A 72089-nucleotide genomic window follows, 5' to 3' on the forward strand; every position below is an offset into this window, starting at 1 on the left:
ATTTTAGGCATCAATTATATACTTCACTAAGATCTTACTCTGAATATCAGTATAATTTATTTAGCATATTGTATTCATTTGTGAAACATCAACTTGGGAGCATTGTGATAAAGAATTTAGATATTTTCCAATATTTATCAAGTTAGTTCTAAATATCTTAAGTGATTACTTCTCCCCATTGTCCTTTGGATAATTTTCTCATAATATGTACAACTGTCAAATTCCTTTAAGTTCCACCTTAAAAATACTTTTGGTTTTAACTCAGGTTTTCTCTGAGATAAAATCCTGGCTTACCCCTTTTCATTTAGATTATGATTTTTATATCAGTCCACAAATATTTATTAAGTGTTTTCTATACTTCAGTATTTTAAACTAGTTTCTCCTTCTGCCTTTTAAAAGAAAATTGTGCAGTTTACTTTGTGCCATTTTCTAGCTTCATAACAAACATTTATATTACCTTTATACCTCCCAAATATCTAATAGGCTGGTCCACGAAATCAAAAATATTTCCATGAATTATAAGTTGTGTGTCTTATCAGTCTAAAGACTGAAAACACACAAATTTAAACAAAAGTACTTACATAGTAGTCATGGGAAAGCCATATTGATATATCTTTAAAGGAGCACCTTTTTATTTTTTTGCCACACATTTTAAATACAAGGTGTTATTTTTTTTAAATGTACACTTCATTTGAGAAGATGGTAAACTGTGACCCTTTATGAAATATGGAAGTCCAGTGTATCTCTGTAGTTTTCTTTTATGTACTTTCACATTCTTCAGTGTATCACATATTGAGTTGCAAAAATCTAATATTCCCCCACTAAAAACTCCCTAAGGGCAGGAACATGGTTGTCTTATTCATCTTTTTATCTCTTGGTGTATAAGTAGAATGTCTTGTGTTTATTAGGTAATCAATAAATATTTGTAAAATAAATGATTTATTTGTTTTAAAGTAAGACTGCCCTATCAGAAGGTAAACAGTTTAATAGATATTTGGAGTACAAAGGGTAATGCCTAAGGGGAAAAAATGAGGCGAGGAGCACAGTTAATGCACCTGAGAGCTGTTCTTTCAAATCTGATTACTTTCTATGGCTAGTTTGAATGCCCTATACTTTTATCAATTGTCTCTTTAAGATTTTTTTTTTCATTAGGAGCTTTAAATCTTCCTTTTCTTTTGAAACCTGGATAGAGTAAATCAGAGGATACCTTTAACTTAAACTACTTTTTTTGACCTCCTTTATTCCTTCACTAATAATATCGCTACAGCCAAAGTGCTAATTTGTTCTTTCTAATTTGCCACATTGTGTTGTATTTTACTAATATTCACTGCTGGAACAATTAAAACAACAAGAAATGTGAAACATTTTTATAGACTTGTTCACTGGAACAAGCATTTTCTTTTGTTTGTAATGAAGCGGTGATCTGTTAGAATGTTCTCAATAAAACATTACCACGAAGGGAAAGAAAAATTTTGTCCTTGACAAATTCTATGAGTCAATTACAATTTTTCAAAATTTTCTAACTTCCAAACTATATCTGATGTTGAATAGACTGTGGGAAATACTCAATTGTTTCCTGAAAGCATTTTCAAGTGCTTTGAAAATATTAGGGGGCATTTTCAAAAGTAGACTCTTTATCTTCACACTTAAGGGAGAAAAAAAAATCTTTCCTAATTCCTAGTCTTCATTGTGGCCTAAACCACTTTATGTTTTATAATACAAGAGGGAAAAAAGTACTAGATTTGGAATCAGAGAATCTGGTTGGTTCAAATTCAACCTCTCCTAATTCAACCTACAAAATCCTAGGCAAGTAATTTATCTTTAGTCCTCAATTTCCTGTAATTTGATAAGGTTGGGATGGATAAGCTCTAAAGTTCCTTTAGTTCTAAGTCTATGACTCTCTAATATTTTGCAAATTGTTTATCATAATGCTATTTACCTTTACAGAAAGTTGTCATTTTAGAAAGATAAAAATGTATAGCTCAAACCTCAAAACCAGGTATCAGTTAAAGTTCAGTCCCAGGGTAAATATGAGTTTAATTTTTGTCCTCAATAAATGTGAATGATTTATTTGCTCCTATTATCCTTCTGAAACACTGAATTATCAGGCAAATACACATTAATACATTGCATTCTACAAGTACATACTTAGGCCATATTAAAGGATACTAATAAACAGTCCTCCTACCCACCATGCACTCTAAACAATTTTCAGAATTGATTATCTTCATTATTTACAATTTTTAAAAGGCAGTCAAAAGAAAAAAAATAAATAGCAACAAAAAAAAGACCATATTGTGGTCTTGGCTCTTGTCCATACTAATTTTGAGACCAAAATTGTTCTTAGCTCTTATAACAAATACATACAAATGTGCCCATAATGCATAAATCTGCATGTACCATGGCTAGAGTTTGCAGTGGATACACTCAGTCATATAATTCTGACAAAACAACTACTCTACTCTTCTGCAAATTAAAAAAAGAAAGTCTGTTTATCCAGACCTTGTCAAAGTATAAAAAGTTAAGGAATAAATCTGTCTACTTAGGATAAATAAAGTGGAGAGATAAATAATAATCCTCTTACTGTTATCTGTAAACAGATAGGCATTCTGGAAAATTCTGACAATCAAAAGTCCCTTTTCTCAAATCAGGGCATTTTGTCTGAACTATCCAGAGGATGATCTCTCCTTCACTTTTCATCGTAGACACAGTTCATTTGGGTACTCTATGTGTAATAACCATTTTTCATTAGTGTACTGTAGCAGCATGCAAAAAAAACCTTGGAGGCCTAAAATATAAATTTTGCATCTTCCAAGGGGTCTCAAAACAAAAACAAAAACCAATGTATACATTAGGAGAATTTAGAATATTAAAACAGATGTTGTGCTATTGAAATGGTAGTATAGACACCACTTAAATTGTTGGGCTTTTCTTTTTTGTTTCTTGATTTTATTTCCCATATTATTTATATAGCAAACATAATATAAAGCAGACTTTTTCACTTAAATTTGATAGAGCACAAAATATGCAGACACCACTTTTAGGAGGAAACTTCGGGGTTAGATCTTAAACTCCTGAAAATGGAGTTTATTATGGAAATGTTCACACAGTTTTAAAAAAAATTTAATGTGTAAACTTAGTCCAGTTTCCTCCACAAGACAACTACCTAAACAATTTCCAAAAGGATGCACCTATTTCAAAATATATTCTTTATGAACTCTAATATTAGAGATCAATATTGTTTTTTTAAGGGCCCTTATGTTTAGATTTGGTAAAATGGTAAAAGTATTGTCAAACAGACAATTCATCTAATGGTCCAAAGTATCTTATAAAGATAGCTTCTGACTATCAGGTCACCATCAAATAGTAACATCAAGAATATAAAGTCTACATTTTAAAAGATTTATACATGCAATATTTGTAATAATTTTACATTTTTTTTTAGTTCTATGCACCAATGTTTTGTGCCTCCACATTATAACAAGTATGAAAATACACCACAGGTGTGTATGTATACACAGTAGTAGTATAACCAATGTAATTCTAATTCAGAAAAAAAGTTTAAATAATTTCAGGAATGATAGAACTTCACAGTAGAAGTGGTGATTCTTTCTAGTATTTTTTCATTCTTCAGGAAAAAATATGAATTATCTATTGTAAACATATTCATAGCTATGAGTTTATTAGTATAATACTAAAACTTTTATTCATATGGTAAATAGCTGACCAACATGAATAAAGTATGTCATAACACAGTAATGTTTTCAGACAAAACAGGCATTTATTAAAAGAAATGTTTGTTATAAATATTTTATGTCTTGCATTTTAACTACATTTTCATAAATAACAATGTATTTAAAAGTGCTGAATATGATAGGATAGTCAGCAACGCCAGTGTAAACAGAATATTTTGTTTTTTATTCTGGATTTTTTTTATCCCATTTTGTCAAACACTACAACAGTTAAAATATTTGCATAGGGAGTAGAGAATAGCCCTTTAAATAGCTCCTGAATTCTGTATTAATTACAAAATCAAATTCACTTAAAAACAGTTTTAAAATGTTTTAGATTCATGGACACAAATACTTATATCAGGCTTCAAGTAAAATAAGTTGTCAAATAAAACTCCAAAACTGCCCTTTTGAAATACACTTAATAAATTAAAAATAAAGGAGAGGTAGTAAAAGAAAATGAAAAAGAAAACCTTAAATTTTAATATCATCCCTAGTATAAGGCCAGTGTTCTCAAGTGGTTATAACTATTTTTCAACTTTTATTCCAAGTCACATAGTTATTTTCACCAAGTTTATGATTTAAAAAGAAATAGCCTCCACAGGGGATACTAACATTTATAATGTAACACTTTAATATAAATATGAAGCTGATGGTGTTTTGTACATTAGGGTATTGTTTTCTTGAATGCCAAAAGTGCATACCCATATCAGCCAAGATCTTTGTTTACTTTCTTTCCTTCTTTGTTTTTCTTTCCTTCTTTTCTCTTTCTTTCCTTCTTTCCTTCTTGCTTTTTTTCTTTCCTTTTTCTTTCTTTCTTTCTTTCTTTCTTTCTTTCTTTCTTTCTTTCTTTCTTTCTTTCTTTCTTTCTTTCTTTCTTTCTTTCTTTCTTTTTCTTCACACCCACAAAAGAATCTGAGCAGCCAAAAAAATCTTTGAGTGCTGCACTGTCTCTTGAATTTCCAATGGAGAATTTAATATTTGGTATTTAACACTACTTATTTTTGGAAACTTCTTGTTCTTGAGGAACTATTTCAAAATTCACTAAGGTCTGAAGCAATTAGTTGTTTTCTTCAAAACCTTTGGTTAAAAACAAAGCTTGTCATGGGATTTGTCTTCAAGAAAAATATGCCACAGGACAGATGCTATTCATCAAAATGTTTTAAAATGCTACATGTAGGCAACCCTTTATTAAATCTTTCATATTCCAAAACTAAAGTATCAACCTATTTTTTTTTTCCTTACTGAAGTACATAACATTACACAACAGTGTTAGAACTGGATAGCCAGTCTTTAATAAATCAAATACAGTATCTGACATCTGAAATGTACATAGGTTCTGTTTCCTTATAACAATTAAAAACAAAATCAGCGCATAGATTTTGTCTTTGAAACATGATCCCTTCAAATGGTTTGTGCTTTTTTTTTTTTTGACTTTGCAAACTCTTCTGTAACGAAAATGCCACAGTTTTGGCAGTGAACAACCAGAGGAAGTCCCCATGATGGTTTTTTTTTTTAAATAAACAGCGATAAATAGCTCTTTTTTTTTACAGAAATATTGGCTTCAAAATCAGTGTATTGAATGCAGAATAGCATATTGAATCTCATTGTTACACTTTAAAAATTGGCTTTTTCTGTAGTAATTTATACTAAAAAAATGCAAACCCCGCTGATTTGCCGCAATTCTATGTAAGACCATATTGCACAAAATGTCCTTAAATACAGAGATAAGTTATGTTATTGGATTAAATATCACAACAACTAAGTGGCAAATGAAGCAGCTTTACCTTGCACATGCAATGTGAGAATACACAAGGAGACTGTTCATAGGACTACAAATACATCTTGCTTGCAGTTAAAGTGAGTGGTGTGTAAAATACATATCATTTGGCAACTGCATTGTTGGTTCCCCCCCGAAAAAAAAAACAAACAACTTAACCATAAATGACCTTGGTAAAAATGGAGACAAAGACCAGAATATGCTGTATTTTTTCACAGTAGCCTGAGTAGTGCTAAACTGTAGTTCTCCAGGAACTCAGCTTCTGATGTTATGTAACTACTTGAATTTCCCACCCCAGCCCTCCAAAATGATTCCCTCCAACCCCTACCCCTCCAAAAAAAAAATGATAACTAAGATTCAGAAGTAGAGCCAGCAGTACTTTCAACAAGAGACTTATAAATCTGAGAGTTCAAAAACCTGGGAAAAGAGTCTCTGTGCATTAAAGTATATATCTGAAGTTGGGCGTCTTCATACATGTGAGGATTAGGGTCCAAAAGATTTCTATTGATCACCTCTCTCACTCGAGAATCAAGACTGACCTGTGAGAAATAGAAACTGACATGTCAAATGATGTTGGGAGGAAATGAAATAAAATTAGTACAGAAAAGCTATTTAGATAAAAATTCAAGATTAGATCAATGCCTTAATCCTTGATAATCATCTTTTAAAAGCAGTGCCTCAGCACCATCACTTATCTCTTATTAGTTCTCTATCTGTTGACATCCCTCCCCTTCAAATTCCAACTTAGACTGAACTTCATTCTTTATGAAGCCTCAGTCTACAACCCCTCTACCACTTTACCTGGCCCTCTTCTTTGCATGTATCTCACTATCCTCTGTACAAAAGTTCTTATATATACCTTGTCTATCCTTTTGAGAATGGAATAATGATAGCTAACATTTATATAATGCTCATTTGGGCCTCACAATAGCCCTATAAGATACGTAGACTGAGACTTGTGATTTGTCCAGGTTCACACAATCAGTCAAAGTCTAAGGCAAAATTCCTAACAAATCCAGAATCATAACAGCTGTCACGTATCTGCCTCTGTGTCATATCTTTGTATCCTGGATATCTATCACAAATTCCAACAAATACTATACATTTAGCAAATCTTTTTTGAATTAATACCATGAATGTTGAAATATTTACTCTTTTCCTTGAAAAACTGTGTTTAAGAAGTTAAATAAAAATTAGATATATTTCAATCAATGCACATTTATTTTATCTTTGGAGGAAATTAGGATTTAGTAGTTTGTCCAGGGTCACACAGCTAGTAAGTGTCTGAGGCTGCATTTGAACTCAGGTTCTCCTGACTCCAGGGCCAGTGCTTCAGGAGGTACTCAAAATAGAGGGCAATAGAAAGGTCTTCTGAAAGTGGTGACATTTAATTCAATCTAACTGATATCGATCTTTAGAACAACTGAAGATGGCCCTAGTTGCAGCGAGAGAGACCTTGACCTTTTTTTAGGGTTTTTTTAAAATTTTTGCAAGGCAAATGGGGTTAAATGGCTTGCCCAAGGCCACACAGCTAGGTAATTGTTAAGTGTCTGAGGTCAGATTTGAACTCAGGTACATACTCCTCACTCCAGGGCAAGTGCTCTATCCACTGTGCCACCCAGCTGCCCCTGACCTTGACCTTTTTTAAACTAAAGTCCTTAACAGCACTTGTTTGACTGAGGCAATGTCCAATTAGTGATTAAGGCTAGTAAGAGATGAAGCCAAGAATGGTCTCTTTTACCTACTCGAAAAAAAAATCAGTCTGGGAGGGGAAGATGCTCAGGGTAAAATGAATTGGAGAAGGAAATGGCAAACCATTCCAGTATCTGAATGAACACAACAGAACAACTTTAGACTTTCTACTGGAGGACTTTCTAAATGGTGAAATAGAGATCATGAAAAAGAAACATTTTCTTATATAAGATGCTTACATCTTTCCTCATACGTACTAGTCAAAAAATCAATTAATTAAACATTATTCAACAGCTACAATATGTCAAGTACTCTTCTAAGAATTGGGGTATACCCCCCAATAGAGGAGACAACAAGGAAACAACTATATACAAACAAGATATATATGTTTAGTAAGTAGGAAATAACAAAGGAAAGGCACTAGAATTAAGAGATTGAGAAAAAATGACATTTTTAGCTCTTTTCAGAAGCCAGGAAAAGTCAGAAGGAAGAGTTCAGTAGGGAGAACATTCCAGCTATGAGAGACAGTCATAGAAAATATCTGGAGGAGGCAGATGGAAGGAGGAATAACTAGGAGGCCAGTGATACGGGATCAAAGAGTAGTGCGTGATGGGGAGAAGAGTGTAAAAGTGGAAAGCAGGAGGGTGCTAGATTAGGAAGAGCCTTGAATGCCCAGCAGAATTTTTTATATTTGATCATGGAGGTAATAAGGAACCATTGGGGTTTATTGAACCACTGGAATTTATTGAATATGGAGGAGACCTAGTCAGATCTGCACTTCAGGAAAATAACTTTCATGGCTGAATGGAATATGAATTAGAGTTGGAAGAGACTTGAAGCAGTTAGACTAAGTATGATATGGGGGGTATATGTACCTTCAATCCTAGTTACTCAGTTCTAGATAGGGAATAAAGTAGAATACAAATTTATATTTACATAATTCCTAATAGGATAGCAGAATTTTTTTTTTAGTAGCAACAGAAATCTTAGAAATAAATATATGAGGGCCTAGCAGACTGGTTAGCATCCAAAAGTTTTCTTAGCCTAGTTCTACCTTAAGAAGAATATGAAATATTTTCATCCCATTATTTCTAATTGGAATCAACACCAAATAATAATAATTCAATCAATTAATTAATTAAACATTATGTACCAGGCACTGGGAGATACAAACAACAGGAAAGGACAGTCACTTTCCTCAAGAAACTCACAAAATAACTCAGATTTGTGTTAGTTCTTTTTATCTTTACAAGATACTTTGGTACAATATATGAGGTAAGTATGTAATGTAAGTGTTATGGCCTCCATTTTGCAGAGGAATACCCAAAGACTCACAGAGCATTTATCCAAGATCAAGAGACTAATAAGTATCATAGCAAGGAGGTGAATGATGGTCTTCCAGGTTTTGAAAGGCTTTAAAATTAAACAGAGTATTTTATATTCAATTTTGGAGGTAATAGGTAGCCACTAAATTTTGTTTGTTAAGGAGAATGGAATAATTCACACCTTTAAGAAGATCACTGTGGCAACTGAGTGAAGAATAGACTGGAATGAGGAGAAACTTGTGGCAAGGAAACCAGTGGTATATTTCAATAGTTTAGATATAAGGTGATGAGGACCTGCACCAGGGAGGTTGCAATGTCAGAGGAGGAAAGGAGTTGCATAAGACAGATATTGAAAAGGTAGAATTAATAGGGAATGGCAAGATTGGAAGGCAGATGAGGAGTAAGGAATTGAGGATGATACCTACTTTGTGAATTGGGTGACTGGAAGGATGGTTTTGAGCTCCCTTTCTGGGGATAAGGAAGTTCATAAGTCAAGAAGTTTTAAAGGAAAGATGAGTTCCATTATGTATTTGTTGAGTTTAAGAAGACTGTGAGACATCCATTTCATGATGTGTCCAATATGCAGTTGCAGATGTGGAACTGGAGGTCAGCACTGATGTTTTGGCTAGATAAGTAGATTTGAAAATGATCAGGATAGAGATAAGGAAATTCATTGAAACTGATGAGATCAGGTGAGAGAGAGCCCAAGTTGAGGGTATCTACCCTTCTCTTAAGAGAACCCATTTTCATTTGGACTATTTGTGCCTGATTTGTGATACAGTCCTTTCAAGCTCATATGAGTCTGATCAAACATGGTCAGATACACTGTGTACCTTGACTCCAACATAGTGATGTCATTTTGGTCCTCCTTAAGAATGAAGGACAAGGGGATGCAGTGGATAGAGCACTGGTCCTGGAGTCAGGAGTAGCTCAGTTCAAATCAGGCCTCAGACACTTAATAATTACCTAGCTGTATGGCCTTGGGTAAAGCCACTTAACCCTATTGCCTTGCAAAAAGAAACCCTAAAAAAAAAGAATGAAGGACAATGATCAAGCAACCAAGAGAGCCCAGGTTGCAGACATCAATAATTAGTGGACATGAAGTAGATTAACAAAGGAAATAGAGGAGTGGTCGTGCAGGTAGAAGGAAAATCAGAAGATAGCAATATCATGGAAACTTAGAGAGAAGAATGTATAAAGAAGACAGAAACAGATATTGTCAAAGGCCATAGAGAAGAAGGTTGAGGATAAAGAAAAAGAAATTTGATTTGATGATTAAGAAATCATTGTAAATTTTGTTGAAAATAGTTTCAGTTGAATAGGTTGGAAGTCGGATTTCAGAGTTTAGAAGCGAGTAATGGGGTGAGAAAGTGAGGGAATCAATTGTGGATGATATTTTTCAAGGGTTTAGCCACAAAGGGGAAGAGAGTTAGAAAAATATAGGATGGTAGCTGGAATGAACAGAGATAGGCCCATGTTTTTAGGCAGCAGAGTGAAAGATGAAAGATTAACTAGAAAGTGTAAGTGATAGAGCAAACTATTGGAGAAGATGGGATGAAAGAGAATAGTGTGCAAGGGACCTAAGACTAACCAATCAAGAGGTTAGCCTTGGCAAGAGAAGGGAGCTCTTCATAAGAAACACTAGTGAAGGAGGAGATAGTGGTAGAAAGCATTTGAGTGATATGATATGAGTAGGAAAGTGTTTTCAAAGGATATCTTCTTTTTTTTTAAGTGAAGTATAATTTTCATCTGAGAGGGTGAGGAGAGATGAAAAGCCTCTGTGGTAAGTGGAAAAATGATTAGCATAAAAGTATAAAAGAATTAGCTTGATGCAGTGAGGGTCGAATTAAAATTATGCAACATAAATTTGTAGTGGATTCAATCATATGGTTTTCTTTTTTTCTCCATTTTCATTCAGCAACATATGAAGAAGACTGAAGCTAACTGATAAAAGTAGAAGTAATCCAAGGTTGAAGTTTTGCTTGTTGTGATCAGCAATAGAATAAGGGGACAAAGGACTTGAAAGAAGATAGTGTACAGTTGAACAAAACTCACAAGCAACTGAGGAAAGGAAGCAGAGTAGAAACAGTCCAGGTATGGTGACCTGAGAAAGAACTAAAGGAAATGCAGGTGATGGTGAGGATGAAGAACAAGGTTAGGAGTCATAAGAGAGAGGAAAAGATATTGTGATCCTAGAAATGAATGGAAGAATTCATGAATTTGCAAGTAAAACACAGTGATGACGAGATTGAGTATGTTCTTTCTTCTTTGTAATTATTATGTGGGGTAAAAAAATTAAGTCACTGGAAAATGAATAAAATGAGGAACTGAAAAAGGTAGATTACTTGAAATGGTATAAATATGAACTTTGAAGTCCTTTAGTATAAGAACAGGTGTTGGGGAGAAAACACTATGAGCCAGGTGCTCAACTAATTTAGGAAGGAAGGAAGAATATTTTAGGGTTCACTAGCTAACAACTACCAAAAATGGTTTTATGAAGGAGAGGGTAGGGAGAGATCAGTTCCAGTGATGATAAATTAGTATTTGTATCAATTAGCCTGTGTGGTACTAGCCAGCCAAAAAATTCCTGTGGAGTAAGAAATTATTCAAAACTTTGATTGTTATTCCACTGGAAAACAAGGGCTAGTAATAGAAATTTGACAGGTTGTTTGATTTATTCATGTATTCAAGTCTTCTCTTATTTATTCACAAACCTATATGTGTGTTTAAATTTATACCATGACCAGAGAGTTTACTATTTTTGGTTAAGGTATCTTAATGAATTCATATTGGCTCTAACTTTCTTCCTTTTTCTTCACTTGCTCTAAAAGATTTAGAAAGTTTCTAGAGTAGGCCTCAGCTCTAGTTCATGTCACAATTATACAGTCCCAGGTCTTATCCCAGTATTAATTTATACAATCTGGATGAAATTTTCTAAGGCAAGAATTCTTAACCTGGGTTTTAGGAACTTGTTTTTAAAAAATACTTTGATAACTACATTTCAATGTAATTAGTCTTCTTTGAAATTTTATGTATTTTATTTTATTTTATTAAAAGTTTATTCTGAGAAAGCCCAGATTGTCACATGATGTCAATTTTTTTTAAAATTAAGAACCCTGGCTTCTTAATACCACAAGGTACTGATTACTCCAGTTGGTAGTGATATCCCCTAATCATTACTTTATATTTACTTTGTATATATTTTAAATGTAGTCATAGTGTATCTCCAAAGTTAAATAAAAGATCATTGGAAGGATCTCTTCCTTTCCTTTTTTATATATTTGTATTCCCAAGTCCTAGTAAAGTGTGACACAAAGTGGATGTTTAATAAATGCTAATCAATCTATTGCCTAATTTAAAATTAGGTCAGAATTTATTGCCCTCAGCAAAATGATACTTTTGTATTGGGCCATTTAGATAGCTTATAAATTCCCCAAATATAGAAAAAATCTGTAAATGAATCACTGAAAATATGCTTCAGTTTCAGTTACAAGGCGATAACTACCTAGTAAAAATCAATATCAATTTATTAACCCTTTTTCTTGCTTTCCTTTAAGATATCCTTTGGTTTCTGCTCAATGGACATTTAAATTTTTTATCTTAACCTGATTCAGTTTATTTTCAACTGCAGGGTAATGACAAAATGAAATATTTTCTAAATATGCTCCAATATTTAGGTGAACAAGGATACAGACTTACAGCTAAAGCTCAAAATAGCTATAGTTCTCAATTTCAAACCCGAGAAATCTTCATTATCACAGAAGTTGAAGTCTCACTAATTATGAAGAAAAATTCTCTTTTTTTAAAAATTTATTTAAGGTAATGAGATTAAGTGACTTTCCCAAAGCCACCCAGTTAGGCAACATTAAGTGTCTGGGGTCAGATTTAAACTCAGGTCCTCCTGACTCCAGGGCTGGTGCTCTAGCCACAAAAAAATTCTTAAGAATCAAAAAAAAGGTAGAAAAGCTTAAAATTTCTAACTTACAGAAATGAATAAAAGGATAAAATAAAAAGGGTAAATAAAAAAGTAGAATAAAAGGGTAACTAGATTCTAAGAAACCAAAGTAACATTTCTACATTGCTTTGTGCTCAAGGACTATAAGGAAACTGATGATTAGCAATATTTTGGCACAACAGTAAGTTGAAAAGAATTACAAATTTAATAACTAATGGCTAAAATATACTTTTGAAAATTACAGACATTTGATTTTTAAAATACCCATACCATAATATCTTACTGCTTGCCTGAGAAATATTCTGTATTGGTTAGGGGTATTTGGCAAAGGCAAGAAACAAATATAAACCCTGAGAGTACTACCATAGTAACAGGAGATTGATTCAGACTATGGCATCCTTGTCTTCAGCAGGAACTCTGTTATTAGATTGAGTCACAGGCTCATTGGAGAAAACTAGATTTTGAGTCAGAGGAACTGGAGGTCGAGTCTCCTAGCTCTGCCAATTACTAAAGCTCTGTAACTCTGAGTGTTCTTAATGTCTCTGAGCTTCAATTTAATTCTCTGAAAAAACTGGAAATATGATGTTTTGCCGAGTCCAGTTGTTCTGAAGCTTTTTATGCTGGGAAATTGATGACATAAATATTGAAAAAAGGGAAAACAACATTGAATTGATTGTATCTACCAATGATTTGCTACTCTATAAGCTATCCAAATGGCCCAATACAAAAGGGTCATTTTGCTGAGGGCAATAAATTCTGACCTAATTTTAAATTAGGCAATAGATTGATGAGCATTTATTAAACATCCATTTTGTGTCACACTGTACTAGGACTTGGAAATAAAAATATATAAAAAAGAAGAGATCCTTCCAATGCTCTTTTTATTTAACTTTGGAGATACACTATGACTACATTTAAAATATATACAAAGTAAATATAAAGTAATGATTAGGGGATATCACTACCAACTGGAGTAATCACTACCTTGAAGTGAGCTATGGATTCCAAGGGGCTGGAGGGGAAGTGTATTCAGGTGGAGGCAGAAGGCAACCTGAACACAGGTTGGGAGAGGGGAGATGGGATGTCATTTACAGTAAACAAGTGGAGTGTCTGAGATTAAGAAGTTATATAATAAACCTGAAAAGAAAGGCTGGAGTCAGATTGTGAGAGACTTAAATGGCCTATCAGTAATTTGTATTTTTTCTTAGAGACAACAGGGGGCCACTGAAACTTCTTGATGAAGAGAGCAATGTGATCAGACAAGTATAATTTGGCAGTCGTACAGAAGATGAATTTTAGAGGGGAAGGCTGGAGGCAAGGAAGCTAATAAATAATTCAATTTACTAATTAGTGGAGATGAAATCATATAATTTTTACATTTTGAAATTGTCTTGAATGAATTCTTAATTAATTCTTACATTTTTAGTATTTTTGTTTGTTTAATAGCATTTAGGTTAGACAGATTACAATCTGAGATAATCCTTGCCCTTTAGGGAAAAGAAATTAATAGAATCAGAGAATGTTACTACTGGAAGAGATTGTAGCGATCTAGTCTGTCTTATTTTAAAGATGAAAAAAATGAAGTCAGTAAAGCTGAAGTGATTTATCCAAAATCACAGATAGAAAACTGCTAAAAATTAGGTAAAGTTAACCACGGAGCAGACCAACTAGGTCCACTGAATTCTTTCCTGTCTAGGTAAGGCTTATGTTTAAAGAATCCTTTAAAAATTAGTTCTTTCAAAATCTTGGTTACTGTTTATAGCTATAATAGTTTGATCCTTCTTTCCTTCCTTTATCCATGTCTGCCTTCCTTCTTTCCTCCTTTTCTTTTTCCTTTTTTCATATTTTATAGGCCTCTTATTGCTATATTTCATTTTACTGGGTCTGAACTTCCAGTTCTTAATAGCCATAACTTGATCCCAGGATCTGTTCTGTTAATTTTCTATTTGTTGTAAATTCCTTTTTATTATTTTTAATCTGGTCTTTCCTTTAGGCAATTTTAGAAAGTGTTCATTTACTCTTGAAAGTAATTCTATTTAATTATTTAACTTGTTAGCAAATTTTTACTTAAAATTTTTTATCTTCTTTTCTTCTTAATCTATTTTATTATACAAGAAAAGACTATATAATATATCCAACTCAATTGATATTATAACAAAGATGAAAGGAAACCCTGAATCATATCAGCTTAAGTATTGTACCTATGAGAAGAAAGCCACATATATAATTAAAATTGTGCATATTTTCTATGTAATATTAAAAATGCAACACAAAAATTTAAACTGAAAGCTAAAGCTTCCTGATTGTCATCCTTCAATGGATTACTCAGCTGTTTTTTAAATTCTGTGTGCTTGAAGTCTTTAGTTATTGAAGCAGAGATGGATAAAATATTGAAGATTCTTCAGTCTAATACTCTCATTTTATAGATAAGGAATTTGAGGCCCTGAAAAGTTCAGCAATTTATCAATGGTCATGCAATTTGAAAGCCAAAACCAGAGCCCAATGTTCTGGATTCCTAGAAAGTGTTGTTTTTTTTTTTTAATATTACTAGCTCTAATTATACAATATTCCTTTTCAATAATGTCAGAAACCATAAATTTAAAACACAGAGTTATATCCTTAAATTAAAGTGCCATTCCACACTGTGTTTTGTAAATGACCTTGGATTTTCAAAGGCCAAAGCCTTTGAGCTTCCTGGCAAGCTTTACCAAGCAGGAGAGGCTTTGGACATTAGCCCAAGCAATTGACTCTTGTTGAGAAGACTAGCCTGCTATGTTTGGGGAGGCTCATCACTACAAGTCTAAATATTATATGATGCATTTTTTGGCCCCAGCCACTCATAAGCCTGCCTACCAAGGCATGGAAGCGTACTGAATTTCATCTTTGGAGAAGGGGACCAACACTACTATTGTGATCATAGGGTTTATTTTTTTGCCATATTAAAGTAATTCAACATCAACAAAAATGTTTTTTAAAAATATTTATGGATTATAGGTTAATGACTGACTACTTGCTAATTTAAAATTAGATCAAAATTTATTGCCCTCAGCAATACATGAGGCTCAGCATAAGGAACAAAGACTTTGTGCTAAACTAGGAGAGAGATCCGTTTTCTGAACAGAACTATCTGAAGCATAATTATAAAGTATTCTAAGCCTTTTTTTTTGTCTTTTCATTTTTTTCTGGATTCCTTTACTCCCTTTCAGATAATTTCCTACAATTCATCCTAGGTATATCCATTGAATTTGACCATCATGGGTTTAATCATCCCTTCTTCATTGAACCTTGCCTATCTCATATAAAGAGGAAAAGAGCCTTATTTATTTTTTTTCTCTCCTTCCTCCATTGCCTAGGGTAGAGTGATCTGCATGCAACTAATACTTAATAAAATGTCTATTTAATACAATGAAATGAATGGGTGATTTTTAAAGTCACAGTTACCTAACCCCAAGTGAAGCTCTCCAGCCTATCTGGGTTTGTATGTTCCTCACCCTCCACCTAATGAGAATCAGTCCCAGGTTAGATCTTGGTGACAAGAAGCTTTACTACACATTTTCTCAGATTTTTACCTCTTTGGGTGACAGTATAGAAATATAATCTTCATATATAAGCCTGGCTTTTTCTTCAACAACTTTCTTATTTTGTTCCTTTTTTAGGTCTTCACATGCAAGCCAGAAAAGTAGGTTCTCTTCACTATATTCTGTCCGCAGAAATTCTCTGAAGAGATTTCTTCCAGCTGGTGTCTTCATCATCTTATCAAAGTTTTGAGACCAGGACATAATTTCATCTGGGGTGGGGTTTTGGCTGTAGAAAAAGAAGAGGGCCATTACAATGGTGGGGGGGAAGAAAATGGATTTGTCAAATTAGGGCTCCCTGAGATTCCTGAAACAATTGCACAGGAGACCTAGCATGTACAGTCACTACAGGTTCTGAGTTGGCTTTGTGCCTTATTAGAATAGGCAGCCTAGGTAGTATGATTTAATACAACCATTAATTATTTGTTTTTTGCAAGGCAATGGGGTTAAGTGACTTGCCGAAAGTCACACAGCTAGGTAATTATTAACTGTCTGAGACGAGTTGAACTCATGTCCTCTTAACTCCAGGGCCAGTGCTCTATCCAGTGCACCACCTGGATGCCCCAACCATTAATTAGTAATAGTATTGTCATAGATATGTCTATATGTGCCCAGATACCTGGTAATTTTTTTTAAAGTTTTGCATTTTGGCTTTGCATTTTAATTTACTTATTGATAATGTTCTTTTAGTTTAGTTTTTTTTTTCAAGGCAAATGGGGTTAAGTGGCTTGCCCAAGGCCACACAGCTAGGTAATTATTAAGTGTCTGAGACCAGATTTGAACCCAGGTACTCCTGACTCCAGGGCTGGTGCTTTATCCACCACACCACCTAGCCGCCCCCTTTCAGTTTTAAAGTATGAATTGTTGTTTCATGTATATTACTCTTAGGTTTAGTTAAATTTTAGTTTCTTTAATAGGAATGAGGATTTGGGAAATGTTTGCCTTAAAGTGAATCAAAACAAAATCCCTTAGATCTGCACCACAATGAAATGTGCCATGCATATCTATGAGTATCATTTAAGGGACTCCAAGAAAACACCATCCTTCTCCCCACTCTCCTCCATATGCCCTACAACTGATGTTAGAAATGCTGCTGCTAAGAAATTCAAATCTTCAAACTCAACATGAACTTAGAAGACTGTTCCCTATGAAAATGAAATTACTCCATGGAGATTCAATACACCAACAAGTCACTCATATCTTAGAATAATGTAGCTTGTCAGGTCTTTTCCAAAATGACCATTTGTAGGTGGGTTTTAATGATGAGAAGAGAGAAAACTTAATGCCTAAGCTCTCCAGTTGTGTAAGGCAATACAAGGCTATTCTGATCAGCCTGGGATGAACTCTGTGAACCTTGGCCAAATCAGACCAGTTTCCAAATCGATAAAGTTATCTTTTCAGTTCTTTTTGCTCTAAAATGTATTCACAAATCTTTGGTTAAAGCTGTACCAAGGGTACAGACTAGGAAACAATTGTTCAAAAGAACACAGATTACTTATTTTGCGGTAGCTTGCCTCTTTTTTAAAAGTTATCTACACAGTATTTAGTGTTTCAATGTGATAAATAAAGAATTAAGAAATGTAGAAAACACAAGTAATTCAAGCATAAAATTGGAGAAAAATACTTAAAACATCACACCTGATTTCTTATCCACTTGTTCCTGAACTGATCTCACCAAAAAAATCATCAGGAATAGTTCAGCTAAGTTCTGACGTAGGGCTGTGTGTAGGAATTTTATATTAATTTTAGAAATCATGATGGGTTACAGAAAAGTTCAGAAGGGAGGAAGATTTTCTTCTTGCGTCTTTCCCCGGTGTTACTGACTGGCTATGCTGTCAGTACTTGATCAGCCAGTAAGGATTTGGAGGGTTGTTATAACATTATAGACCGGCCTGATGCTGACCTACATAGCTAAGCAGCAGTGGTACAGTTGGAGCATCCTACTCCTTTCCTTTCTCTTTAATAATTCATTTACAATAGAAAGTCTCAGATAGTAATATCAATGCATAAAATGTGTGCTGCTTGGTTAATATGGTACAAAAGTGTACACTACTCCCTTGCCACTGATTTATTTATGAGGTGGTTCTGATTTTGCTTCTGTCTTAGTCAAACACTCACAGGGGGGACAATCTGAAGTGTAAGGAAGCTCAATTTTTAACAAACAAAAAAGGCACACAGAGTCTTCAAAAAATTCTTTTTCAGTTAAAAAATCTTTTAAAAACTAATAATACAGATTTTAGGTATGGTAGAAATCAGCAGTCAACCACATTTAAAAACCAATTAAATTTTCTTCTCTTAGCTCATACGGATTTCAATTCTCTTTGCCCCAAGATAGAGTTTATCTTCTTATCAATGGTATTGTTCACAGGTTCTGCAATAAAAATACACAGTATAATTCTGTGATGTTTCTGTTCTTTAATTTATTTTTTCAAATATTCTTTTCAGATTATTTATAAAAGCACCATAATACAAGTTATTATTATTTGAATATGTATATTGGCTTTATGAAAGCTCTGAATACATTGACAGGCTGAGAAGACAAAAGGCGACTTTTTATATATAGAAATATATATATATATATATACATATATATATGGAAATATAATATAGAAATTCACCAACTTTATCAGAAGACTTGTTTGAGCAGCAAAGATCTATAAAAATCACTAGTTCTTATACCATTCTTTCACATGTTATCTTCTCTCTACAATTTTTCCTATGAATATTCTACAGAAAACCCACTTTTTTAAACTTGCAATTTAAAAGATTCTATAATAACTTGTATATATAATATTCTTTCCATTGTTTTAAATAATCTTGTTACTATTCTTTCATGCCTAAATTTTCTGTTTTACTCACATTAAAAGATTTACATGAGCAAGTACTATTATTAAAACCTCTCCATAAGGAGTAATAGAGATCATACCATTTATCATCATACAGAGAATTTATTTACATTGTAGTTTTCTTTTCCATTTGTGGATTTCAGTTTAGAGTTCTTGATTCATTTTAGACCTAACATTTTTGAAAAAGTATGATTTAGTGAATAGGCAACTGATTGTTGACATATTATGAAAATAGTCCTGGATTTCAAGTGAGAAGTCCTTGGTTTGAGTACCAGCTCTGCTGTATACTATCTCTGTGACTTTGGGAAGACCTAGGGCTCTGGTTCCTTCTCTGTAAAATGGGATTAATACTGACAGTACTGGTCTCACTGTGTTATAAAGAAGATTAAATGAGATAATGCATTTAAGCTACTTGGCAAATCATAAAATATTATATATAATGTACATCTATGTATATAGGTGTTTTATGTATCTATTGATACATTGGTGTTTTTCACAAGATATTTTTTAGTCTGTCTGACTTCATGACTCCATTTGGGGTTTTCTTGGCAAAGATATTGGAGTGATTTGCCATTTCCTTCTCCATCTCGTTTTATAGATAAGGAAAGTGAGGCAAATAGGATTAACAGACTTGCTGAGAGTCAAACAGTTAATGTGTGAGGCCAGATTCAAACTCAGGAAGAGGAGTCTTCCAGATCTGGTATTCTATCCATTATACTACCTTGCTGCTATCTATATACACTGATATATAACACATCTGTGTGTGTGTGTGTGTGTGTGTGTGTGTGTGTGTGTGTGTGTGTTTGTATGTGATTCTGATCCTTACACATAAATGCAAATATAAGAAGTCTAAGTCAGACTGATCTTTTTGTTCTTATTTGTAATGAAGACTAAAACATGAGAAACTGTTACAAATAAGAACACTAAAGGTGATCTTAGAAATGAGAAGTGATGAATTAGGGTCATTTTATGGATGATGCTGATAAACAGTCTTGCTTTTGTATGAATCAGAGAGATGGGGCTTTATAGGCTATGGAACTGGGTAACTTTCTAGCACTACTTATAACAATGCAATGACGTCAAGAAAAATATGATGAAAAAACCACATTGCAGGGGCAAAGCTTAGTTGAATACATTTATCTGTAATCCAAGCTATAAAGGTGTTTGGTGGATGATTCTGAAAACAGCAACAACAACAACAACAACAAAAAACCTGAAAAACTAAAAAAAAACCTTAGCAGTCCCTGAATACTGATGCCTTATAAACACAAGATATAATTATCAATATAGTATCCATACTTACCATTCTTCTACTGCCTGGATGCTCTCCATTTTTGTCGTATGTGTTGGTCTTCCTGCATTGTCACCTCTATCTTCATTCCTAACAGTGAGGCTGTAATGTAGCACAACACTTTATTTTGTCTAAAGAAAGTCAATTATTTTAAATAAATGAATGAGTTTATCAAAACAAAATTTCATGGGAAAATATATAGCAAAATAACTAACTATGGGGATATGCTAAAATGCTCAAAGCAGAAAAAAGATCTAAACACTTAAAAAATTATATATGTAATTAGATATATGCTTTTTTACAATCATTAGTGATATTGATAAATCACAAAAAGAATTTTAAAAATATTATTTGAATATAGTTATATCCTCTGACATCTTCCTTCTATAATAAGATTTTTCTTAAAATTTCCTGGAACAATTAGACAACTATTATTTCAATATTTTATATCTATCTTTAATGCACCAATACTTGATTACTTTTACTTTGTTACTGCCTGAATGGAAATCCACTTTTTTCATTTTAAGAAGCATAATCATTGCATTTCAGGTTCTTTTTATACTCAAAAAGGTTTTCATTTTTTCTCATCTATGTGAATCTAATATTATTTACCAATCATTCCTCCTCTCCAAACCATATCCTTACTTACTCTCCCATCCTATATTAAGCCCCAATTTCATCTTTGCCTGTCATCAGACTTTGACAATTCTTCCGCTGCAATAAAACCTTCAAATGCCCGTTATTTTTCATGTCCATGGTTAGTATCCTTTTCTCCTCTCTGTATCTGCTGCCCTGCTTGGTTATTTCAATTCCATTGAACAAGATGCCCTTCTGAAGGTTATGCTTCTTATATCTAATCTCATCACCAAACTGCTAACTCAGATCTTGACTAACAACACCTCCCCTCAGTCTCCTCTCTCTTCTGACTAGAGGACTGGGAGGTGGAGTGCTTAACTGCTCCCAAGAAATTCCTATATGGAAGGCAGAAACTGGAGTTAGGGGCTTGCTCTACTCTGCATCTGCTATATATATATATATATATATATATATATATATATATATATATATATATATATATATATATATATATATTTATATATATCAGTTTTCAGAAGAAATCAAGGTTAACAATAGGCATGTGGGAAAAAAATGTTCTAAATCATTACTGATTAGAGAAATACAAATTAAAATAACTGCGGTATCACTGAATACTATCAGATTGGCCTACATGGAAGAAAAGGAAAATCAGAAATATGAGTGGGAATGGGACTCTAACGAATAGTTGGTGGATATGTAAAACAGTCCAACCATTCTGGAAAGCAGTTTGGAACTATGGTCAAAGAGCTACAAAATGTACCTTTGACCCAGCAATGCCATTATTCAATCTGTATTCCAAAAAGATCAAATAAGAGGGAAAATGACCCATTGTACAAAAATATTTATAGTAGTTCTTTTCATAATGGCAAAGAATTAGAAATCGAGGGGATGCCCATCAATTGAGGAATAGCTAGACAAGTTGTGGTATATGATTATGATAGAATATTATTGTGCCATAAGAAATGATGAGCAGGATTGTTTCAGAAAAACCTTAGAAGAATTATATGAAGTGATGCAAAGTAAAATGAGTAGAAGCAGGAGAATCTTGTATACATAACAGCAATATTTTAAAAATGATCAGCTATGAGAGACTTAGTTACAGGGGCAGCTAGGTGGTGCAGTGGATAGAACACCAGCCCTGGAGTCAGGAATATCTGAGTTCAAATCCGGCCTCAGACACTTAATAATGACCTAGCTGTGTGGCCTTGGGCAAGCCACTTAACCCTGTTTGCCTTGCAAAAACCTAAAAAAAAGCTCTTCATAGGAAATTATATTAAAGTATTTTAGTTACCACTCATATTTATGCCAATTCAACTCTGATCAATTGCTTTGTGAATAACTGAGCATATAAAATTTATTAAATTGTTTCATAACACTATAATATAGTGGGAAGTGAAATGGGACTTCTAGTAAAAGGTCTGATATTTATCATTATTTCATATATGACTTGTCTGTGCCTCACTTTTGTCATCTATAAAATGTGGATAATACTTCTGTTTCTACCTTCCTCAGAGTATTGTGGAAAATGTGCCTTGCAAATCTTAAGGTGCTCTATGACTGTAAGTTATTTATTTTTCTATAATAGAAAGCCATGGACAAAAACCATAGTACAGCATGAGATACAGATGAATATACATATTGATAAAATCATGGGTCCATTACAATTTAGGCAATAATTGTTATGGAAAGACAGGATGAGACAGAAGATGCAGATTAGTCTTCAATACAGGAAGCCCTAGAACTGAGCTATGTGACGATGGGCACATCACCAAACTTTTTGGACCTTCACTTGTAAAATGGGTATCACCTAGAAAACTGATCTGACCTGTGATTGTGAATGACATACTGAATGAAAAAACACTAAGTTTTAGAGCACCACACAAATGCTAGTTATTATATGTTGTTTAAAAATAACAGGCAAAGGATGAACAGGATTGCAACATGAGTAAACTGTGTCAATAAGGAATCATTCTATAAATCATCACAGCATCAGCAAGGGAAACAATACCAATAATTCAACATCAAAATTCAAATACCATAAAATTCAAAAGGAATAACAATCTTGTTAAATCACAATGCTTACTAGAACATTTGTTTTAGCTCACATACATTTTTAAGGGACAAGAGAAGACTATTTTGACCAGGCTAGTTAGTACAGAAATATGAGGCGACTTTACTTCAGCTTTTGAAGTGGCTGGAGAAGAATGATTGCTTTCTTCACTTTGTGGCTAGAGAGTCCTCTAGAGAGGCAGCTGAATAATTGAGGTTCGAAGCCAGGATCAAAGAAAATGTTTCCAAAGGTTTTTGATGCCAAGTCACTCTGGGAATTATCTCTCCATAGCTCATCACATCATATCTTACAGTCTCAGCTGGATATAGGACTTTGTATGACAAGCCTCAGAGCTTCAATTATAGTCCCAGGAGTCCACCTTCACTCAGCTCTGGAGTCCTTGGCAAAGAACCATCCTTATGGCAAAAATGAACGAAAAGTAGCATCCAAGTTATATTTCTATAAAAGCGATCTGTTAAGACAGTAGCACAGACTCCTGATGCAGAACATAAAATAACATGCCAAGAGTTAAGAAATGTCTTGTTTGACACTTTCAGCTTGACTGATTTTTTGATTCTAATGAGGTGTGATGATGAGAATTCAGACATGGTTATTGTCATCTTGGACTGGAAAATTGTTTCATCCTCTCCTTTTGTGGGTTCTGCCCCTTCAAAATTCACTTTGAGGTATTATTTGTAGTTGTTTAGAAGAGAATCTAGGAGACCCAGGCAAGTCCCTTGTCTTTTCTCTGCCATCTTAGTTTGGCAATGCTATTGTTGAAAAATTCTTTGATTTTAACAGAGGGTGCCCCAAATGAAGAAGGATGATAATGTTTTTGTTGTAAATAACTGCTAAAGGCTGTGATTGTTACAAAAAGAATATAGATAGAATTTACAGCTCTTTGAGTCATTTTAAGAAACAATTTGCCTTATTAAACCTTTTTTTAAATGATCTTTCAAAATCAGTTTGGTTTATTCCCTGATATGAACAGGCAATGTTTAGAGGAAGGATTCTAAGCTGTCAGCAGACATATGAGAAAAGTGTACCAAATCACTAGTAATTAGAGAAATGAAAATTAAGGTGACTCTGAGCTTCCACTTCATGGTTATCAGACTCACAAAGGCGGAAAAAAAGCCATAATTACAAATGTTGCAGAAACTGTGGAAAATCTGGCACACATATGACACTGATGGAGCCATGGATTAGTTTAGCCCTTCTAGAAAATAACTTGAAACTGTGCCTCCAAATTCACTACATGTGTAAATATTGACCCAGTCAATATTTATAAAATGCTTATATCCTAAGGAGATAAACAAAAGAGGAAAGATCTAATTCAAAATTAATTATAGCAACTCTTTTTTTTATGGTAGCAAGGAAGTGAAAAACTAAAGACAAATCTATCTCGAGGAACTGCAAAAGAAATCATGGCATATAAATAAAATGGAATAGTACTGTGCCATAAGAATGATGAAATGAAAAGTTACAGAGAGAATAGCAAGACATGTATGTACTGATGCAGAGTGAAATGAACAGAACCAAAGGAACAATTTATTTAGTAATATAAAAAAAAACAACTGAAAACTTGAGAATTCTGATCAGTGCAAAGACCTCCTTTGATTCTAGAGTGGTAATGATGAAGTATACTGCCAATCTCTTGACAACGAAGTGACAAACTTAAGATGTAGCATAAGACATTTATTTTCAGATATAGTTGTATTTGTTGGGGGAAATAAAATCAATATGGTTTGATCAGAGACTTATTAGTTTTTCCACAGAAAAAAAATTTATTGGTTATGGCCAAGTAGCTTTGCATGTGTCATACTATTTACAGTTTTAGAAATATCTACCCAGACCACCAGATTAGTCGATAATATTTTTTCAGACAAAAATATGATGTTTCATGAACCTTCTCATGTATAAAATGATATGATAATCATTTTCTGGAATAATATGAATTTCCAATTAATTCACATTCCCACTAATATCAGGTAATTCATTTTATTGGGATGTGAATAGCTTAAATTTCTAAAGAAATTTCTCTGTAGGTTTTTCTTTAAATATGCAATTCTACCAGGGTCATATAACCTGGAAATAGGCATGCCTAAGATGATGGGGAAGGGTTCAGAAGATGCTATCCTTCATTGCCTATAATACCTTACATTTTAATCAAGGGGACACCCCAAGGCACACTTGCAATAAAAATGCAAACATATGAATAACCTCCTGAAAGCATTCAGAGTTGTATTGCCTTGCCACAAAAATCTCAACTGGCTCTCTTGCTCTGACATCCTAGTTAACTCTGAAAAATAAGAATCAGTTAGAAATGCTGATTTATAAGTTAGGATTTTATCTGTTTTTATAAGCAGGTTATAGACTACCTCAATCTAGGAGGGATGATGATCTTATTTTGATTTTTTGGAGGCTATAGTGGTTGTATAACTGTCCCATAAACCAGTCAACCTGTCTTCTTAGATTTTAGATACAAGTTCTAAACTTGAATCCTCTGTAGGATCCTCTGTAGTTAATCTGCCAGAAGGGAGCACTCTGAAAATAACATCTCTAACCTATTTCATATATATATATATATATATATATATATATATATATATATATATATATATATATATATATATATATATATATACATATATATATTTAAGCAACCTGTATGTTAGAGAGATTCATAGTTTCACATATAATCTTCTTTTTTCAAATCTATTTTACTTATGGAAATGTTCTGTTTGTATTCATTAAATTCATAATAAAAATTAACAAATAAAATAATCTGTCCAAGGAATTAGATTGGATCAGTTTATGATGGAACCTTCTATTGTAGTGGCATAATCCATGCCACCCCATGGTATATGGCCCAAGGCATCAGCATTCAATATTGCTGCTGCTGGTTTGTGAACAATTGTGAATTCAGAAACACTAAGGAAAAGACTACAGTGCTGCTTATGTGGTGATATCACAAATAACCAAAAACCAACAACTAAGATTTATATAGCATTTTAAAGATTGACTAGTTTTTCCCCCAAATCTGTCATTTTATCTGAGCCTCAGAACTTGTAAGGTAGATACCACAGGTATTGTTAACCCCATTTTGCAAGTGAGTAAACTGAGGCTTAGAGGAGTTAAGTAACTAGCCAATGGTAACTCAGCTAATAGAAGCTGGGAAGGGGCTTAGTATAAATTATAAAGGCATTGTCCTAGAGGTAGTTATGGAAATTCTTGATTCCTACAATAATATGAGAGGTTCCTTTATCAATTTGTATGTACTTTTGTTCTGAATTGCTGAATGTAAGCAACTGATGCCTAAGTACAGATATTTTTAATCTTTTTTTGTCACAGTCCCCCTTTAGCAAAAGTCTATGTACCATGAATCTTTTTTTTTTGAAGGAAATGCTGAATTTTAATTAGATTCATGTATTTTTTCTTTTTTTTTTTACTTATTCAAATTCACAGCCTCCCTTGTCATCATGGACTTCAGGTTAAGGCCCCCATCTTAGTGTCATCTGACATTCTGTGGCCAAATCTGGTTCTTTTCGGATATTCTAATGTACTGGTACAGATTCTGAAGTCAATAACTAATAGCAATAACAATGGTATTATGCAAAGTGTCTTCATACTGACTCTTCCAATACTATGGAATCCTTAATTCTAGTAGGCATTAAAATTACTTTTTGGAAAATAATTATGATAAAAATTCTATAATCCCAGGAAATCTTGGGGGTGGGCACACTATGAACTACATATCTCTCTTTTCTTCAATGTCATAAATATCAGCAGTCATAATCCAGTTTTCTTAAAACAATGATGCTAAAATATTTAATTTCATTTTTTAAAAACAGATAATTGAAGTATCACAAGGATATAATGCCTGAAAATATTTTTTTAGCCAATTCATCTCTAGTTGTCTCTGATACAACTCATATTTGTATAGAACTCAGTAATTGAAAAAGTCTTTCCCCCATTTATTAATTATTTTAGCATTTTTTAAAAAAGAATTGAGTTCTGAATTATCTCTTCTTTCATCTTCCCTCATCCACTGAGAATCAAAAAATGTGATATTATGTCATTTTCCATATTAACCAAGTTGCAAAAAAAGAAAAGTGAAGTAAGAAATTATGCTTTAATCTGCACTGTGATTCCATCAGATAGATATCTCTCTGAAGATAGATAGCATTATTTATTACAAGACCTTTGGAATTGCCTCAGTCCATTTTCTTGTTCAGAAAAGTTAAGTCATTCTCAGTAGGTCATTGCATACACTATGTACAATGTTTTCTTGGTTCTGTTCACTTCCCATTGCATCAGTCTTCCCAGTTTTTCTGAAACCTTCCTGCTCATCACTTCTTTTTTTTTTTTTAAGGTTTTTGCAAGGCAAATGGGGTTAAGTGGCTTGCCCAAGGCCACACAGCTAGGTAATTATTAAATGTTTGAGACCGGATTTGAACCCAGGTACTCCTGACTCTAGGGCCAGTGCTTTATCCACTGCACCACCTAGCCACCCCTGCTCATTGCTTCTTAAAGCACAATCATATTCCATCACAATCATATACCACTTGCTTGGCTAGCCATTCTTCAATTGATGGGTATTGCCTTAATTTCTAATTCTTTGCACTGCAAAAAAAGAACTACTATACATATTTTTGTACAAATGGATTCTTTCTCCTTTTCCATGAACTCCTTAAACACTTTGGTAGTGCGACTTCTAAATCAGAGTATGAACAATTTTACAACTTTTTGGGCATAGTTCCAAATTGCTCTCCATCAAGGCTGGATTAACTGTTAACTAATGTAATAATAATTGATGTCCCAATTTTTCCACATCCCCTCCAGTATTTGTGAATTTCCTTTTCTGTTATGTTAGCCAGTCTGATAAGTGTAAGATGATATCTCAGTTGTTTTCATTTGTTTTTCTTTAATCAGTAGTGATTTAGAACATCCTATATGACTGTGGATAGCTTTTATTTCTTATTCTGAAAACTTACTGTTCATATTCTATAAACATTTATCAATGGGAATAACTCTTATTTTCATAAATTTGACTTGGTTCTCAATGTATTTAAGAAATCAGGACTTAAAAAAGGGTATTTTAAATTTTTATTATTTTTTTGAACAATATGGATTAAGTGACTTTCCTAGGTCAAACAAAAGTGTCAAATATCTGAGATCATATTTAAACTCAGCTTCTTCTTCTCATTCCAGGATCAATATTCCATCCATTGCACCACTTAGCTGTCTCCCCCCACCTTTTTATGGTTTAGTTTTTATTTTATAATCATAAACTTAACTCTGGTGTCTAGTAAGACTTGTGGGAAAAAAAGGAAATGAAATCCAAAGAGAATTGTAGCAAGTGAGAACACAAGGATTATAGGGTATAAAAGCAAATGAGGTTCCCACAGTTTCCTGCTTTCTTTCTAATCTTGACTTCATTGAATTTATTTATGCTAACCGTTTTTTAATTTAAATGAATGAAAATTATCCATTTTATTTCCCTTATTTCTCTAGCTCTTGTTTGCACATATTTTTCTCTCATCCATAAATTTGACATGTAAAATTTTCCACACTCTTTCAATTTGATTATGATATTATACTTATAGTCTAAATCATGTAACCTTTTTTTAAAATGTTATTTTGGTATACAGTGTAAGAGGCTGGTTGGTAGCTAGTTTCTGCTGAATTGCTTTCCAGTTCTCCTATAATTTTTTTAAATAGAATTTTTGTCCTAAAAATTTGCGACTTTGAGTTTATCAAACTATTTTTTTTGCAAGGCAATGGGGTTAAGTGACTTCCCCAAGGTCACACAGCAAGATAATTATTATGTCCGAGGCTGGATTAGAACTCAGGTCCTCCTGACTCCAGGATTGGTGCTCTATCCACTACGTCACCGATCTGTCCCCAAACACTAAATTTTTATGATCATTTACTATTTTGTATTGTTACCTAATCTATTCCACTGATCCACTCTATTTCTTAGCCAATATCATATAGTTTTTAATGATTATCATTCTGAAATACAGTTTGACATCTGGTACTGCTAAGCCATTTTCCTTCACATTTTTTCCTTAATTCTCTTGATATTTTTGACCTTTTGTTCTTCCAGATGAATTTTGTTATTTTTTTTCTTATTGCTGTTGTTCAGTCCTTTCAGTCAAGTCCAACTCTTCAATCCCATTTGGGATTTTCTTGGCAAAGATCCCAACATGGTTTGCCATTCCCTCTCAAGCTCATTTGACAGATCAAGAAACTAAGGGAAACAGGGTTAAGTGACTTGCCCAGGATCACATAACTATGACATGTTTGAGGGCAAATTTGAACTTGGATCTTTCTGATACCAGTTCCAGTGCTCTATTCACTATGCCATTTACCTGCCCTTATTTTTTCTAGCTCTATAAAATAAGTTTTTGGCAATTTGATTGCTATGGCATTAAATAAATAAATTTAAGTAGAACTGTCATTTTTTATTTTGTTGGCTTAGCTTACCTATAATTATATGGAGTGAGTCATCAGTGATAACACTGAGGTTGTAAATCTGGAGACTGGAAGAATGGCTGTGTCATTGAGAGTAACAGGGAAGACAGGAAGAGGATAAGATTTTAAGGGAAAGATATGAGTTCTGTTCTACATATACTATGTTTAAGATGTTTAGAGGACATCCACCTTAAGATGTTTAATAAGCAGTTGCTGATTTGAGACTATAGGTCTGGAGTAAGGTTAGGGATGGATAGATAAATTTGATAATCATATCATACTATATCACATCAATATAATCATGTTGATAATCATATTATCAAGATAATATGGGAGATAATGCTGAGTGAAAAGAGGAGGTCCAGGACAGATCCCATGGTAAGTCAGAATAGATATAACTTTTATGTATGTGTGTGTGTGTGTGCATTTATTTTTTCTTATGTTTTGGTGTTTTTGCCTTAAAATAATATGAAAAGTCATTTGATTCTATAATTGCTGTCTTTATCTAGATAATTCTTATCTGTTAACTAAATAATGTCTGTGTATAAAATTAATTTTGTCTAAAAAGTATGACATTTGGTGCCAGTGTCTTCTGATATATTTTCCTTTAAAAATAGTGCTTGATGATAGAAAGTTTCATGCTTTTAAGTAGTCTACATATTTTGTCATTTTCATCTATTAATCTCAAATATTACTTTCACAGTTGATTTTAATAAGTTTGTTGGTTTCCTTCTGAAAGTATTTGATTCATATATTCTTTCAAAGTGCACCTTTTTGAAAATATGTTCTTTATTATCTTCAATCAATAAGTAGGACTTTTTGTAAAGTACCACAGTCAAAGCAGGGATTATTTTGTACAAAATTACCTACAGATATTGTGGCACATGCATTTCCTATCTTCTGCTGAGCATGCTGGCAAGAATTCTCAGTCTATATAGGGATGTTGATTTTACAGTGGTGTGAGAATTATGCAGAATAATCAATAATTTAATATGGTTTTACTTGGTGAAAACAGTGTCTGTGTGTGTGTGTGTGTGTGTGTGTGCGCTTCTATTGGCTTACTCCAAACATCTGACTTTGAACAAATGAAACAAATTCCCTCACCTTCAATGGATTCTTTGTCAGCTTGGTATTGAATCCCACACCATATATGTTTTGCTTTGCTCACCTTTTTTTGTATTTTAAATTCTGTGTTCATAAAAATGGGCATTATTGCAAAGAAACATAAAGTTATTTTTTAAAGAACACACCTCAATGACTATTAGAGAAGTTGTACTGACTGCTGGTGTAAAGAAACCAGGAGTCTCAAACCCACCAGGATCAATTGAATTGATGTGCAAAGGGAATCAGATTAAAAAAAATGAAAAATTATTCTAAGAACTGACAAACTACTGTTGTAAAATAGCCTAATTCATCCCCAGTAATTCAGAGGAATATGGAAGCTGAAGGGATTGTTATTGATTCCTCTTCTGTATAGCACAAGCTCTTTGAAGTTGAAAAAACATGAGAAGATGAGTAGAAAAACATAGCGGCTAGTCTTTGTCATGAAGAAAAAACAGATTTGCCAGTGACTAGAATATATATATAAAGATTTTTGTATGGAAGATTGGAAAAAGGTAATTTTTACTAAGGAAAAGAGACTTTCTCATTTAAGGTTACTCTAGAATTATCATAAAAGCATCAGGTAAATCTATAAGATCTGGGTATCTCTAACATACTTTGAAACATTCATCAAAAGAAATAATTATTAGAGGGTTAAAATAATTCATTAGGTCTGGATATCTTGTCTCCATTGAAGGAATATAAACTCTGATAACAATAATAATAATATTAAAATAAGAATATAATAATAGTTATAATTTAATGTTTTTAGTTTGCAAAGTGCTTTACATAACTTATCTCCATTGGTTCTCTAAACAATCCTGTGATTAACCCCAGTTTACAGATGTGGAAACTGAAACAGAGAGAGGCTAATTCACTTGGTCAGGGTTTCACAACTGGTTGGTTGGTTGTCCTTTGTTCCTGAAGAGAACCAAAATGACATCAGTATGTTATAGTCAAGTCATAGTGTGACTGACTGTGACTGATCAGATCAATACAAGCTCAGAATGCTCCACCATAGGTAGGGCAAAAATAGATCATGCAAACATTTGGGATAGATTTTCCTAAAATTGTGCATCGTACATTTCTTTTGAATTACTTCAATTCTGCTTATTCATAGAGCCCAGCACCTTCTCTGACGAGGGTATGCCATGCTAGCCAGTCCTATGTGTGAGGAATCACACAACTGATTCCAAAGTTTGATCATGAGAGTGTCCTTGCATTGCTTTTTCTGACCCTGCTGTAAGCTCTGTCTCTGTCTGAGTTTTCCATAAAATAGTCTTTTGGCATTCGAATAATGTGGCCAGTCCAGGAGTTGCCTTATATTAACATTTGAATGCTTGGCTGTTTAGTTCAAGAAAGGACTTTGATGTCTGGTATCTTCCCAAGATTCAATTTTCTGGCATGGCACTGGTAGACTGTCCAAGTTTCACGGGCTTACAGCAATGAGGTCAACACAATGGCTCTGTTGGTTTGATAGAGGTAAATACTTTTTTGCTCCCACATTCCAAAATACTGAGCTAAGTATGGCATCACATGTGTCAACTTCATTATCAATGTATACCTCTCTGAAAAGCACATTGCCAAGGTAAGTGAACTTATACATAGTATTCAAAACTCCATTTGCTGTAACTAATGGTTCTACAAAATAATGGTATGGTGCTGGCTGATGGAGCACCTGTGTTTTCTTGGTATTGACTGTTAGATCAAGATCATAATTAGTACAAACAGCAAAGAATTAATCAATATTCTGTTATATCTCAGCTTCAGAGGCTACATTGGGTGTACAGTAATCTGTAAACAAAAATTCATGTACCAACCTTTCCTCTACAACTAAGAAGCATCTAAGAAAGAATTTGAACTCATGTATTCCTGACTCCAAATCTATTACTCTATCATTTAGGTGCAAGAGACATTGGATTGATATGTTGAGAAGCAGAATTCTAAAATTATAGAAAATTCCCAAACTGACAAGGAACATGGCAACATGACATTTTACCATTATATGCATCAAAACCCCAAGACATTTATTCAAGAGATGGTGATAAATATGCTTCAATGGTCTTGAAACTCATTTGCTTTAATCTTTATTGAAAAATATAGGACTGAAAAATTAGATTGTTCATTAAAGGTACTCAGCATCCCATGGGAAATGTGGTTTCATGATGAAGAACTAAAGAATAAATGTCAAAATCATTTGAATTCAATGCCAAATGGTATAAAACTAGTGACTGCAGTATAACACATGTAAAATGTTTTTTTAAAATTTAAAAATTTGCAAGATTTATAAATTTATTTTACTTTGTGCCAGGTGATTTTTATTCTACTTTAGAAAACACTCATATTATACTTTGATATTCCTAGATAGAGCTTTGTCTTTGACCATTATATATGCTAAATTTGGTTTGGTCAAGAGATATTTTTGAAAAACTTCTTTGTAAACTCTCCTTTTAAAGTTATTCTAAAACATAGTATCTAAAAAATGTACAAACCGTCAATTTTGGGACATGTGCTACAATTCTGCTATATATGCAGTAGTAGTCTTTTTTCTGAGTGAAAAATTTAAAGCTTTGAACAGTACTAAGAAATGTACTTAAATTTTAATTTTTCTTCTACTTTTTTCTTCCCTCCCATTCCCTTTCCAATGCAGATATAATTAGCTGATTTATCACTATTATTATTGTTATCGTTGTTATTATTATTATTATTATTATTAGCTGCCTGGCTCAGCATCACCCTGTCAGTATATGTCAGAGGTGGAATTTGAATTCTAGCCTTCCTGATGGTAATCAGTTCCATGAAACAAATAGTGCTTTTAAAAATTCCATTAATTCCTCAAATGTTTCAGTTTGAAATGAAACAGAGGCAGTGAATGACCATATGGAAAGTGTTCCCACATAATAAATGATCCCCAAAATTTTCAGGAGCACAGTGTGCTTCTCTCTTAGGGTTTTTAACCTCCTACCAACTTGCCCAGGATAGAAAGAAATTCTTATATAGGAATCCCAAGAATTGGCCTGACCAATTTCAAACTCCCTAAAGAGTTCCTAAAAAGTCTCCCAGGCAAAAGTTATATTCAGTTGTTTACTGGAATACTTCAGTAAGGACTGGTTGTCTATTTTTAACACTATTCCATCCTCTTTATTAGAATGATTAATGTGACTAGGATCATTTGCAATCAAGGGATGAGTAGATAGATATTCATCACAGCTCTATTCATATAAAAACTCTGGAAATTAATTTACTATAGAAATTCAAAAGGTACAGAGGAATTCCCTATCTCTACTGGCCCCTAAGATTAACATAGCTATAGCAATGGCATCTCACATATATGGTAATTTTTTTATAGCTAGGATAATTTCTTCTCTCAAATTTTAGAGCATTTAGCATAATATTGGATACAGAAGTAAAAGCCCAATATGTATTTACTGAGTGAATTATAGCTCAATCTTTGGCCAAGAAAACACATGAGTAGCCTCAAAGATATTGGCTAAATATGTGCCAGTTGGAGTTCTAAGGGGAATCTGAAATTAATTCTTTTATTTTTATTTTTAGTTTTTTGGTTTTTGTAAGGCACTGAAGTTAAGACACTGAGGTTAAGATTTGCCCAAGGTCATATAGCTAGTTAAATATCAAGTGCCCGAGGTCAGATTTGAACTCCTGACTCCAGGGCCAGTGCTGCACCACTTCATTATCCTTGAAATAAATTCTTATTTAAAAAAAATAATTTTCATTACCTTTTAGCATCTACAAATATTTTTATCATAGGGTATTATATAACCTAATGAAACAAGCCATGTTTTTCTAACTACATGATATAGTCTTTGTAGATATTTATCTACCTCTTTTATTTCATTTTTATCTCCACAGCATACCATTCTACACAAAATGACATTGGATAGAACCCATTCGATCTAACACTCTCATGAAAAATTTTATAACCATTAAAAAAAACACTGAATCATTTTAATTGAACTATTATATATAGAATTATGACATTTTATAGCCGAAAGATATAATCTAGATCACAGTGGATCTGAGACTAGAACTAGACATTTCTGGTTCGTAGATAACTGCCTTTCTCACTATACCTTGGCTGCAGTAGGGAAAGTTTGCAACTTAATGGCATTCTATAATAAAGCCTTTTGTAAAGTAATAATTACTCTCTAGTTTTTTTGTACAAATACAGATTTTCATAATATATATATATATATATACATGTTTATAATAACAACAATAAACTAGCATTTGTGTGGCACCTACTGCGCATCAGGAACCATGCTAAACACTACAAATACTATCTCATTTAAACCTTATAACAACTCTGGGAGGTAGGTGCTACTGTTTTCTAGTAACATATGAATATAATAGCTAACAAAAGAGTGTATTAAAATTATATTCTTCATTCATAGGGACACACAGTGATTAGAATCTGGTTTCCATATGCTTGATCAAAAAAAAATACATGACTATCTATGATGGGCAGAAAAGAGGTGGGAGGGAATGACATTTGGTAAAAGGTAATGTATAAAAATGAGACACAGCAGCAATCAAATGATGTGTAGAGCATGATGAACACATTCACTTGACTTGAGCAAAGAGTCCTTTTTTTGGGGAAGTACTAAAAATTGTGTTTGAAAAAATAAGGGGAAGAACTGAAATGAAGATTAAGAGTCATTGACCTCAATGCTGAGGAATTAGTCAGTGGATGCAGGATGTTAATCAAGGATAAATAGTAATGTTTTAAAAATATTATGGTTGGGACCTCATTGTACCCTCTCAATAGATACAAAGAATTTAGAAGCCACTGGAAATGATTCACATGGATTTCAGAACATGAATTCTGGCAAATGTGTCTGTTTTTGAAATATTTACAAACATGCCAAGTGCCACCATATTGGTATGATGATTATGAAATATTGGGTTGTGCTCATATTCCCAGCTTTGCAGATGGTAGAATATGGACACACATTTGTGCTAAAACCATACACAGTAGACACTCAGTAAATGCTTGTTAACCAACTATTCACTGTTCTCTATATGTGAATTACAGTGCACATACCTGTCATAGCACAGGGTCTAATTTAGTACATGAAGCCTTGACCTATGGGAGAAACCTAAAATTTATTAGTCTCATGATATTTCAGTGAGTTATATTTTAATTATTTCCCTCAGAAAATATCAGACAAGGTCTGGATTCTGAATGGATTGTGACTATATGCAACTCTTTATGAAGGGTTATTACAGCATTTGTAGGTAATGAGGGAATTAAGAAAATAAGATGAAAAATGATGGTACCTTTAAAATTCACCAAACCTTTACTGAATTGGAACTAAGTTCAATATGATTTTTTTAAAAAAGGTATTATTAGGGACTCAAAGGGACCTTGGATGACATATGAATGATTCATTGCACAGATGAAAAATCAAATTCAGAGAGGTATAAGTGACTGTCTGAAGGAGTTGAAATAGGAATTTAAAACTAGGTTTTTTTGATTTTAATCTAGTACTTTTTTCCTCCTGTTTCCCATGGCCTCCCTCCTCACAGCCAGGAACTTGCATTTTAGAAGTAAATAAAACTGTTAATTTTATAACAAAACTTATAGATTTTTTTAGTTGAGACCTGCAATTTTACTCCCATTATGGTAATAGTACTAATGCAAACCAATGATTCCTATTAGAGAAGTATCTTGGGGTTATTGTCAGTAGAAATGGTTTTTTTTTTTAGGTTTTTGCAAGGCAAACAGGGTTAAGTGGCTTGCCCAAGGCCATACAGCTAGGTAATTATTAAGTTTCTAAGACCGGATTTGAACCCAGGTACTCCTGACTCCAGGGCTGGTGCTTTATCTTACTATGCCACCTAGCTGCCCCTCAGTAGAAATGTTTTGCTCATGATCACATAGCTAGTAGGTACAAGAGCAAATCTGACTCCAAGGTCATCTCTCCCCTCTTCCATGCTGTCTCTCATTTAAATAAGTATATTAGAAAACAAAGTGTCAGATTTGTATTTATAATAATAGTTAATATTTACTTGATGTTTTCAAGTTTGCAAAGTACTTTATACAAACACATATATTAATCTCATTTTCATCTTCTTGATCTTGTGAGGCAAATGCTATCATCTTCATCATCATTCCCATTTTACACATGAATTAACTGAGATTAAGATTTAATCAGACTGAGGCTAGTTTATATATGATTCAAGGCTTGTATTCTACTCTTTCTGATTCTACATTCCACATTTTATCTATTATGCCAATATTATGACAGCTTATAGGAACAAACTATATGTTTTGACTAATAAAAAGTTCGTCATTCATTTCATTTTACCCTTTCTCTGTCACAATTTAAAATAAAGGCAAGTTTTAAAAATTTCTGTAAATATTTGATCTAACTGTAGGTGTTCTTAAGAATCTATTCTAGTAGGTACTCCATGGTTCCTGATCAGAAACCAAGTATTTTACTTTGGATAATGTCAGTGTAACCCAGAAGCAAGTGAAAAATTACCTATTCTTCTGTGTGTGTGTGTGTGTGTGTGTGTGTGTGTGTGTGTGTGTGTGTGTGTGCGCACGCACACGCACCACAGGCAAAGATTTTGGAAAGCAGGGGTTGTATGGGTGGAATACCAGAAGTCTGCTCCTGGAAACTCTGGCTTGGCATACTTAATTGATATTTGCCTGCTCTTTGGAAGCAATTCAGTGTTGGAAGAACTAGTTTCCATTGAAGAAACTATTGCAAAGAAAAAGCAAACTTTTCAGTAGCCATGGTTACCTGGGATAGAGTCTAATCACAAACCCACATATATTAATACAGAATTCAGTTATGGTAGCAATAAGATGCTTAAATTTAATACAAATCGGACTTTAAGACTCAGGGAAATAAATACTATGTTCCATTAATATAGATATTGTCCAGTATTATTTTAGTCATCTCACTTTTTAAAACCAACTCATATATTTTTATTCTTTTTAAAAATTAATTTCCTTATCAAGATGCCTAGATTGTGTATGAAATGAGATTGTTATTCTTTCATATTTACTTGAGTCAGATAATACATAATATTTTATATACAATACAGGTAAAGCAAAGAATGCAGATTATTCATAATCAATTTTATAATTCATTATGAAAATATTATATGTATATACATTTTCAAAGTGTTATCTATGTCATTTCTGCTGCGTTGCAGCATATTGTGCTTGGTAAGTAGGATATGAAGACCAAAAAGACACAAAACTTAGAAGAGACAATATCAGTCATTCAGTAAGTACTTATTAAACTGCTGCTCTATATCAGGTTCTGTGCTAAACTCTAAGGATATGAAAAGAGGCAAAAAACACTCCTTGCCCTCAAGGAGCTTATCATCTAGTGGAGGAGACAAACAAATTAATATGTATAAATAAATCATATAGTGAATAAATAGTAAATAATTAAAGAAAGAAGTTATTAGAAGTAAGAGAGCTCAGGAAAAGCTTCCTGTGAAAGATGGGTTTTTAGTTGGGTCTTAGAAGAAGCCAGAGAAGTCAGTAGATGAAGTGGAGGAGGGAGAGCATTCCAGACTGGGGAACAATCAAAGAATATGTGTGGAGCAGAGATATACAATGTATTATTTGTGAAACAGCCAGGTGGCCATTGTCACTGTTTTGAAAAACACATGGAAAGGAGAAAAATACTTGTAAAAGGACTAGAAAGGAATGAGGGAACTAGATTATGAAGAGTGTATGTAGTAGGTCAACAAATTCAAAATATATTCAAAGTACAAATTAATTTGGAGGGATGAGGGTGAGAAAGAAAACACAACTACAGGGTGGGAGAGAGAATTAGGAAAGGAACTGATACCTGATCTAAGCCTAGAGAAGTAGCTAGGTATTAAGTGGTAAGAATATTGTACTTGTAATCAGAAAGATCTTGTTCAAATCTAGCCTTAGAAGCGTACTAGCTATGTGACCCTGGGCAAGTCATTTTTCCTTTCTCAGTTTCAGTTTTCTCAGCTGTACAATGCGATAATAATAATAGCACTTACCTTGCAGGGTTACTGTGAGAATCCAATGAGAATTTAATATGACTTTTGCACACTTTAAAGTATTATAAAGGTGCTGATTATAATAATTGTAGTTATTATTATTATTATTATTACTGAAGGGAACTAAGGATTCTAATAGACAATGTTGAGGAAATATTCATTAAAAATGTTTAGCAAGTCAGACATCTTTATGTTCTCTTCTAGCTATATGATTCAGGAAGCACAAACACACTCACATTCCAAAAGCAACTCTGGTCTCATCATTAGATCATCTCTATTCCAACATATGACAGCAGGTAACAGTACCTATGGATAGAGTGCTAATCTTGGAGTCAGGAAGCCTTGATTTCAGATTCTACTTTAGACCAGTTGTGTTACCAAGGGAAATCATTTTATTTTTTCCAACTTTAGTTTCTAAACCTATAAAATGAGTGGGTTGGATTTGATGACCTCTAAAGTCTTTTCTACATCTAAATTTATGATTCAAATGTTTTCTATAAAACAGTACCCTTGTGCATCATCCTCTTTCATTGCTCTGGAGTCTTGATTGAATGACTGACTGCATCATTTAATATTCTTGATAGCATTTTCTTTTTGGTACTCTCCATTCTCTTGGTCTCTGAAACATATAGTTTCCCAAGTTCTTATAATAATTTTCTAGCTGTTCTCCTTCACATCCTAAATAACAAAAATTTCCAAGCTTTTGTCCTCAATACTCTTCTCTCATCATCCTCTTCCTTGCAGCTTATTTTCCATTCTCAAATGAGACAGTTCTTAAACTTGCTATTCATCTTTGTACATATCTTCTAAACTCCAGAACCATATTTCACATTTTTTGGAAATCACCTAGATGTCCATCTGGCTCCTCAAATCCAATACATCCAAAATTCAGCCCATTGTCTTGTACCTATTCCCCTAAACTTATTCTTATTTCCTTTCCAAATGCTACATCTTAAAGTTAAGATTCTTATTACCTCTCAACTGTAACAATCCTGTAATATCCTAAATATCTCCCTGCCTCAAATCTCTTGCTTTTTTACTTGTTCTTTTATAATGCTGTCAAAATAGTTGACCTAAAGAAAAACAGTTTTTCTCCCCTTAAAAACCATTACCTTTTTTCTCAATTAACAGGCATTCATTTTTCTCTCCTTTCAACCTCTTACCTGCTTCCACCAAAAAAAAACCTGAAAAAAATCCCTTATAAGAAATACAAAGACTGAAGGAAGACCAAATTTCATTTTATCAAAGTCTAAAAGAAATCTTTTTCAATCTGCATATTTAGTCTATCTTTTCTTTGTTAAAAGATGGATAATATTTTTCATCACTGGAACTCAGAAATTAAGGTTGCTCATTACATTATCTTCTAATTCAATAAAATTGTCAATAGAGTTGCTTAGGGCCAAGGACTTGGTTCCAAACTAACTTTCCAGCCATTCCTTATTATTTTCAAGCACACATATTTAGTAAAGTAAAGTAAAATTCCCTCTTATATAAAATAGTATTGGTAGCTAAGTGACACAGTGACTTTGAGTCAGGAAAAATCATTTTCATGAGTTCAAATCTAACCTCAGGCTTATTAGCTGTATGACTCTGTGCAAGTCACAACTTATTTGCCTTATTTCCTTTTCTGTAAAATGAGCTGGAGAAGAAAATAGTAAACTACTATGGTATCTTTGCCAAGAAAACTCCAAATGCAGGCAGATATGACTGAAAATTACTGAACAAAAATAATATTACAAATTGTTCAATGTTAATCATAGTTAAATTAATTCCCCTAAGGAAACATTAAGAAAATTAAGATGGTAAATTTTATGGAAAGTCCTTCAATTAGATTTGTAAGGTGTATAGGAATAGAAAGACAGATGTGCTTAACTGGGTATGTATGAAACCTGTCTAAAATGAAGTACTTGAAAAATTACTGCATTTTGAATTCATTTTAAAATACAGTGTAAAATGATCTCTCTCATCCCTTTCTTCACATATGAGTAGCACCCATCCTGAGGAGTTTTTATATATAGCACCCATTTCTGATGAGTCCAATAATCATACTAATCAAAATCCCTATCCAAGATCTTGGTTCTGAGAAACCAACTCTGATGGAGCCTGATTGGCAGTGGATATTCTCCTTGGAACTCTGCTGCTTCCTATAAAAGGGCAGCTTTCAGTTTGACTGGGAAAGCCAAGGAGAGAAGTGTTGTGGTTGGAGGCTGCCAATACCCTTGAGGTGTGGGAAATGATTTTTCTCCTCTGGCCAAGAATATATACAGATACAGGAATGAACAGCTGAATGCTTGGAACATTAAAAAAAATAAGAGGATCTAGATTCATATGCCACCTCTGTCACTATATGATCCTGGGCAAACTACCTATTTTCTCTGTTTCTACATCTGGAAAAGAGGTTTTGACAAGATGGCCCCTCCAAACCTTTCTCCAACTCTAAATCTATGGGCATATCTATGATGTTGAGACAGAGGCAGCTATGGTCACTCCCTTAATCAGGAAACATATGAAGAATATGAAGGAAGTAATTCTTAAATAGTTTCTGCTGTCTGTAAGTAAAGATAGACCTGAAAAATAAGGCAATAACAGGATCAAGAAAATATCTCAGGCTTCTTTTGGTGAAATATGAAGATTCATCATCTTCCAATTCAACTATTACTCAGTATTATCTTGTTTTATTATGCCCCAATATTGTATAAGCCTGCTTTGGTTGAAATATCATTCCTATGAGAAGGTAGATGCTTAGCCTAATTCTTGCATCTTCTTCTACTAGAGAGATCCCCTTCTTCTTGAATTTATGCTGTAGTAATTTTTAATTTGTGGATCATTGATTTTAGAGTTTCATCTAACACTGTGCAAAAGGACACCAATATGGAAAGGGCTGTTTGCAGATAGGGACTTGCTTTTTACAAGAAGCTTCCACAATGCCCTCAGTCCTGTTGTGATGACACTCATAGTTGTCCTACCTTCCTCATTTCCCCAAAATTATTATTTGCCCCCTGATTAAAACATTCCTAGTTATGGCCCTACTAATCATGCAAGGATAAAATGGTAGTGGTACTTTTAGATTTCTGTAGCTCTTCCTGTATTCTTATTTATTATATGCTTATGGAATCAAACAAAAAAGTTTCCAAAACACAGTAAAATAGTATGGAAAGAGAGATTGGAAGTCAGAGGACTGGATTCGAGCATTGGTTCTACCTGTGTGACAATTGAAATAACACCTATATATTCTTAGCACAGTGCCTATGGATAGGAGGCACTTCATATAGGCTTATTCCCTTCTCCTTTCCCCGCCTTGGCCAATTGATTTTATCTTTTCAAGCCTGTTTCCTCAACTGTAGGATGAGAGGGTTTAGGCTAGAAGATCTCTGAGATCCTTTGAGACTGAAATTCTTGACAAGATGAGCCACATGTTCAGAGCCCCAGATCTTTTTGTATAAAGTGCAAGATGCCTGTTCTATAAACAGCAATTGAAATAATGAATCAGTAAGCAAAACATCTTCTGATTTAAAAAAATAAGAAAAATTTTCAGGGTATTACAAATATATTGTCTAGTTGTCTCTCCTACATTTAAGAAAAGATGCAAGTCTGCTGGATTTGTCTTTATTTCAATTTTCTAAGGACATGAGCAGTACAGTACCCCTTTTGTCTTTTGACAGCTAAGTGACTTTTATTTTTCCTTGTCACCAGCAATCCTTGGAGACTGTAAAATTATACCCAGGGATAGTGTGGTATTGTAGAAAGAGTGCTAGACCTGGAATCAGGAAAACTTGGATTCAAATCAGAAACTCGGTAGATTATGGATAGCCTTGGACATTTACCCTATCTAGGTCTCATTCTTCATTTGTAAAATGAAGATGTTGATCTCTTAAGGACTTTCCTAGTGCAAAAACCTATGTTACTACAAAGATTGGGAATTGGGGGTATGGCAGATCAGGGTATTGATAAATATCTGTGAAGAGAGACTTCATCATACTAATGAAACCATGGATCATTCAAATATTTTGATCAAATGTTCCATGATACTAATATTTGTTTTCTATTTGGGGAATAAAACATTTTCTTAAATCATTTCTATTGATTTGTGCTTCAAGAAAGAAAATTGGTATTTTTAAACCAACAGCCTGGGTCTGGAATGAAGGACCTTAGTTTCCTCATCTATAAAATGAGGGACTTGAACTTAATGATATCTGATGACTCTTGTAGTCCTAAATCTATGATTCTTTGATTCTTTGATTGTAAGCCTTCTCCCAGTTATTTATTTCTATAATTCATGTACTTTAAAAAAGTTTTTTGTTAGGTAGCACTGTTTTTTAAATTCTATTTCATTTTATTTTCAGTTCTAATTCTCAACCTCCCCTCCAACTATTAAGATGCAAGAAAAATAGAAATTATAAATGATTATAAATATGTATAATCATGCAAGAAAATTTTCTCTACTAGCCATGTCCCTCTTCTCTCTACTTCACCTCTAGAAAAGTGAGAAAACAAAAGTAGTAGAAAATATGCTTCAATATGCACTGAATCCATCATCTTTCTATTTGGAGTGGGGGATATGAGTCATGAGTCCTTGGAATTGGATGTGGATGGTTATTGAGTTAGTCACAATTATTAAATCTTTCCAAGTTGATTTTCTTTACAATATTGTTGTTACTGTATACAATCTTCTCTTAGTTCTGCTGAAGTTGTTTGCATCACAGAAGTTTTCCCAGATTTTTTTGAAATTATTCCCATTGTCATGTCTTGCAGCACAACACACAGTATTCCATTGCATTCATATTCATAATGTATTCAATCACTGTCCAATTGATGGGCATCCTCTCAAGTTTCCTTTTTCTTTGCTATCAAAAAAGCTGCTATAAATATTTTTATACATGTGTCCTTTTCCCTCTTTCTTTGCTCTCTTTCAAGTATAGATGTAGTGGGTCAAATGGTACATATATTTTAACAACTTTTTTGGACATAATTCCAAATTACTTTCCAAAATATTTAGAATAGTTCATAGGTCTATCAATAGTGTGTCATTGTATGTATTTTCCCACATCTCCTGAAACATTTGTCATTTTCCTTTTTGTCTTCTTACCCCATCTGAATGGGTGGGAAGTGGTATCTCTAGTTATTTCAATTTGAGAGTCTCTAAAAATAATGATTAAGAGTATTTTTTATATGACTATTGATAGCTTGATTTTTTAATTCTGAAAACTGTCTTTGATCATTTTTCATTTGGGGAAAGGTTCTTATTTTTGTAAATTTGGTTTAGTGACCTTTATAGTTTAAAAATGAGACCTTTATCAGAGAAACTTGCTAAAGCATATTCTTTGGAAAATGGGGCAGATATGAAATTTGTGCCTAGGAATGACTGGATAGTAGTTGTAAAAAATAACGTCCAAGGGAAATGCCCTTAAATTCTATTTACATATATCTTTGTTGACAGAGCTAGTGTTTTTCTTAAGATTTTATTTCATAAACTGAAATATTGCAAGTGAGAGCACTAAACTATAAAAAATGTCCACTAGATGGCTGTATTAACTGTTCGAGATGATTTTTCCATTGAATCCAAATGAATGGGCAAAGTATTGTATATGTATTATTTGTTGCGTTTGTTTTAACATATATTTTAGTTTTTAAATGACAAATTTCAAATCATTCAACTTAAGTTCAATAAATTGAATGATATGACTCTGATTCTTAGGTAGGAAAAAATTAGTTTAGTGAATAAGAGTGGGCAGAAAAAAGAACTGGGTGAACAATTTATAAAGAAAATTGTTTGGGACGGCTAGGTGGTGCAGTGAATAGAGCACCAGCCCTGGAGTCAGGAGTACCTGAATTCAAATCCAGCCTCAGACACTTAATAATTACCTAGCTGTGTGGCCTTGGGCAAGCCACTTAACCCCATTGCCTTGCAAAAACTAAAAAAATAAATTGTTTGCCATTATTTACAGAATTCTTTTTCTAGACTGTAGAACTAAAAATTAATTGGATTTGGGTGCATTTTAACTTTTTTTAAAAATTGCATATGAATTTTATTAACATTTTACTTTTTCATTAATATAATCTATCAACTATAACAATAAGTAGTTTTTCATCTGAATGTCTTTACTGATGTGAAATCATATCCAGGTTCTGGATCCTAGGGCTGTGGGTGGGAATTCAAACCTTAAACCATCACCAGTGGGGAAATTTCTTAAATCAAAAAATTAGGACCATAGAGAAGTGATACAGTCTGTGTTTTCATTAATTTAATTTTCAGTGTGAATTGAACTGAAGATGAAAATGACTATGACATAGTAATTTCTCTCAAATTTCTTTCATTCATAGGAATGGTTACAGTTGAAGAAAAATGAAAGTATTGGGCAACTGCTTTAGGAACTAAGAAAATCACTTAACCTTGATGAATTGCACCTTCTTTATCTGTAAATTGAATACTTTGGACCCTCAACTCATTCTAACTAAATTTCTGTGTTTTAAAATTTGTCTGGTATTTAGGGGAACATACTCTGTGTGTATATATGTGTTGTGTGTATATAGTGAGCCTGTTGATACTAAATTTGCTTAGTAACTGGGACTGGAGAACAGTCTCCTAATTTCAGTGAAATTCAGTGAAAAAGAGGTCCTGCAGTATCTTCTCTCTGAAGCAGAAGTTAAGATTAAGGAAGGAAAGAGGAGAGAAAGAGGGAGGAAAAGAGAGAGGAATGAGGAGTGAAGAGGAAAGAGAAACAAAAAGAAAGAGAAGTTAAAGGCAAAGAAGGGGGAGAGAAAGAAGAGGAAAAAGACAGGTTAAAAAGGGGAAGAGAAAAGAGAAGAGAAAGAAGGAAGGGGAGAAAGAAGAGAGAGAGAGAGAGAGAGAGAGAGAGAGAGAGAGAGAGAGAGAGAGAGAGAGAGAGAGAGAGAGAGAGAGAGAGAAAAGGAGTGAGAAAGAAGTTATAAAAGAAATCATTACATTAGAGCTAATATGAGGTCCCTAACAGTGATGGAATTCTTTAAACTGGGAGGGGGTGGTGGTGGTGGAAGTGCTGAATCTCCACCATTGATTATTATTGTTTGTATATTTCCTCAAAGATTTATGGTTTTTAAATAAGGGAATGCATCTTTAAATATAAGATGACCACCAGAAAGGGTTAGGTCTCCCAATGGATAACATTTCTAAGCATTAAATATACATTATCAAGTGCAATATTGAGGTCTGCAACAAAGTTTTGAATTATGTAGCATTGGAAATTATGATTCTAATATAAAATCTAGAATTATTATACAATCAACTGCATATTCATAGAAAAAGATTTCATCTTCCTACTCAGGAAAGAAAGAACAAATGAGACTTGGATTACATCCTAAAATAGCCTTGCAATTGTAACAAGCCTAAAAGACCTAGACCCTGAGAGAGAATAGGTCAGCCCTGAAAAAAAAAGAAAAGATTGGAGGGATTTTAGTAAACATAGAAGAAATATCCCACAGCCAGTAACAATTATTTTCCATTATATGCACCACTGCTATGACACTGGTAGGTTGGGAACCAATGGTCACATTTTTGTAAGCCAATAAATATTTTTTTTGTAAGATGCTGGACTCTTTTTTTATTGGAAACTATCAAAAATATTGCCCAAGTGAGTAGTTGATTTCTTCAACATTCATCTTCCCTCGTGTGACCTCCAACCCCTACATTTCATAAGGGTTCCTCTTAAGAGAGAGTTTTAAGGAAACTTGGGAAATGCTCCTTGTCCCATGGGACTTGGTATATATTTTAGTTTAACATTTGAATTCACCCTGTGACTTATATTTAAGAGCTATCCCCAGAGAAATCCATGAGGAAAAAAAATTATCCAATTCCCGCAAGAGTTGCTACATGCAAGGGAAACAAAATGAATTACTTTTTACATCCTGGGGATTTGATTCCACACAGTAAAACCTCAGCATATGTTCTGTGGAAGGCAGAGAGAGCCCTTCATTTTCAGAACACGTCTGGAGGAGGAACACTAGGCTTTGGGTTGCCAGACTGAGTGGGGATTTTGGAGGGGGTCATTCAGATTCAGTGGCAGCATTTTTTTGAGTTTATGGATATTCAAATAATTACCATGAGGATAAATGGTACCAGCAACCCCGAGTCTAACTCAAGTTCTTAATCACAGGCATTCCTAGAATGCTAAAATCGGAGAGGTCCTTAGAGATTATCTAATCCAACTCCCTTCATTTTACAGATGAGTGAACAGAGGCTCAGACAAGCTAGATGACTTCCCCAAGGTCACATAGTTAAGTAGAGTCAGAGCCAAGATTAGAAATCAGAGCCTCCAACTCATAGTACTTTTCCCATAGACACTACATGTTACTTGCTTCCTGAAAGAAAAATAATAGAGATACAGTCCTTGTTCAAATTGCTCAAAAGAGATGAAACTTGCTTTTCATAATGTGCAAACAAGAGATATAAATCATCAATTTATAATTCAATACTTTATAGGCACAAGATCTCATCAATGGCTATTCTTTTCACCAATACAGATTACAACCCCATTGAGTCTGTTGCTGTGGCTCAAAAAATTTATCCTTCTGTTGTGCTGATGAATACTTCCTGAATTTGGCAAGAATTCTTTTTTTAGGTGACAGACAATTCTTTGCTTATCTCATTCTTAAAAGTAGGAGGTGATGCAATGGCTAGTGTGCTGGATCTGGTCTTGGGAAAACCTACATTCACAGTCTAATCTCAGATACTTATTGGATGGATGACCCTGAACGAGTCACTTAATTTCTTCCTTCCTCAATTTCCTCATCTGTAAAAAGGAGAAAATACTAGTACAGCCTCCTAGAGATGCCATGAGAATAATAATGAGAATAATACTTGAAAAGCACTTTGCAAACTTTAAATAAAGGGTAGCTATTTTTAGTTGTTACTGTTAATTATAGCCTTTCTAGTTTGGTAAGGCACTCTTACAGTCTGCTGGCATAGCCTATGAGAACCCTGTCATCTCTAGCAATGATTTGTTATTATATGAGGACTTATTAAGTCACAAAATCATAGATTTAGAGACAGAAGGGACCTTAGAGGTCATCTAAACCCCCTTAATTTACAGATGAGAAACTGAGGTCCAAGAGGTTGCATAAGGTCATGTAGGTAAGTAGCAGTGTTAAGATTCAAACTCAACTCCTTTCACCCCATTACCAGGGTTCTTTTGACTGTACTATGCTGCATCTTATATCAGTACAAAATTACATAAACTTTCATATTTATAGCAAAGACTACTACTCCAACAATAATAACAATAAATAATAATTGAAAAAGATCACAGAAATGATAACTAAATTCATAAATCAACTTTTTAACATCTATTAAATGACATAACCCATAGTTAGGATTATACAGCAGAAGACTGCCATCTTTCATAGACTGACAGATGAGAAATCCTCATACTTCACAGATCTCAAAGTATCTTGGAGAACTTAATAAGCTATAATGGATCCAGATTATTATCATAGATCATACTATTGTCAGTAATCACTCATTGACATGAAGCTACATAATGCAAATATATACATATATATGGACATGTACAAATACTTTATTTATATATGTATATATGTATATATATATATACAAAACAAAAATAAGAATTAGAGTTGATGTTTTACTTAGCACTTTAGAATTTGCAAAGTACTTCACATGTTTTCTCACATGATCCTCACAAAAGGCCTATCAAATAGTACTTCATATATATTTTAACCTTATTTTACAGATGAAATGCCTTCCTCTTGATTGCACAGTCACAAAATATCAGAGACAGAATTTGAAGTCAGATCTCTTCTGACTTTCAGTATAAATTTTTTTCTTCTGCTGTATGATACAAGAGATTAGTCTATAGGACACAAAGGAATGTCACAAAACACATTCCATAGTTTTGGATTTACAGGTGGTGTTATCATTTTTTGCTTAAAGTCGTTGTCTATTCTTACAATTTCAAAAGCATCATCTAAATAATCTCACCTGTCAGATGACTGCTACTTGAATAACACTATTGGAGCTTCGTCCTTTAGCTTAGGGCTTTGATCCCTGTAGAGATTCAAATACCAGAGAGCAGTAGTATTTTAGACTTTTATGAGTCATTTACATATTATTATGAATAAAGGTTCTGAGAACAATTTACAAAAGGGATGGATACTAAAGAAAAATGAAGGTGCTGGGGTATTGATTTGGGGAGTGGGAATATATAAAAAATGTAATGAATGTAAGAATTTTTCTAGAAGCTGGTCCTAATGATAAGATGGCAAAAGTTATCTTTGTTTTCTTAGAAACACAATTATAAGCCAAGCTGTTTTTATCATTTGATACATGATATACACTTGGATAAATACTAGGAGAAATTTCAAGACTATCTCTTAAAAGATTTGATTAGGAAAGTAACTCTGTCATGTATTAATTATAATTTGCCTTTGAAATATTTTAGCTGCTGGATAATAATATATTATTCCTAGAAAGGTTCTGGGCCTTGTAGTCTTCAATAATGACTATGGGCAATCAGTGCAAACTGTAATGCTAAACTGGGGATCATATCAGTGGAAAATAATGAAGCTTGCATCATTGGGAAATATGTTGGCTTTAGAAATTTTGATTATAATTCCCTCTGTCTCAATTATTTAGTGGATGGGTGGGGGCAGAAGAACTGGAGCATCCACAAAATGAACATAATATGTTCTCCAGATTCTTATAAGGATCAAATGAGATAATGTATGTGAGTTGCTTTGCAAGTCTTAAGACCAAAAAACATCTACTGTCACTACTGTTAGAGATAAAGTAAAATCTCATAGCTTAGAGTGCACTTCAAGGTTCAGTTTCTGCCTTTTCTCTCCCACACTACAAAGAAGCCATGCAAAATGCGTACCTATTACACTAGTTTATGGCACTTAAGTTTTCACTAAAAGCTTATGCTTGGACACTTCATCACAGCACAACATGGTAGTAACCATGGGTTCTTACTCATACTAAAATGTACACCAAGGAAATGATGATAACTTGAATACACTTTTCTAAAAATCATAATGTAGTGATAAGCCTTAATAGCTTAAAATGGCAGTGAGCCATTTGGAACACTCTATATAGTGTTAAATTAGTGATAGTTCAATAATCCTGTAAGTCTTTTAATCTGTTTTTGTACCATGGATACTTTTTGCAGTCTGATGAAACCTATGAGTCCCTTCTCAGAATTATATTTTAAATGGATAAAATACACTGGATTATAAAGGAAACCAGAGGTCAGTGAAAATAAAAATGCAATTTGTTTTTCTCCATTCAAGTTAATGAACCTCTGAAATTTATTCTGTGGAAGTGTGGTGACCCTAGGTTAAGAACCTCTACTAAAAATACTGATATTTGTTTAATATCATATATAGACTTCCTCTTTTCAAAGAAGGCATAAGCATAAGGTATATATATATATATATATATATATATATATATATATATATATATAGTAAATATATGATTGCAAATAATTTCTGCAGGAAATTTTATGCATTGTTAAGCAAGCTACTTGGGAGCATCTGCAGGAGGACAATGGATGAGCCCAATTTCTCTTTGAAGATATAAATCTGCTGAAAAGTAGAGAAGCCTGAAAAGAGCCACCAATCCAGATGGAAAACTTATGTTTGAGAAGGGGGAGAGTGAGGATAGAGAGTAAGGATTTCATTTTTTCTGCAATGCCAGGGCAACCAGGAATCTGTAACTACCAAGCCAACAAAGTTTAGAGTATAGTGCTGGCTATAGATTGTGCCTCTGTCATCCAAACACTGGCTTGAATGTGGATGGACAGAAGAATGGTTACAGAGTAAGGACACTTTTTTTTGGCATAGAAACTCATAAAACTGTCTATTAGGGCATAGGGTCCTCGTGATGGCCTCTGTGAAAGGAATGCCCATGCTAATGAGATCAAGATTCCTTAAAGTATTAAGTGTATTTGGTGTTTGGTAGCTAAGAGTGGAGGCATGTAGGAAGGAAGTTGGGAGGATTGGAGCAAGCTGTTGACAGGAATATTTGCTCTCATTATTCAACATTTGTTTGAGAGCTAGTGTCTACTGCTTGGAGACATTAAAGAAAGAAGACAAGGCCCTTGACCTTTAATCTGAATACTAGTTAGGAAGCCAAGTTATATACACACATGAAAAGACTGCGGAGTAAAAACAAGAGCATGGTATGTATAATTTATACATATAAATGTAAGCCTGAAGGATGGAATGCTATGAAACTTTAATCAGAAGGAAGACAGCTATAATCTAAAAGATGAATTCCGCGAAAGGGAAACGATCAATCAACAAGCATTTATTAATTGTTTACTATGTTTTAGGCTCTGTGCTAGACACAAGAAATAAAAATACAAAGGATTAAGTAATCCCTACTCTCAAAAGACAGCTAAATTGAGCAGCTTGCTGGCTGAAGTTAACCATCCATAAAATATATAAATGAAGATGTCTCTTTTTTCTTAATTAAATTTTATTTTTTCAATTAATATACTTTTTTCTCTCAAACCTACCTCACCAACCTTCCCCTGCCTCCCAGAAAACAAATAAACAAAAAATTGGCATAGTCAAGCAAAAGAAACTCCTATACTGGTCATGTACAAAGATGTTTGTTTCAGTATGTCTTCTGACAGAGAAAAATAATAGATTACTATTTCCTCTCAGTGGGTAGCATTCTTTATTACTTGTCCTCTGGAATCAGAGTTGGTTTCTGAATATATCCTAAAGTCTAGCAAAAGCTGTTAATTTTTCTAATGTTTTAGTGATAGTATAAATTGTTTCCCTCATTCTATTTGCTTAACTGTGCATCAATTCAAAACATGGCTTTCCAGGTTTCTCTGAAACCATCCTATTCATTATTTCTTATAGCACAATAGTACTCCATTACATTCATAGATCATAATTTGTTTAATTATTCCCCAATTGATGGACATCTACTTAGTTTATATTTTTTTGTTGTTTTGAGTTAAGTTGTATATGACTCCTCTTGACCCAATTTGGAGTTTTCTTGGTAAAAATACTGAAGCAGTTTGTCATTTCCCTCCCCAGATCATTTTTTTGAGGAATTGGGGCAAACAGGGTTAAGTGACTTCCCCAGGGTCACACAGCCAATAAGAATCTGAGACCAGATTTGAACTTACAAAGATAAGTCTTCCTGACACATCTTGCCTTTCTGACTTCCAGCATTCTATCCACTGTACCATCTGGCTGCCATTTATAGTTCTTTGCCAGTTGAAAAAGAAGTGCTATACACACACACACACACATGCACACATGCATACATGCATGCACACACACATGTGCAAATACATGAAATACTTTATTTAACTCTCTTTGGAATATAGGACTAGCAATGGTACCACTGGGTCAAAGGGTATGTAAAACTTAGTAATTACTTGGGCATAGTTTCCAATTGTTTTCCAGAATGAATGTATCAATTCACAGTTCCACCAACAGTGCATTAATGTGTCTATTTTCCCTGAAGCCCCATTGGCACCCTAAATTATAATTAACATATGTTTAGAATTATATAAAATCAGAGCAGGAGGGATGACAGAAATTATTCAGAATTGAGGTTCAGAAAAGGGATACAACTTGCCCAAGATCCTGTTGTTTGCTGTTGGCAGAGTCATGATTTCAAGCCAGGTCTTTTGACATTTATTCCAATGCTTTGCCTATTGTCAGTCAACAAGTATTTAATTAATCCCCTACTGTGTGCTAGACACTGTGTGAAGCACTGGGGATATAAAGGATGAAATGACAAGTGCAAATAGAAGCATTTATGGCTTTCATGTAAAAAGGGGGACCTGGAGGGTAAAAAGGTATCATTATCTCTCCAACATAATTCAAGGAGATAATTTAAATATGTGGTCAGCTTGGTAAATATGTCCCTAAGGTAAGTGAATAAACTCTTTCCTTATCCAGATTAGTTTTATGTAATTTCATATATTCTGAATCAAGTTAACAAATATTTGCTTGTGCCAGTTATGTTGTTAATAAAAAAATTATAAACCATGGTTCCTACCCTTCAACTTATAATGTGGTTAGAGATACATGCACAAATAATATCCTTCATTTAAGAGTTTTATGATTTCACATAGGAGGCACTGACTTGAGTGGTAAATGGCACAATTCCTACCATAGCACTAAAATCATCTTATAGAACAGAGGTACCTCACTTAATTTTCATTCTTCTAGGGATGAGCCTCTATGAATTTTATTATGTGGCTCTTTATGTGACAAGCATACGAGTCTGTCACTAAACCTGTACTCTAAGGCTTTCCAGTTTTAAAGGACTTAACACATTCTACTTAGCTAGCATCATCTCTGAGAATGCACGATTAATCAGTAAGTCATCAGTTAACAAATACTCCTTCAGTGTTTACTATAAGCCAGGTCAGGAAGACTTATCTCCATGAGTTCAAATATGGTCTGAGACACTTGTTGAGCAAGTCACTTAATACTGTTTGTCTTAGCTTCCTAATCTGTAAAATGAGCCGGACAAGGAAATGGCAAACTATTCCAATATCTTTGCCAAGAAAATCCAAAATGGGTTTACAAAGAGTCAGATGTAACTGAGTAAAATCAATAAACTAAGCAGTGTACTAAGTGTTGGGCATACAAAGGCAAAGGACAGTTTCTGCTCTCAAGAACTTGTCTATTTGGGGGAAACAATTATGTACTACACACACACACACACACACACACAGGATAGATTATAGATAATCAACAGAGAGAGAGAAGGCGCTAAAATTAATGAAGACTGGGAAAGATCTCTTGCAGAAAGTAGGGCTTCCACTGAGATTTGAAGTAAGCCATGGAAGTAAGAAGGCAGAAATGAGGAGGGAGATAATCCCACACTCAAGGGAAAATCAGTGAAAATGTTAGTGTTAGTTTGGAGATGGAGGGTCTTTTGGGAACAACAGCAATGAGGCCAATGTTTCATGATCTCTGAGTACTTAAAGGGTGTAAGTTATAAGACTAGATAGATGGAAAAGAGGGGTCAGGTTATAAAGGATTGAGAATGCTCAACAGAGGGTTTTATATTGGATGCTAGAAATGATTTAGTTAGACCTGTGGTTTAAAAAAGATCACTTTCACAAGTGAGAAGAAGATGGATTGGCATGGTGATAAGACAAGGCAAGAAGTCAAACCAACAATAGTCTGAGCATAAAGGCCTTCTCTCAAGTAGTGGCAATGTTCAAAAAGAGAAAAGGGCTTATACCAGAGATATTACAAAGGTAAAATTGTCAGGACTTGACAACAGATTAGATATAGAAGGTGAGAGAGCATGAGAATTTCAGAAGGTTACCTAGTTTGTAAACCTGAGTGATTGGGAGAATGGTGGTTCCTAACTCAGTAAATAGGAAAGGAAGACAGAAAGTCTTGAGGTGAAGATAATGGGTTCTTTTATGGACATGTTGACTTTAAGAGGTCTAGAGGACACCCAGTTTATTGGAGATTGTGAGGTTAGAAGTGAACTAGATTTGAATATCATAGGCTTAAAGATGATAATTCAATCTATGGGAGCCAATGAAATCACCAATTGAAATAAGGGAAGAGGGTCCAATAAAGATTCCTAGGGGACATCTACCATTAGCAAGTAGGACTTGGATGAAGATCCAGTAAAGGAAAGAGAAGAGGTGAGAGAGGTATATATAGAACAATGAAGCATGTCATGGAACCTAGAAAGAAGAGAATATGAATGAAAAGAGACTTATTTTTTAAAAAAGGTTATAAAGAGATCATGAAGGAGGAAGACCAAGGGAAAAAGTCATTAGACTTGGAAAATAAGAGCTCATTCATATTCTTGGATAGAGTGTCTTCAATGGATGATAAGGTCAGAAGACAGAGTATAGAGAATTTAGAAGAGATTGAGAGGAAAGGAAATAGAGGCATCAGTTGTAGACAACCTTCCCAAAGAGTTTAGTCTAGACAGGGAGGAGAGATATGATAACAGTTTTGATATGTGGATTAAGTCATATGCACTCTAAGATTTCAAAGATACCTGCATACTCTAAGGAATCAAAGAAAGATGTCAATGAAATATTTACTTATAAAAGTATCAAAAGTTTTAAAATTAAAATTAATCAGATTACATTGTAATGAAATACTTTTGTTTTGACAGGATGAGAATTCACAAATTTCCCTTCATTATAAGGGATCCTTATGTCAATCTAATTATAATTACAGTGCAGAAGTCTTTAAAAAAAAAAGACCTTAATTAAGCTCTTATATGAGATGAGCCATAAAAGGCCTGCACAGTAATAGTGTTTAAATGAACTGCTTTGTGGGGCCTCACAACTAATGGATGATTCATTTTGTATGTATGAGACACTTATTTCCAGGGAGTAGTATGTTCATCACAGGAGCAGACAGATTTTCCATTTTTTTTCCTTTTGGGGGATTATTCTTTGACTTTTAAAAGTATGCTACTTATTATTTCCATTGCCAGAGAGCCAAAGTATCACAACTTCAGAGGACAAAATAGAATGCTAGTTTGGCACTGTTTTGCATTAAAATTGGACTCCTTGTGAAAAATGGAGGTGGGGGGTGCCTAGTAAAGGGCACATTCATGAAGTGTTCAAAATCAGCTTAGTCAGATCTGCTATGTGGTCTGGGAACTTGATGAATAAATATGTACACAGGGAAGATAATTTTAGCTTTTAGAGAACTAGTTGATTTGCTAAATACTGTCCATGACAAATTTTCTCTGAGAAGAATGAAATTCTGAATGCAGCATGACAGATCTTCTAAGTGTGGACACCCACTGGTGCCTGTTAAGAGTGTGTGAATGTATAGACACAAAGCTGTATTTGGCTCACTGGTTCATGTTATTGAAAAGTTAAAAAATAGTTTAAATCAGATCAGAAAAATGAAAAAAAGTCACCTTCATCATTTTTAACGTGACAATCTAAGAGTGATGGGAACATCATCCTTGTTGGAAAATTAGAATTTCTAGAATCTAGAGGCTTTCTTCCTGAACTAACCTGTACTTTGAGATCCTCTGATTTAAATGTTGATGTTATTCAGGTGGGACACACCTTGGACCTCAAATTGAGTATTTCCTCTTATACCACAACTGGCACTTCATGGCTTTGATTTCATATATTCATCCAGTGACTTTCTGAACTTAATTTGGTTTCCCAACCAAGGAGAGCTTCCCCACTTTCTATTTTCTACTTCCCTACTTTCTCATATATCTTATTAAATTGGTTTTCTGATACAAACTAAGTGAGAATAATTTAGGCAAATGAAGGGAATTTGTTCAGGACTTTCTTATCACCACTGCTATATTTTTTCTGCCAACTCATGATAATTATGATTCCAGATCTATAGGGCTAAGAGATCAAACCCAGAGGCAGAGAGACAATCATAACTTAGAAGTCTTTCTTTTCAATATACTTCTCTCCAACCCACAACCTGCACTGATTTATTGTAGCAGATAACTTAGAGGTGAAAATGGTTGTAAATAAGTACCTAGATAAATTAGCACAGAATCTAGAACAATAGAGGTTTATAGAAATCAAACTTAAAATGTTAATATCAAAACAATCCACCCAAAGAAGAAGAAGGGGGCAATCTAATTCATTAATCCCAAGGATACCATTAGAGACTAATCCTTTTGATGATTAAAATATTTCAGTTATATGTTTTACCTTGAGGAAATAAAAAGACAGGACCCTATCCACTGAATCATGGATTGTTAAGAGTTGATAGGAGCTACAAAAATTATCTAATCCAGCACCTTCATTTTACATATGAGGAAACTGAGTCCCAGGTAGATAAATTGATTTGCCCATACAAGTGAATAGCAGACCCCACACTTGACTCAGGTTTCCTTAGTCCCTCTCATTTCACTGGGGAAAAATAGGTGTTTTGATCTAAGGTCTAGTTAATGACCTTCTTAAGGGAGTAAATCAGGGTGAGCATTAGAACAATTCTGAAATATACCCTTTCCACCTACTTCCACCTTAGTCAATTTTATCTCCACAGGAGAATTGAGTCGAGCTTCAAGAGTCGAAGACATATTTTTCCAACCCTGAAAATTTCAAAAGCAATGGCAAAAATCAAAGGACTTAAATAGGAATGGGAGACTCTGGACATGTAATACAGGGAAAATGCAAATTTTGGGATTAAATATTGATTAATACAAAAAATATCTTCCATAATTCATCTGTATATAAGGTTAATATAACATGTTTGTATTTATTAATGATATTTTCATAGCACTGTATTTCCTTAAAAGGAAATAAAATCCACTAGAAGACAAGTATTTATTTTCATAGATTACAATTACTTCATATTCTGAATCTAACTTTTTTTTGAATCCCCAAATTGCATTTTTCATTGTTTCTTTTTGTTCTGATCCTTTGACCCAGCCTGGAAAATTTGAAGAACATTTCTCTTTATAAAGTCAGGAATACATTTAATGAAAGTTTTTCCCAGTCAGATTTTAAAAGTAATGTTATTTTAAAAAATATGATTAAGAACTGTTTTCATTTACAATAAGTTATCTTATTTTTATTTGGTAAATGTTAAAAGATATGTTTGATTTAGGTCATCTTTTCTCCTTCCCTCACCCTCTTTGTTATGTGTACTATGAACTACCTACCTACTATTATTTAAGTATTCATTAAATTTTGTAATATGAATTGGGCCAGGGCAAGGAGTCATAGATACTCTTCTTTCCTACCAGACTTTTTGGCATAAATGTTATTTCTGGCAATGCTTCCCTGGTTCACCTTGCTCGACTTTGAACAAAGGAGATAGGATCAACAGGCTCAATATCTAACAGGAATATTGCAGGGGGATTGTTTCATGGAATGCACACTCTAGTGCTAATGTAATTGCTCTTTTTAGGACAACAAATGTCCATTTTCTGAATATTATGTTAGTAGCTTAGATGAATGCAAAGGAGGCTCCAAAAATTCCTGACTTGCTCCTAGGGATTAATTATGTGTACTAAAAAAACTTTGATGCATCCTTAATCTTCTTTTATAAATATGAATGAGCACAAATATATGCCAACTGTATACAATCTGAAGACTTTTTCTTGACTTTGAATCAAGACATCAATTATCATGACTCTGTATCTGTCAAGGATAATATAAAAAAAAATCTACCTTCATCAGTTAGAACTAAATAACCTTAAAGTTTTGTGTACTTACCCTTAGAAATAGCTAAAGTTTTTTGAGTTTTGGTAGATTTGTCTTGGAGAGATACAAAATAAGAAAAATAAGATAGTCTATTGGTCATTGAAATAAATAACTCTGGTAAATAGCATAGGGCAGAAAATGAGAACTCTGAGATAATTCTTGTCATTACATAATCATTACTTAAGAAACAGTACACATTCATGTAAATAACACTTGAAATTTTGCAGGATGATTTATGTATGTTATCTCATTTGAATCTCACAACAGTCCTAGGAAATATGTATTAACTATCATCTCCATTTTCCAGATAAACAAACCAAGGCTCAAAGAGGCTAGTCCCAGGTCCCACCACTAGTGATTGTCAGAGATGGGATTCAAACTCAGCTTTTCCTGACTTGAATTATCTATTATACTTCAATATCTCCTATGAACCTCTATAGTTATTATAAAATCGTTAGTTATAATTATTCTTAGCTAGAAGTTTGAAAAACAATCTTTCCCTTCAGGCATAATTTCTATAAGGTACAAATAAATCCATCAAAAGACAGAATCTGAGCCTTGTGACTCAAAAATATATAAATACTTATATATCTAATGTTTGAGCTATTGAAGTAGACCAGGTGTAATTTAGGCTTTTTTTTAAAACAGAAATAAATAATAATAGTGGGTATTCTATCCACTCAAGATTTATTTTCCTTAAACCTGAAGATTAAATATTAAGGATGCATAATTAAATCTCCTTTCCCCTCAACCCCCCCCCCCCACATTTCCCTAGGAATCAAACGTTGGAGAATTATGTAAAGCACATTTGGAAATCACATAACATTATCTAGATGGTCACAAAACTATCACTGAGAATAATGAAGACCTGGCTAGTTCTTTGCTACCATCCAGAAATGGTTATCAGTCACCAAATGTTTCTTTTCTTTATATATTGCAGGGTCACCTACAACTGGATACAAAACCTCCTTAAATGTCAATAAGCCATGGAGATACTTCTGTAGACCATGTGACTTCCCAGCACCTGGAATTTTCTTAAGGTCTTCAAATATAATCAAAGTGGTCCAGAGAAATCATAAACAAGTTGTGGGGATTGTTCCTTGACCAGAGAGATCTTCAGATAAATTAATTAGGGAGTCACCTGAAGACTTCATTAAAAAACTCATTACCCCAGGAAAGATCCCTTCAGTTCAGACCCTTCTGAGAATTTCAACTAGGAAAATAAAAAAAAAGCCTTTTTTCATCTCTGGAATCTTCTTACTCATTAAGAGCAAGGGTAGGGGGTTTTGCAGCCAGAGGACCTGCATTAGAATCAGAACTCTGTTACATATTATCAAAGAATCTGACAAATTACTTTATTCCTGTGTTTTACAATTACGCCAGCTGTAAAATGAGAGGGCAGAGTGGTCTGGGTGAACTGTTAAGGTCCCTTCCATCTTTTTATCTATGACTCTCAGAGATGGTTGAATCATAGACTTTTAGAATTTATGGAGGATTTAATCTTGACTTTTTAATGTAGAAATCAGGGAAATAAAAACAAAAGATATTTATAGCCAGATAGTAGCACCTGAAACATCCTCCTAAACCTAGGCTCTTGGACTCCTCTAATGCTCATTAGGTTTTCTCCACCTACTTCTCTGGTCTTAGCTTACATCTAGGGTCTTACTGGTATTATTTTGAATCCATTCTCATGTCTTTTGTTAAATTTCAGTGAGAGCATCTTACCAACAAATGCTCTAAATCAGGATGTGATTTATTTTTGGTTTGCTGATTATCTAGATTTAAGAAGGTGATTGAAAAATATTAACAATTCAGATTAAATTTAAAAGCATGTTAATATGTAATCTGTTTTGGAATTGTTTTCTAGCACATAGTTGTTTACTCACCAGCCAATCTACTCTTATTGGAAGGAATAGTTTAGCTTTCACTATCATCCTGGGAACACGTTTAAAAATTAAACATGCAGCCTCTGGAATGGGTATTAGCTTGGGGATACTGAATTTTTAGAGATTCCTTCTTTTAATGATATCTTTGTGGCCTGGAAGAGTTCAAGTACTTCTGAATACATGTGTCTTTCTCCCAATGCATAGTAGTTCTCTTGAGGCATCATTAAGTGTTTATTTTGAATTTCTTATTTGAATGTTTGATGCTCTGGAGCTGTTGTCTTATCCTGGGACTTCCCTCAGGGCCTTCTTGCCCCTGAAATACTGCTCTGCCACTCTTACTCCTTTTTTTTGGGGGGGGGGAATATTACCTATTATCTCTATTTGAAGGAGGGGTCCAGATCAACTAGTCATCACTCCCTCCCTGCTGTGCTTTTCTCAGGAGTAAACACCATGCCTTCCCACACTTCACCCCTTTTCAGCTTCCTTCTGTGTATTATCCTTGTCCATTAGAATAGAAGTTTCTTGAGGACAGGGATTGTATTTATTTTGCTTGTTTTTGTATCCCCCAGCATTCAACACAGAGCCTATTGCTTAATAAGGACTAGATATCTGCCTAACTACTGGATATCTCATGTCTTTCAGGTGCATAGCTAAGTTTAAAAAAAACATCTTCACTTTTATTTAATGAGCTTTGGGGAGCTGAAGAGATTAGAGATCTATCAGAGATAATCCTGTTCATCCAGAATGTGTTCTCTCTCATTATTTACCTAGCTTCACTATGCTATGGAAGAGATAATGTGACATACCAGGAACAGCTGCAACAACAGCACCAACAAAAGCAACATGTGTTGTTGGGCCTCTGGTTTCCAGGTGCTTGAGACATAGCAGATGTTCCTTCATTTTGGGATTGCTGCCTTTTTCTCATTTCAGCTCCTTTGGTACCCAAGTGGCTGCAAGAACAGAGACAGAAGAGAGGAACAGGATTATGGTGGAGTGAAATTAGAAGTGCTGTTAGATGCAGACTGAAGAAACTAAATGCCTCAACTACAAATTAAATGCAGTTTTCAGAGCGAGGAACCTCAGAACATTTTATCACGTAGATTGAGGAAAATTGAAGGTCAATTGTCCTCATTATCTGTGGCTCAAGAAATAATAAAGCAGCTGCAGGGAATAAGGGAATTAGAGAAGGCATGGAATTCTTCTACATCCTTCTTTGCACCACAATGATAAAACAATTTATGAAAGATTTTAAATAAATTTTGGGAATCTGTTTTCTCCATTTCTTCATTGACAGTCTATGGAAGTCTTCATTTGTCCAAGATGTTATCAAGGCAAAATTGCATGAGACAAAATTTATCATAGAAATTAAATGACTTTTCTCAAGGACACAAAGATAGAAGTGTTTGAGGAAGAATTTGAATTGAATTCTTTTGAATTTAGACATAGTGCCACCTAGCTTTTTCCTTATTGTCTAAAATCACCCATCTTGCTTTCACTGGCACCAATGGAACACTTCATAATGTTAATTCCCTGCTTCAAGGCCTTGTCAACACTTACCTAAATCTCAAAGGGGCAAGTGAATATCCATAAAGTAAGAAATGACCGTGGGAAATTGCACAATAACTGGAAACTCTACAAGACTGAAGGAAAAATGTTACTAAGAATGGAATTTAGTATTAAGGTCAGGCCAGTGGTACTTTTGGTACCTGACAACACAAGTTTCTCTGACTGGTGTTCACATCACTGTTCATAAATGCCTTCTCATAAGTTCAAATACTGCCTTTGAGTTGGAATTAAAAAAATGTTTTTAGAAATTATTTTAGAGTAATTTGGATTGACATCCTTCAAAAAAAAAGGAATTGAGGGGGCTGCTAGGTGGTGGGCAAGCCACTTAATCCCATTGCCTAGCAAAAACCTGAAGAAAAGGAATTGAATGCTACGGGTTTGATACATTGCTTATAAGTTGTGGTGTATGTAAGTTATTTGAATTTTATTTGCTACCAAGAAGAATATCTATTAAAAATGTACTAAGCTTTATACCAGATCTTTGTCTTGTCTACATTCTAGAAGTTTCTTGAGAAATAAAGTTTTCTGCAGCTTTTGATTATGTCCTAATGATTTGTTGGGAAAACACTATTCCTGGAAAATTCAGAAGGAAACAAGATCTTGGGGTTTCTACTTAGGCAACCTCTGGAGAAAACTGTAATTTGTGGATGGGCCCAGAATTGGATCTTCTCCTCTTGCTTTCCCATTATATGCTGTTGGTTGAGGATTCTCACAAAATGTTTCTTTTCTTAAATTTCTCTGAGAGTAACTCCTATTTTATAGAAAGATGCTCTTTCTAGGGAAAAAAATGCCCTTTGAGAATCACAGAGCTGACCATCACAGGTAATTCCAAATCAAATATCCGTTTCTTCTACTTCAACTAACTGAGGCAAGATAAAAATGTAGTAACATATTTTTTCTATGCAGGGTATTCCAAGAGTTTTCATGTAGTTTTAAGCTTTAATTTCTTTTGGAACAACCCTTGTATATTTCTCTGACTCAGAAATTAAATACAGAGTTAGTGAGAAGAAACAACATATGACAAAGAATTGCTGAGACATACAACCTCTACACTGGTCCCCAACTCCAATCTCAGGGAACAGACATGGCAAACAGTGGCACACCCTTAGATTATTGACTTTTACATCCTACTCTATTTGTTTATATGTACTTTTGCCATAGGAAAATATAATTGAGTCCTGGATGGGCATGCAAGGAAAAATCTGTATAATTCTTCCTTTTTTCATCTCCTAGGCCCTCATTCCTAGAATTAAAGCTAAACACATTTTCTCATCATCTACAAATGAAAACAAAATATTGCATGACATAATTTAAAGGTTAAATTTGAGTTAGATACTTTTGAGGCTAATTCATTCTTTTCCTCTCCATAGAAGCAGGAAGCAAACTAGGAAGTTTAATAATGGACAACCAGAAAGAGTTTCAAAGTTGGTTGGAAAACTGAGCTGTCCTCTGTAGAAGAGATGAATTGCTTTGCCCAAGGCTCTGATTATAGAATTTATGGACCATATAACATGCAGTCCCAGAAGAAGGATCGGGGTTTGGGGATGGGTAGATAGTTTGGTAGAATACTAGTAACACATGCAACACATAGAACAAATACATTGAAAAGTTTCTTTGTGCCACTTTTGAAGTAACACAGAGAACCTGCTTTACCCAGAGACCATCAGTTCTAACAAAAGAATTCTTTCCTTCAATCCCAAATTAATCCACTGAGTAGGAAATGTTGAAGAGGTAGAGATTAGGAGAATTTTATTTCATTGGGAATTATTTGTAAATTCCTAGAAGCAAAAGAAGAATGAGGTTCAATAGTAGGTAGGGTTGTTTGTTCTTTTTTAATGGGAGTTAGCTTCCATTCTCTTTGAACTTTTTTTTGTAGCTGTATAGTTGAATTCTAAATTGGTACTTTTCAAATGGCAAAGAGGCAGAAGTTGCTACTGAGGTCTTCAAAGTCAGTTTTAAACTGTAGCACCCTTTTCCCATTCTGGTTTCCCCTACCCTTTCTGAAGATTGAATTGGAGCATGTAACCTCACAAGGCTATTCCCAAAGATAACGATGCCTGGGAAATCTAGGTGTCTAGATCATATTGCCTGAAGAATTAAAATCTTCACCTCTTCTATTCAGAAATAATATCCTTGAACCACCTTCTTAATTAGGAATGCTTGTATACAAATGCAAGAATATGTATTACTATCACATGATGTGTAAGTCAATATAACTGTTCCTATATGGAGGATGGGGTGGAGAAATCCATCCCTCTCTCCCTCATGTTGTAATTTGGAAGAAGATGCAAGGGAAAAGGTGAAGAAGAAATCAGAGAAATTAAGTATGTATGACTTGTCTGGTTTTTATAGACCAGGAAATTGAGGATAGTTCATTTTCAGACAACTAGCCATTAGGAGTCCTGTGTCCTATCAGTTGCCTGCAAACAATGATTTATGGAGGTGGGGGGGGAGCTCCCTGATTTCAACCAGGACCCCTCTGTGCCCTGCATTAGATTCTAAGGACTGAATGTATTTTTCAAAATATCAGGAAAATATATCTTTGACTTCCTTTGTTTCTCTATCATTGGATGAGTCCTTTATGTCTTTATTTTAAGATACATATAAGGAATTAGAAATCGAAAAAAGGGGCCTATTTTAAAAATTGGAAAGGGGAAGGTAAAGATGAAAAAATACAAAAGTTTTCAGACACTAATAATAATAAAGCAATCCCCACAGTATCCAGCAAAACTCAAAGGAACAGAAACTTGTCCAATCATCCAGTTAATTTGGAACAGTCTGGACAATGGTTTCCAAAGAGGATCCCACTGCCTCCTTAGAGTCTGTGGAATCCTGACTGCTCACCTAAATTCACCTCACAAATACAGCCTTGCTATTTCTGCCTCTACAACATCCCTCATATCAGTTTCCCCTCTAAATCACACAGCTACCACCTTGTTTAGGCTCTCATATATTGTTTATCCTTCATTTTTGAAGAGGACCAATGACATTATGAGAGATAGTCTGACTTTCAGGTGAATTAGATTTAAGTGAAACAGAGTTGCAAAGTCATCAACCATTCTCTCTCAGATTTATCTAAGTCCAGAGGCAAGACAAAAGTCAAGATGAATGGTGATGGTTCAGGATGTAGTACCTTGGTGTCACCCAAGCTCTAAATACTTCATAGCACCTGCTTCAGCTGCCTTTATGGCCACTCGAATAAACTGTTTTCATCCTCCTATTCCACTGGGGAAGTCCTAATATGCCTGGGTAGACACTCCCTTAAACTCATCCATGGATTTGAGGTCTATTTATTTACCCTCAACCTGATTTAGGTTGATTTACTGAGGCAGTTTACTGGGCTGTGGCCACTACATAAGTTACAATTTCTTGGAGTCACAAGGTGAAAGGGGTCAGCAATCCTCCTTGAATGCCCCATTTACCTTTTGCTTAAATCACTGCAATAGCCTCTTAATTGATCTATCTGACTCAAGTCTCTTCTTTCCAAGTCATTCTCCTCACAGCTGTCAGTGATTTTCCCACTCAGTCCATATCACCAGTCCTCTTCCTCCCCACCCAACACCTATTAAATAAATCCCAATAGCTCCCTATTACCTTTAGGATAAAGTATATACTCTTTTTACTTCTTAGGACTAAATATAAACTCTTCACTTTGGCATTTAAAAACTTTCCCAGCCTAGTTCCAAGGTAGCTTTCCAGGCTTATTTTATGTCATTCTCCCTCTTTATCTCAATAGTCCAACCAAATTGGAGAAAAATTAAAATGTTCTTCACACATACAAAAAAGAGAATGAAAATATACAAATAGAATAGAATAGAATAGAAAATTAAGGCATGATACCATTCATTAAGCAGAATCAGGCTGTTAAAAAATGGAATGAATCCATATTGAAAACTCTGTTGAACTGAAATAAAAAAATTGACTTTTTCTTGTTATTTTATTATTTGCATTTTATATATATATATATATGATGAAAATTTCACTAAGAGAAACATGACTTCTGTTTAAAAGCTGTCTCTTATGACATTATTTTGCTGTTGTATTTTTGGGAACCTTAGATGGCACAGTGGAGATAGATCTGAGTCTGGAGTCGTGAAGACTCTTCTTTCCAAGTTCAAATATGTCCTTGGACACTTACTAGTTAGTCACTTCTTCCCTTTTGCCTCAATTTTCCCATCTATAAAATGAGCTGGAGAAGGAAATGACAAACTACTCCCAAATGGACTCACAAAAAGTCAAACTCTATTGAAATGACTAAACAGAAACAAACCAACAATTATTATTTCTAAATCTAACCCCTCCACACAGAGACAAAAATATGAATTTTTAAAAAAAAATCAAGTATATTTAATTGTGTGGCCCTCAAGAGCAAAAAAAAAGGATCTTTTATACCAATAATAGCAGAAAGTTATGTTTTTATCTTTATTGCATCATTTGAATTTTCTGCTTTTGTATGATTTATAAGGTACACAATATATTAATACTATGTACCATTAATACATGTGTATAATTTATCAATAAGTATGCATATAGTGGGGGTTACATTTCAAATGATTTTTTTTTCCTCATGGGGAGAATGATCAAAAAAGTTTGGAGAACACCACACTAGATGACCAGTGCAATTGAATCAACTTTTATAAACAACTATTTTATAAATCACCTGGACCCTTGAGCCAGGTAAATATTCACCCTTCTACTACGGTTGCATATACAGAATTAGCCAAAGGTAGGTTTAAAATCTTGATGGGTCAAAGGATGGGAATAAGAGACAATCTTTTATATAAATTTTATGACATGTAAGAAAAATCATCAGAAGGGACCTATTCCCTTTATGGTGTCTATTTCTTTTATTGTGTCAGTGATTTATGTAGAATTACAATGTGTTTACTTAGAAAGTACTGACAGCACTTTTATCTTTATGACATGTTCTTTTTGAGATTCATCAAACTGCTTTTCAGAAAACATAAGTGCTTATTATTTCACTATACATCAAATGAGATAAGTAATTTTTAAAAGAGGCAAAGAAAAAATGACACTAGATATGAAAAGGGAAAAAATATTCATTTGACAAAATAAAACCTGAGATATTAAAAAAAAGTTTGCTATGAAGTTTATGTGGGATGCTCTCCTATAATAGTAATTATCCAAATAATTGCTAAGAAATCCCACCACAAACACAAGAATAATTGCTAAAGAAACCTCATACCAAGTAATGTTTGTATAAACATATTGGAAATGAATAAAGAGGGTAATACTATTTAGAAACTTTCTCAAATAAGAGGTAAAAGTGCCTAAAAACATTCTCATTTACTTAAATGCATAAAGCATTATCCCAACCTCTCCACTGGGTTTTGTTTCAACAATCAAGAAGGCAAATAGAAAATTGAAGTTTAGAAAGTGAAACTTTTCAAGCTAAGGATAAGTGGGTACTGGAAATGGGGGATTCAGTTGCAAGGTTTGTTTGTTTGTTTATTTTATTCTGATCTTTCCTGATTGTTTAGAAAACCTTTTAAGCAAAAGAGCAGTGTCCTTTTATTATAACCTCAGAAATTTCCAGGTACTTGACAAGCTCACATCACTAGCCTTTGTCAGTATGATAACTAATAGACTTTTATAGTTGAAAAGGAACATAAGTATCTTTTACAGCCAGAATTATAGAACTAGGTAACTTTGAAAGCCTTGTAGTTCAACCCTCTCATTTTATAGTTGAATTAATGTGGGATCTAGTTACATGACTCACTCAATGTCACACGGGTAATTTGTGAGATAGTTGATACTACTTCCAATAATAACTATGATTTATATAACACCTATTATCTCATATATGTGTGTATATGTGTATATAATAAACATTGTGAAGTGTTTTACAAATGTTATTTCATTTGATCTTCAAACCTGGAAGGTAGGTGCTATTATCACATCTATTTTACACTTAAGGAAACTGAGGCAAATAGAGATTAAGTGACTTGATCAGGGTCACAGAGTTAATAAGTATCTGATTCCAAATTTGAAGTCAAGGGTTCATGATTCTGAGTCCAATGTTCTATCTATTTAATCTAATTCTTAGCACACTTGATTTAGAATAGTGTCAAGAGTTCTTCATCTCAATAAATAATTACCTAGCTATATTACCTTGGGCAAGTCATTTAATCCCACTGCCTTGCAAAAACCAAAAATTAAAAAAAGAGTTCTAGATCTGATTTCAAAGGACATGGAATGAAATCCAGTTTTCCTCTTAGCTATATGACTAGGTTTAACTTCTTTGAGTCTCAGTTTTTTCATATGTAAATTGTAAAGGGCTATTTTTAAGGGGGTAGGATCCAGATGTGTGATTTCATTAATGTAGGGAACTTCCAATATGGAAACTTCCCCTATTGATTCAGATAATTGGACAGAATTTAATTTATAGCCATGGAACCTGGTCACCTAGTTAGTATGTGTCAGATGTAGGATTTCAACCCAAGGACACCATTGGGTGTGTCATCTTGGGGCTATTAAATGCAGATGAGAGTGAAGATAATAACATAGTTGGGCAAATTTACAAAGGGTGAGATATAAAGTCTTACAAATCACTGGGAATGTTTCTCTTCAGGGGTCGAATTAAAGGTAATATCTAGAGAAAGTCATGCCTGAAGTGAGGAATTAGGAATGGAGCAGCACCATCCTCAAAAGGGGGGGGGGGGGGGCTAGTTCTACTCCTCTGCCAAAAACTCAGCAATCACTACTGGATAACTGAGAGAATCAGAAACATTTCAAATTTTAAGGAAACACATTGAAACAATAATTAAAAAAACAGTATTGTTGCAACCAGCCAAATCCTTCTCCAATCTAAATTATTCCAATTCTTCAACTGAAGATTACTTAAATGTATAAGTGCTTATTATTTCACTATACATTCTAGTTGTCTTCCTTTGGATTCTTGCCAGCTTCTCACTATCTTTCCTATCATGGTGCAAATAGAACTGAATATTCTATTCCAGATAGGTTCTGGAGCACACCACATTAGTCCTGAAAGCTGGGCTTTTCTATCAATGTAGTCTAAGAATTTTTGGTAGTTATTTCATAATGTTGCTCATAATGAGCAGTTATACAATCCACTAAACTCATAAAGATCATTTTTCAGTTGACTAGTTATCCATACCTCTTCATTTGTCTACTTATGAAGTTGAGGGTTTGTTTTAAAGCTCAGTGAGGATTTTATCCCCATTAAATTCTTCTTAAGTGAATTAATGTTTTAGTCAAGATTTCAAGTCATCACAAAGTATTTCATATTTTTCTAAACTCCATCTTTTGCATATTTGGTAAGGGTGTCATTTGTTTTTATTCAGGTTATTGATAAGAATATTAATTAGGTAGAACCAAGAGAACAATGTACACATCAACAACATTATGAGATGAACAACCTTAATGGAAGCAGCTCCATTTGGCAGTCCAGAGAGCTAGGATAACTGTATTAGGCTGGTTTTGAACTATATTATCCTTATCCAGAGGAAGAAAAACAAAACAAAACAAAACACACAGAAAAATAAAAAAAAACCTTTCCAAATCTGATGAATCCTTTATAAAAATCACCTCTTATTATCTCTTTCCCTTAATCCTAATTCATCATGCTGAAAATTACTACTTTGTAAATATGTTTATCAAAATATGTATGCAAAATGCTATCCTGACTATTCCCTGCTGAGGGGAGGGGGGTGGGAAGGGAGGGTGGAGGGAAGTTTTATAACTTGGAAATAAGCTTGTACATATGGATGAAAATAAATGAATAAATTTTAAAAAAAAGAAAAAAAAAGGTGAATTGTCCTCCAGGAAAAAAAAGAATATTAATTAGTACAGGGCCAAGCACAGATCCATGGGGCACCACATTATAGACTTCACCACAAACTAACATTATACAGAGCTGTAAGTTTGGTTCAGTTTCAAATTCAATTAGTTCTAGTATCAAATAATATTTATCTTTCCATCTTCTCACAAGGTTAGCAGGAAAGACTGTCAAATACTTAACCCAAATCAAGATAAAATGTTTCCATAACATTTCTTTGATTAACAAGACTTGTAAAAAAAAGAAAATAATATTACCCCTGTATAATTTTTTCTTGATGATATCAACTGAGTCCTTATGAACTTTGCTAATAATAAAAATGATGATGTAGAAACACTTTACAAATCCTCTGTTATTTGATTCTCACAAAACATCCCTGAGTCAAAGGTGCTATTTTATTTCAATTTTACATATGTGACAGACAATTGTTAGGTAACATGCCCAAGGTCACAAAGTCAGGTATTGTTTGAGGCTGCATTTGAACACAAGTCTTTCTGGTTCCAGATCTAACTTTCTATCTACTGTGCCACTTAACTGCCTATTTTGGTAATATGTATTAGATGTTTGCCTGGAATCTAAGTCAATCTCATTGGCCTGTATTGTGCACACTCCAAAATTTTCTCTTCAGTTGAAAAATTTGTGCATTTTTCCTTTTTTGATCCTATAATACTTCTTCAGACCTATTTTCTATGCTATCTAATGCACACACCACACACACACACACACACACACACACATACACACACACACACACACACACACACACACACACACACACACACACACACACAGAGTTTTATCCTCCCTTTTTTTTCAGCTCAAAATTTGCTTAGGTCTGGTGGCTTGAAAGTATCAAGTATAGCTATATATTCTATTATGTACTCGATAAGATTCTATTAGCTCTCTTGATTTTGTCGATTTCAGTGCAAAGATAAATTCTCAGCAATGAAAAGCAAAATTAAGTAAGAGTTGAATAGTTATCCTAATCATTCTCTCTCCCCTCCAAAAAAGTGGGTGAACCACATTCCTCCTTTGATTCTATTCTTTTCTTTTTTCTTTTCTTTAATAGATTTTTGCAAAGCATTGGGGTTAAATGACTTGCCCAAGGTCACACAGCTAAGTCAGTATTAAGTGTCTGAGGCTGGATTTGAACTTAGGTTCTCCTGACTCTATGGCCAGTGCTCTATCCACTGTGAAACCTAGTTGCCCCTACTCTTTTCTCCAATAGATATTTTTTAAAATCCTTTTTTGCTGGCTTTAGTATTTCTCATTAGACTTTAACATTCTTGATATTCATTATTTTTATAGAACTCTACCTTTTTTTTATTCTTCCATTGATTGTTTTTGCTTCCATTGTTAGTGTGTGTCTAAAAAAAATCTGAATCACTGGATAAATTCTTATGCATTCACATTATTCTTTTTGGACAATTCCTCAGCCCCTCCTCCCTTTTTTTGCCTTCTCAGAATTATTACTTTGTATGCTTTCAGAATTTGTTTTGAGATCTTTTCATCCTTTCTGGGCTGCCATACTTTGCAGAATTTTAGTCCATTGCTTCCTGGGTTCCTTCCTATCCTTTAGAACCGTTGGAAACCTTCCTTCCCAGTCCTGAGTGATTGTCAGACTATACCAGACTTCCTCTCTATTATAAATTCTAAGACAGAGTGACTACTTTTTTTTTTTTTTTAGGTTTTTGCAAGGCAAATGGGGTTAAGTGGCTTGCCCAAGGCCACACAACTAGATAATTATTGTCTGAGATCGGATTTGAACCCAGATACTCCTGACTCCAAGGCCGGTGCTTTGTCCACTACACCACCTAGCCACCCCGAGTGACTACTTTTTTACCCAACATTTCCATAACTTCTTCCCCAGCAATCAATTCGTTTTTATTGGTGAGTCAGGCAAAGGAGAGAGGAAAAAATGGAGAGGGGGATAAACTCACCAGATCTTGGTTGGTGTGACAGAAAAACCACAAAATTCTGTCCAGTAAGATAACTCTTTAAAACTGATCATTAAGACAGACAAGGCTCAACTACTCAAAATTATGTTCAAATTGGAGATGAAAGCCTTCTTCATTTGCACTCACCTGGCCCTTGGCTATGACTTGTCTGCATAAATGTCAATAGCTACCCTCCTAGTAGGCTGCCTCTAAAGATCCTTCATTCCCTCCTCTTACTTGGAAAAAACTATTTCCCATCATTCTCCTTGCTGATAAGAGGCTACATCTGACTATTTTACTAATTATTTGAGTCATCTTCTAGGGCAGAAGATAAATGAAATTCTAAATAATCATGGTGTTCACATTTATATAGTGATTTAGAGTTTAGAGTGTTTTTTGCAACAATTTTTAAAAGTGCATTATAAAAGTTTTACATCTCTTAAAAAACAAAATATTTTTTGTTGGCTTTAACATTTCTCATTAGTCACAGTTCATACTGAGATTAGCTTTGTTGATATTAACCATTCTTACAGAACTCTACCATATATATTTTCTGAATTCATCTTCAATTAACTGCTTTTGCCTTCATTTTTAGCATGTCTAAAAAATCTATCATTGGATGAGGTTTTTGTGCATTTACACTTTTCACTTTAGAAAATTCCCCTTTTATGCCTTGTCAGAATTTCATAGATGGGGGAAATGAATTGTCATTTTGTTTAAGTGACTTTTCAAATACTTCTGATCTTTGGCCATTGGCATTTGATTTTGTTCTGTTCTATCATTGTATTAGATTTTCATTTATGAATATCATATATACTTTATTACAATTACTTTCCTTATGAGATAGAGGAGACTTCTCTGAGATTATGCTGACAGAGATAATTGGATATGCATTTGTCAAACTGTAAATATACATTAAACAGCTATTTTCTAAAGTTGTACATTCTATTGGTCTACTGAGACCAATTTTCAGTGAATGATTATTGCTTTTCATTATCATTCATTCCTTATCAAGGGAGATATGTAACATATCTCTCCAATCAACTATAACCATGTTTGATAGTTGGCAGTAAGTGTTAGGAAGAAGAGAAAATTGAAAGGAAAATAAAAACAAAAAAGCATAATTTTTTAATATTTATGTATATTGGCATGCTAAAATAAAAGAAATACTGAAATTATTGGTTCAAAATGCCACCTGCCTACTTCATTAATATCAAGGTATTTTAATGAATTGTCAAATTCATCACTTTTTTCCTAGATAGTTTTAGATCTATGAAAG

At 33.9% G+C, this 72089-nt stretch overlaps 1 protein-coding gene across 1 annotated transcript; it reads right to left on the minus strand.

Moving 5' to 3' along the window:
* Positions 1-5791: 5791 nt before the first annotated feature.
* On the minus strand, positions 5792-60430 carry RGS17 (regulator of G protein signaling 17). The gene is made up of 4 exons (XM_074190282.1): positions 60292-60430; positions 20208-20297; positions 16053-16287; positions 5792-6050 (listed from the first exon to the last, which is right to left on the minus strand). The coding sequence occupies exons 1-4, from the start codon at positions 60408-60410 to the stop codon at positions 5862-5864; spliced, it is 633 nt and encodes a 210-aa protein (XP_074046383.1). The 5' UTR covers positions 60411-60430; the 3' UTR covers positions 5792-5861.
* Between the last annotated feature and the right edge of the window lie 11659 nt (positions 60431-72089).

Source organism: Macrotis lagotis, chromosome 5 (genome assembly GCF_037893015.1).
Source record: "Macrotis lagotis isolate mMagLag1 chromosome 5, bilby.v1.9.chrom.fasta, whole genome shotgun sequence".
Taxonomy (NCBI): Eukaryota; Metazoa; Chordata; class Mammalia; order Peramelemorphia; family Peramelidae; genus Macrotis; species Macrotis lagotis.

What these genes read in the sequence shown, in the direction of transcription:
- RGS17 (XM_074190282.1), bottom strand. Translation starts at nt 60,410, where the DNA reads ATGAGAAAAAGGCAGCAATCCCAAAATGAAGGAACATCTGCTATGTCT. An exon ending in TGTTGTTGCAGCTGTTCCTG is followed by an intron (nt 20,298 to 60,291) that starts GTATGTCACATT and finishes GCTACATTACAG; the next exon opens with CCTCACTGTTAGGAATGAAG. An exon ending in CTATACTGTCACCCAAAGAG is followed by an intron (nt 6,051 to 16,052) that starts GTAAAAATCTGA and finishes TATTTCTCACAG; the next exon opens with GTCAGTCTTGATTCTCGAGT.